Source organism: Strongylocentrotus purpuratus, unplaced genomic scaffold (genome assembly GCF_000002235.5).
Source record: "Strongylocentrotus purpuratus isolate Spur 01 unplaced genomic scaffold, Spur_5.0 spur5_scaffold_17, whole genome shotgun sequence".
NCBI lineage: Eukaryota > Metazoa > Echinodermata > Echinoidea > Camarodonta > Strongylocentrotidae > Strongylocentrotus > Strongylocentrotus purpuratus.
This window is the reverse complement of record NW_022145602.1, coordinates 22,995,766-23,056,713: the sequence shown is the minus strand read 5'-3', so window position 1 is coordinate 23,056,713 and position 60,948 is coordinate 22,995,766. Positions and strand designations below refer to the sequence as shown.

At 36.1% G+C, this 60,948-nt stretch overlaps 1 protein-coding gene across 4 annotated transcripts; it reads right to left on the bottom strand.

Annotated features, from left to right (window-relative positions):
* Positions 1 to 21,912: 21,912 nt before the first annotated feature.
* On the bottom strand, positions 21,913 to 41,603 carry LOC756464. 4 transcript variants are annotated; one of them, XM_001195228.4, is made up of 11 exons: positions 40,889 to 41,603; positions 40,308 to 40,365; positions 34,503 to 34,903; positions 32,800 to 32,847; positions 31,781 to 31,992; positions 29,607 to 29,696; positions 28,848 to 28,998; positions 26,720 to 26,902; positions 25,148 to 25,444; positions 24,246 to 24,442; positions 21,913 to 22,517 (listed from the first exon to the last, which is right to left on the bottom strand). In XM_001195228.4, the coding sequence occupies exons 3-11, from the start codon at positions 34,882 to 34,884 to the stop codon at positions 22,275 to 22,277; spliced, it is 1,803 nt and encodes a 600-aa protein (XP_001195228.3). In that variant the 5' UTR covers positions 34,885 to 34,903; positions 40,308 to 40,365; positions 40,889 to 41,603; the 3' UTR covers positions 21,913 to 22,274. The 4 variants fall into 4 exon arrangements, with proteins under 4 accessions (XP_001195228.3, XP_011676479.2, XP_030843790.1 ...); XM_011678177.2 differs by lacking the exon at positions 40,889 to 41,603 and adding an exon at positions 40,562 to 40,856; XM_030987930.1 differs by lacking the exons at positions 25,148 to 25,444; positions 40,889 to 41,603 and adding an exon at positions 40,562 to 40,857.
* Between the last annotated feature and the right edge of the window lie 19,345 nt (positions 41,604 to 60,948).

The window sequence follows — 60,948 nt, the reverse complement described above, 5'->3', positions numbered from 1 at the left end:
GCCTTCGTCAAGGCAGCTGATCGCTGCCGATCCTGACGTCACGAAAGTGGGCGGAAACAGCAGTTGAATCTTAGAACCGAACTGCGATTGGTATTACTTTGGCACATGTATGCAATAATCGGCATTGTGCGGGCATTCGGAACATGCCATCTGCGTAAGAGCCGTATTCTGTTGGTGCCAATAGGCAGCTAGCACCGTCCGCCAGCGGGTACGTATTTTGAACGCCCTCTGGAATACGGGGAACATGCCACTTTAAGTGTTACAGATTTTTAAAAGCATGTATTACATCTTATTGTCATGGAAAAACGGGTAGGAAAATTCAAAAATGGTTGTGAGAATTTACTGTTAGAAGATGTTGCATAGTGACGCCTTAAAAAAAAAACATCAATATCTTTCTGGTTTGAGAAGTTTTCAGGATTTTTTTGCATGTTTGATGGTTAGTACAGTAGAAGGAATATAATAACTAACATTTCATACAAAAATTATGAAGTTTTTCCTCAACCTTCAACAATGTTACCGAGTCACTTTAAATGTTATTCCTCCCTGTTCTCTCGCTGTCCGTCTGTACCTCTTTACTACATCCTAATAGTTCTTTTTTGGACTAGTCACATGGTTAACCCTTACTGTACTGGGAGGCCCCCCCCTCGACATTTTCGGAGATCGCGCCGCCACCGCTCGGAATTTCGAATTGTCGTTTCATGACTTTTTCCCCTCAAGTCTTATGCACATTTTGATACCATTTTCGTCGAAATCGGATATACCTGTAAGGTGTTACATAACAATTAGTATGCGCATGTCATCAAAAAAGTGCTATAATTGCATATATTCATGTACAAGCAGAAATGTGAAGATATGAATTGATATCAAATTGCTTTTATATGTTTCTCAAAGTAACTTGATGTATTTCAGAACAAAAGAATACATTAGAAATAAAACAATAGATATAATAACAAATAAAAAACAATGAAATACATAAGAAAATAATTTTTTTTTTGTAATGATTCTAGTTCCCTGTATATTTCCAGATTAGATATTCATGAATGCGTAATTTGCATATTCATAATTTATGCAAATTAACCTATACATTTTCAAATATCATAAAAATAATGAAACCCCATGAATTTGAGATGAAGGAAACATTTATTCAATACATTTTCAAGATTCTTCTCAAGTCTACTGACAAATATGTAGAGTTTTCTGTAAAATGCATAAAATTAGCATTTTGCATAATTAATTAGGCTATAACAACAAAAAAATTTGCATATTAGGAAAAAACTAATTATACCATCTTGTTCCTTACGTAAATATCTACAAACATGCAAATTTTCGCGTTCATCGGACATTCGACGACCGAGATCATAGGGGGGGGGGGGGCCTCCCAGGCCCCCCCCCCCCCAGTCAGAGAGTGCTCGAAATAGCCCAGTACAGTAAGGGTTAATAGGGAGTTTCCACCCAATCAGTGCAAGCATCTTTGTATTTGTAGAGGTGTCGTGGTCTAGTGGAACCGTCATTGGACTGTCAATCGGGTGGTTCGCGGTTTGATTCCGGCCGCTGCACTAATGTCCTTTGGCAAGAGATTAAAGATACTATGCCCCTTTTGCAGCCAACATCAAAGTCTGTAGAACTTTGCAGGAATTATGAATATGTCATGTATGCCCTATCTGTGAAATGTAAATGTTAGCAGTGTCCTAATATTCAAATTATGCAAGAAAACCTGTTAACTTGCTAGACTTCACTGTCAGACACTATTGAGTGACTGACTGACTGACTTTTTTTCCTTCTTTGGTAATAACATACATAAAATGAGCTGTAAAGGTAGCATTTGTCTACATCAATAACCCACTTCTTGTAATGGCCAAAATTAAACTTATTGAATCTTTGCGCAGCATAAAACGTACGACCATTTGGTACGATGGTCTGAAAATCAGACTATTACTTACTGGCTCTATAGCTTTTAAGTCGATTCGACAACTAATAGTCGTTCTTTTTCCACTGAAAGACATTTTCAAGGCCCTCTTTTTTTAGGGAAGTTCTTAATTAGTATTATCTTTCAAATGCCGTTGGAATTTAACCTTTTCATTTTTTTGGCCTACAAATGGGACATAGTACCTTTAATATGTCAGTCTCCATTGAGTCCACCCAGGAGTTTGGAAGGTATTCCTTGAATGGTGTGAGCACCTAAAATGGTTGCTTAGCAGAGCCAGGTTTTATTTATTTATTTATTTATTTCACATCTTTAAAAAGGGTAGCCCGATCAGCATGAGCTGGTTTTCATCAGGGCCCTTTACAACATACATGGTTCAATAATAATGTCAATCAAAACAACAATAAATGCACATTATAATATGAGAGATAATTCGGACATGCAATAAAAAGGCGATACAGTACATTTCATAGTATACGAAGTTCAAATTAAGATAAGGTATGCTATAGATATTTATAAAATTGTTGCGAATATTTCAATGTTAAAAAAAGTTTACCGTCACCATTGAGTAATTATAAAATGTATACAATTAAATACTTTCCCAGTTTATAATTAAAACTATTGTAAACAAACAACAACAAAAACCCACAATTAAAATATATATATATATACATGTAGTTGACATTTGTACGCAATAACACATAGTATTAGGTTAAAGTTAAAACAAAGTATGGTATAAATATCAAAACAAATTATTGCAATATATTTCAATGTTAAAAAAGTTTGCCGTCACCATTACGTTATACCATATATACTATTAATACTTTCCCATTTAATAATTTAAACTATTAAAGGAAACCGAACCCCAAGTAATAACTTTACTTATTCTGAGAGATTTATTATGTTATTACCCATACATCTAAAAGATTCCCCATCAACGTGTATGAGAGAGGTATAAAGCAAAAATAAAGTACAGTTTCTCAGCACGACATGGGCATCGCCATTTTCTTGATAATGTGACGTACTATGCGAAGTCGTTTATCAAGTTAATGTATTCAAATTTATGGATGCTTCTTTTCCAGACGTGTGTGGTGATGAAGCATTTCATTCACCTGCTATTATCCTTTGTACTATAAATGCCAGAACGCAAATTGCATAAATTAGTTAGTGCTCTTCTAGGTTGAAGGTTTCTCATAAATGAAATAGATTTGTCAACTGTTATAGTGTAGTATTTATAAATTAATTTGTTACAATTGTGTCCCTGTTATTTATTTTTCACCTAATATAATTTCTATCATCTCAGTTGTTATTTTTTTTCATTGAAAAGTAAAGGTTTCGTTATTGATTTAAAAATTCTTTCCAACTAAAGCTTGGTGCATGATACATGTACAACTTCAACAGATACGTCACATTTTTAAGAAAATGGCTGCGCCCATGTCATGCTGACAGGCGCACATTATGCCAGGAATATCTTCATTTATATATATCTTGTACATTTTCGTAAGGAATATTGTACATCAATGGGCAGGAATACATCTCATTTTTTAGAATACCTACACTTATTCTTTGGGTTTAAGTTTCCTTTAATTATAAAACAAATAGTTGACATATTATGCACATAAATATAATAACATGCATATGTTAGTATCATAATCAATTCATAACATGGTATTGCTTAAGTACATGAAATACAATTTCAAAGATTCCTTGATTGAGGTTTAAAAAAAAAAAAACATCAATGATAATGTTGTTTAGCATATTGATAAAATAAGTAAGCAAGATTCATTATTGGCGTGTGCTAATTAAAATAAAATGTTAAAGGAGATTGCAGCATTCATTGCACGGCAATGAACAAGAGCGTTCCAGACTCAGTGTGATAAATTGCTTTTGAATACGTTCAGATTGGGGGAGAACCTGGTTTCTATGGGTAGATTATTCCAGAGTGTTATTGCAGAGTTTACAAAGGAGCGCTTAAAAAATTCTGTATTGCACCTATTGGATTCCAGCTTAAGTTGATGGGAATTACGTGTCATGCGTTGTGCTACATCATCATGTAAAATAAATTTGTTTGCCAATAAGGCAGGTGCAAGATGGTGAACACATTTAAATGCCATAATCCCCATTGCTCTTGAATACAATGCCTCAAGTGTTGACCAATTAAGTTGTAATAAAACCTCGTGTGAAGGAGTTGACCACGAACATCCAGATATAATATATGCTGCTCGTTTATGTAATTTATTTATAGTTTCATAATTATGCAGGGATCTATTTGTCCACACAGTGCAGCAGTACATAGCATGAGGTAGAATATAGCCCCAGTATATCATACTCAGATAGTGTTTATTGAACGTGCCTTTGAGTCTTCTTAGAATACCTAATTTCTGTTTCATTTGTAAAGCTACTTTTTCGACATGCTTCGAAAATAAGAGATTGCTGTCTACTATAACACCGAGGCATTTGTACTGTGTCACACATTCAATCGGTGTTGTCTTTATACGCACATTTAAATTATTTTCGTTTAGCGTCTGTAACTTTTGCTTCGACCCAATAACCATTACCTTTGTTTTAGTAGTATTCAATAGAAGTTTATTTTTTTGCGTCCACGAATACACTTCATCTAAAGCAAGATTTAGTTTCGTTTGGATCTCAGATAATGTTTTGCCTTGTACCGACATGGTCGCGTCATCTGCAAATAAAAACATGTCCGCACTATGAATACTAGTGGGCAAGTCATTAATAAATATCGAGAATAACAATGGCGCTAAGACAGAACCTTGGGGTACACCGTAATTAATTGTTCTCGTTGATGACTTTTTACCTTTAATAGACACAAACTGGCTCCTGCCTCCTAGCTAGGACCGAAACCATTTTATGGCTCTATCCGTGCAACCAACGTTTTTTAACTTCATTAATAGAGTTGAGTGATTCACTGCATCGAATGCCTTCCTCATGTCAATATACGCAACACCGTTTAAGTTGCCTTTGTCCACGTTTTGGGCCCATAAATCTACCATACAAAGCAGGGCAGTTTCGCATGAATGGTTGGGGCGGAAGCCAAACTGCCTTAGTTTGGTTAGTAATGTAGCGCCCTTGAGCACCTTGCGTGGTGGATATAAGTTATTATTACTACTCTAAATTATTATTACTATTATTATTTAATTTAATTGATATTTTTTTCTGTAAAATATGATGAAGTGATACATGTACAAGCCTTCTGTGTTGACCTCCTTCTCGTGTATTCAGTAATAATGCAATCAGCTGCTTATTTGTATCGGAATCCGTATGTAATTCAGTATGTGTGTTAAATCAGTATTTTACTTGGCTAAGTAATATGTCTGAACTTGTATTCAGATCACATCTATGCATTTTACTCATTACCGTTTTTAAGGTAAAATACTAATTGATAATCGTTGTGACATCACATTGGAAATCCAAAATAAGGAACAATTAACTTGTCACATTAAATGCACGCTAATATAAATGTGTGCAGCTAATTATGACCTTGTATCACAACCATATGCCTCCCAATCAAGGCCTCCAGCATAATTGGCTTAAGTCTGCCAAAAACTTGTCTTAAATTTAAGGTAAAATACTTAGCCAAAAGCGTGAACTTAATACCAAAGTTGGCCTAACCCTTTTTTCTAGGCCCAAAACAAAATACTCATAATTTTTTCTGACATAAGTTTTGAATTGAATACCAGCCCAGATGTATGTTGAAAGCAATACATCGCAGAGCAGCATAATGCTTGAAAATGCATCATTTATTCGGTTTGTGTGGAAATTCTTTACTGTTTTTCAGACAAATCCTGTTCTTAATTAAGTTGACAACGTTTAAGTTTAGAGTTACAGAGTCACATGACCCTAGATGTACAAATTCATCAATCACCATTAAGTTCCATTTAAAAGTTCTTCGGAAAAAGAAAAAAAAAGTTTTTAGACCCTGTTATTAGGTGCATGGATACACACTGCATGAATGATTGAAAAGATAAATGCACAACTAATGTTTCCAATTTGATAAAAACATTTCCTTGATTAAAAAAAAGAGCAGATTTTGACACTTTATGATATTCTGTCTGACTGCAGTATATATATAAAGATGAAGCAGGCTTTGATGCAAGTTCGTTTTGAAATGTATTAACAAGTATTTTCTTTATGCACACTGCTTTCGAGGTGACTTAAATTCATGATGCAGTCAAACCTGTCAATAGTGATAGCCCAATGAAAACACAAAGAGTGGCCTTTGTAGACAGGTTGTCTTTGTAGACAAGTTCATTATATTACATGTTTCAATGAGAAACCATTTTTAAGGGAAACAAAAAATGTGGCCTTTGTAGACAGGCGGTCACTATTAAAGGATGTTTGACTGTGTAATTCAACATAGCCTCTGGGCTGTGATAAAAAATTTGCTTCAGAGCATTGGCTTAGATATGAATATATTGTATTTCAGTACAATGGGATCCATTGTCTGAGTACGTCTTGTGTTTGACAAAAGGCTCAGAACAATCATTGATCTTCATGGAGCATAATCATGTGCTTAATTTTTCTTTCAATCAGTGAAAAAAATATATGAGGGCTCTGGGTGGTGTAGACCCCGAAATGCCCAAAAAAGCCCCAGAAAGTCATTAAAGAGCCCCCAAAAAATTTGCATAGAGTTCAATGCAAAACAAATTTAGAGTGTTGTTTACATGCAAGCAAGGTTGAAAAGTAGCCCACGAAATTGTTTTAATGATTTTTTTCCTGCTTTCCATGTTTATTCATCTTGCCATCTACATGTAGTTCTTTCATTTTTGGGGAAAATGTTTTAACTATTTAAAAGATAACATGGTTTATAGAGATTGTTCATGACATCATACTATTACCTTCAAAGACTGTTGTAAGAGGAGTGCTTTAATCCAGCGTTTTTCAACCGGGTTGCTTGGAGAGAAATAAAGCAAACGTCTCATTTTGGATACTCAATGAAATAAACGTCAATTGCTGTGTATTTGTTGTCATGAAGAAAAACTATGTAAAGACAATTAAGTGTCTGTTTTCCTCCCTCGCCTTGCCTCTCTTGCAATATTTAGAAATGGTTTAATTTTAGGCAGTGAAGTCTAGAATACCCTTTGTGAGACAATGCAATTGTGTGATACATAATTTTACTTTAATTTTATTAATGGACAAATTGTTTCCTATACCGCAAATTGTTGTTCTGAGTGCAGATTTCAGGGTATTATATACAAAAGGGATCACGTAGCTATGGTATCATTCATTGACCATTGATTAATAAATGCTGATTTGCATCAGTACTCTATATTTTTGAAAAACCTAGACACTTTAATACGTGTAGAGGTGGCATGGTGCAGTGGATAGTCTTCAAACGTTATAGGGTATAAATCCCTGTCGCAGCACTAATTTCATGTGGCAATGCATTAATCTACATATGCAGCACTCCACCCAGGTGAAGTAAATGAGTACCCAGCATGAATTAATTCCTTAAAATGCTTGAGTGCTGTACTGGCTGCTGTACTAAAGCAAGGGTAATAATAATGGAGCACCGGGAGTGGCAATGTGCCAGACATGACCGTTATGCTAAACTCCTCTTTCATTATTATCATCACTATTTTCCTAGCAAATGACTATGTTTGTTTGTGTTTGACATGCCAAAAAAGAAATAGAAGTTATATAAGTCGATTGTGCCTTTGTATAGTTGCTTACGGAATTATTGTATATAATTTGCATCGTTTGGACAGAGATTTTAGTTACTACCTTATGTATATTTTTGGGTTTTGTTACAGGAAATGGAATTTTGTGTGATTCTTTTTTCAGCTATTGACTGCCCTATTGAAATTCATATAAATGTAATATGGTTTAGGTTATACTTATGAAAGATTGTTATGTATATACTGTTTTGTAGCTATACACATCATTAATGCTATGGTCACATTAGCCAAAAGTTGCCTACTCGGCGGCCGAGCGGCGAGTTTTTAACCAATTCTGCCCGGCGGCTGCCCGGCCACCGAGCGGCGGCCGCCCAGGCACCGCTCGTTTTTAGGGCATCGCCCGGTCGCCGCTGAAGTTTTAGCGCGAAGTTAAAATTTGGGCGGCGCCTGCTCACTTTTCACTCGCCGCCCAAAATACGCCCGGTGCCTGGGCAGTCGCCGCCCGGGCACCGACCTAATCGCTGGGCGATGCCTAATTCCAGCAGCGACCGAGCAGGCTACTGATCGGTCGGTCGCTGCTCTGATTTGTGACCATAGCTTAAGTTTTATTCTTAGATGAATCGGTATTTGCAACTACTACAACAATGTTACATGGTCACATTCATAATCAATTGTATTAAAGCAATTAACTCACATATATTTGATGTTCCTGGTTTTGTATTCTTTCTTCAAGTTTCTAAAAATAATAACAATAATATAATTTGGTGTGTGTATGGTAGAAGGTAGATACATGTAGCTCTTACTAATACAAAGTTGTGATTGGACCAAATCTCGTCATGTGGTATCGACTGCGAGACTCGTTATTTTTAGCATATTTTTACGTCAGGGGTGGTCTTCTGAAAACCGAGTTGATTTGTATCCCTCCGCAACAATTTGTTTTCGGGTTATCCGTCCGTCTGTACTACGTTACTACGTACGTACGTCGTGTTCTCGTGATCGCGTTATCTCAAGAACCGATGGATGAATTCACGCCAAACTTGGGTCATGTTTGTATCTTGTAGACCCAATGAAGTGAGAAGATCTTGGGGTCATGAGATTAAAAGGTCAAAGGTCAGGAAGGCTCATTATGTATGCACAAATAACTCGTGATCACATCATTATAACCGATGGACTGGCTACCATCAAACTCAGGACATGTATGTATTCCCCGAGCCAGGACGGGATTGCACACTCTCTAGGAGCGCGTTTGAACGCATTAAGAACGAGATAAGGACGGGTTGAACTGTCTCTGAACGGAGTGGTTGGGTTTCAAACAAGTTAAAACAAGTGGCGAACTAGTTAAAACTGGTTTGGACGTTTTGGGAACGAGGTAGAACTAGTTAATAATTGGTTTAAACTGACAACGGACTGGCTTGGACTGCCTGGAAATGGCAAACTTACCCGATCTGAACTTGATATGAACATATGGTTCCGAATAGTCTCATTGGACAACGCCCCCTATCGTCAGAGTCCAGCAGCCAAACATGTTAGCCTATGGACTTTTACCCCCCCCCCCTCCAAAATTGTTAAAAATTCATTTTTTGTTTAAACGAAAAGCACATCCACCCCGACGTACGTTGACACTAGCTATTTCATTGGAACCCTCATGTCCCATTGACTTTTGAAAGTTCACCCACGGGAATTTGGTCAAAATAGGTCGCTAGCTCGCCATTCTAGTATAACATATAAGAAGGCAATCGGGATGATTACTTATTTATTGATTGCTATTTTTTTATCGTACAGTGCGGGTGCGAAATTGCATATAAAGAGATATATTTAGGAACATTTCAACGAGAGCAATATATTTCTTTCTGGAGTTGTTCATGTTTTCAAGAAAAAAAACCCCCTACTTTTTCTTAGGTATAGGGGAAAGACCTTCTTCAACTATTTCATTTTTCAAGGAATTTTTGTAACTGTTGAGTCGATCTATCACGAGCAAGAACCAAGATCCTGACGACGGCAATTAGCAAAGTGTGCAACAACCAGTTGGCCAGGCACAGACAAAATCGCGACAACAGCCGAAGCGACAAAGTGTTCAACAACCAGCTGGCCAGGCACAGACAAAATCGCGACAACAGCCGAAGCGACAAAGTGTGCAACAACCAGCTGGCCAGGCACAGACAAAATCGCGACAACAGCCGAAGCGACAAAGTATGCAACAACCAGCTGGCCAGGCACAGACAAAATCGCGACAACAGCCGAAGCGACAAAGTTTCCAACAACCAGCCGGCCAGGCACAGACAAAATCGCGACAACAGCTAAAGCGACAAAGTACTCTAAGAGTACTTTGTCGCTTTAGCTGTTGTGGTGCCGCGATCAAATACCAACAACAGCAATCCTGTCGTTACCAAGGCGTACACCACGTATCCACCTACACGTGATGAAAGTGAGCAAGAACCACCAGCGATCACTCCTGCACGAGAAAAGACGATCATCAGGAGGACGATCATCAGTCCTCTGATGATGACTATACCATCGATGCCTCGAGCCATAACAATAGTGAACATTCAGCCATGTCACCTGAAAATCACACCCCACTTCAAAAATCCGCAAACAGAAAAATAACCAAAAATCTGCAAACGAAAGCTCGGAAGAAGTAAGTGTCATTCATCATAGTTACGGGAATACTGCCAAAGCGAGAAGAAAGAAAAATACTGAGAAAAAATTATGAGAGAAGTGATATATGTACCAAATTTCTTTTCACGAATTGACTTATGGATAAGTTTTTTTCCTCCATTTTCTGTCCCTAAATGTAAGGGGCTTTCGAGACAAACTGAAACGAAATAAGATATTTTTTAATGGTTTAATTACCAAAAGTGTGATGTTGTATTTCTACAGGAGACATTTTGGTCAACTGATCTAGAGTCGACTATAGTTTCTGAATGGAATGGTACATTTTTGTTTAATCATGGATCAAAACACGCAAAGGGTGTTGCTATTTTGCAAAGCAAAAATATTCTAAAAGTGATGGAAGAGCAATCGCTTCGGGATTCGTATACAAAGGTGATTCACTTTTAGGGCTTAATGTATACGCTCATACCAGACAGACTGAAAAGGATTTTTTTTTAAAGGTCTATTAAATTGGCTATTAAATTTTAAAGGGCAAAATGATCAAGTAGTTGCTGGAGGATATTGGAACTGTATTCAAAACAAATTTCTAGATTGTGAACGTTTGTCTAGTGCTTATTTACCCAAAAGTACTTTCCTTTGTTTATGAAAAATAGGTCTAATTTATATATGGAGAAAGGTTAATCCGAATGAAAAGGCATTTCACTTGGAGGCAAGTATCCTTAAAATTATTCTCACGTCTAGATTATTTGCTCGTCTCTTGTCAAGTACGTGATTCTCTTTACCCAACAGATATTACACCTGGTGGGTGTTTCACAAAGATCCTTGAACTTGTCTCTAAGTTGTACTTAAAAATTATGGAAAGCCATTAGCATCTTTGAAAATATTTTGTAAAAGTTACTTTAAAACGCATAAAATGTTGACTCAAATCATTCATATTTTCTATCATCAAGGAGATTTCATGTTCTGGATGTGGAATTTATAAAAAGTCTAAAATACTGGAATTTCTGCTTTTGAATATATTTCATTTTAAGGCTCCAATGGCTGTCCATAATTTTTATGTCCCAATTAGTGTTAAGTTCTACTTAGGATCTTTGTGAAACACCCCCCTACTATCAAATATGACCATAATGCGGTCTCTTTGAAAATGAAAAACTTCAGAGGAAGAACGTGAGAGGGGTTATTGGAAAATAATTAATCAATTGTTTAATGATGCAGTGTATAAAGAAAATATCTCAAATAAAGAATTGGAAAGGTCAAATTAAATGATTCGTTTTTGTGTAAAGAGGAAATGGGAAATGTGTTGAGTGAAAATTAAATTAAAATGCAAGAGGTAAAAAACGTTCAAGATCTGGTTGATCAGGTTTTAATTGAAAAATATAAAGGAGCTTTCATCCGTTCCAGGTGAAAGTGGTTAAAAGAAGGGAAAATGAACTCGTTATTTCCTGCAGCTTGAAAAGCAAATTGGTATAAAAAAGGAAATTAATTGTAAAGAAAAGTCTCGAAATTGTAAAACAGGAAAATACATTATTATAAATTAATAATCATTACAAAGATTTGTAAAGTGTAAGAGATGGTAGTACTGAAAAAGAAGTATATTACTAATTTTGTTTGTTCGAAATTTTTAGTTCACAGCACAAGAAGATGGGGCACTAAGCTGTAAAGGTGACCTTACGGAAAAGGAATGTGCATAAACACTGTCTTCTATGCATAATAACAAAGCACATGGAAGCGACCGCTTAATTGTTAAGTTCTACATATGTTTGTGGTCAGAGATAAAATATTTATTAATAGATTGGTTGAATTACGGATATAGTAAACAGTGTTTTTCACCAAGTCAAAGTGGTTGTTACCAAAGCCTCAGTCGTTTCAAAAATTGTTTATACGACAACTGCAGTACCTACCCCAAAATCTTTTATTAAATCATTGAATACAACTGTTTTTGCTTTTCTTTGGACTTCAAACAAAGAAAGAGTGAACAAAAATTCATATATAAACAACAATTTAGATGGTGGTCTTGATATGGTAGACATTGAATCGAAAATAAATTATTTGTACCTATCTTGGATAAGCAAATTATTGGATGAAGAGATTCGTAGATGGAAGTCACTATTAAAATATTGGATTGGAATGATTATAATTTTCCCAGATATCTGAACAATAATTGAAAGAAGAAAGATGTGAAAATGTTGTTTAAAGGTACTATGTCCCATTTGCAGGCCAAAAAAATGAAAAAAGTTAAATTTCAACTGCATTTGAAAGATAATACTAATTTAGAACTTCCCTAAAAAAGGTGGGGTTTGAAAATGTCTTCAAGTGGGAAAATAACGACTATTAGTTGTCAAATCGACTTTAGGGCTATAGAGCCCAAAAGTAATAGTCTTGATTTTCAGACAATTGTACCGAATGGTCATACGTTTTATGCTGTGCAAAGATTCAATCCGTTTAATCTTGGCCATCACAAGAAGTGGGTTATTGATGTAGACAAATGCTCATGTATCCTTTACAACTCTTTTCATGTATGTTATTACCAAAGAAGGAAAGAAGCCAGTCAGTCACTCAATAGTGTCTGACAGTGAAGTCTAGCAAGTAAACGGGTTTCCTTGCATAATTTGAATATGAGGACACTGCTAACGTTTAAATTTCACAGATAGGACATACATGACATATTCATAATTCCTTCAAAGTTCTACAGAATTTGAGGTTGGCTGCAAAAGGGACATAGTACCTTTAAACAAAATAGACTGTAAGAGTTTTATCAAAATCTTCTTATTGCATGATCAGCATTTAAATATCAAGGTTTAGTTGAGGTAACGGAAATAGAAGAGATATTATGGAAAAAAATCATATTAGATTTAAAAATTCTACATTATTTTTTTCGAAGTGGTATGTAGATGGAATTTTTAAAGTAAAGTACGTGATTAAAAATTGAAGTTGAAAAAATTCGATTCTGTTGAAAAGTAAAGTTGGTATTCAAATTTCAAGTTTATTTATTTCCACTTTATCGAAGATAACATAATTGAACATAATGGACATGGTAATAATTATAGCTAAACATACAATATAGAAACATAATGTACATGGTAATAGTTATAACAAAAGATACAATCATAAGTATGATAAATCATTTGTTCATTTATTTTCCATCTTCATATAAAAACAATAGATCATTACAACAATATACATTATATAAAAAAATTACATGCAATCATACAAGTTAACAGTATCAAGGACACCACATTTACAAGACGAAAATGAGAAAAGGGGAACTAAAAATAAGGCCAAAGGGCCTTGTAAAATAAGTTCCCCAAAAGTATAAATTATCATTTGGTTTTTCAACTTATTCTGTTACTTAAAGACATGTAAACAAATTAAAAACTAACAGTGAATAAAAAACAAAACAACAACAACAAAAAGCCAGAGGAACAACAAAGTCTAAAACACGGTTATGTTTTATGTCAGTATTAAATTTTGGACAAATAATACATTTTAAGATATTTTTTGAATAATCTTTGGTTATTGCAAAGGGGAATATATTTTGGTAATGAATTCCAAATCACCGGGAGATTACACCGAGGAGATTTTTCTTCATACATAAACATAATTTTCCAACGATGAAAATTGGTTCGATTTCTTGTGTTATAATTATGAATACCGAGATTCGTAGGGAACATGTTCGAGTTGGTAGAAGATTATGAAAATAAAGGAACCCTAGCACTAATGTATGATACTGGTATAAAATAAATATATCCAAGGTTTTGAGCTTGATAAAAGAGGAGCTGAATGAGCAAGATAATGGCTACTGGTACAAATACGCAGCATTTTTTTCTGTAATTTAAATAAGATGTTCATTTTTAGTTTGCCAAAGTTACCCCAGACACTGACACAATATGATAAATGTGGTAATACAAGTGCATTATATAATGAGAACAGAGCATCATCTGACAGATAGTATTTCAGTATAAATATACATCTAGATACTTTACAAATAATATTGTTCACATTAGTATCCCATTTTAAATTACAGTCAATATATACTCCAAGAAAATTTACAGCATTCACCTTTTTTTAAAGGAATGGAATCAATGCAAATGGTAATGTCACTCAATGAATTAGAAGTTTCAAACGTACTATTCAAACAAAATGTCATGAAATTAGTCTTCTTTTTGTTTATAAGAAATCTATTAGCTTTAAACCATTCAGAAACTTTACACAAATCCGAATGAGCATTGAGTTCTAAATCTAAAACATTGGGTTGCGTGTAGGGTAATGTATCATCTGCATACATTGTAAATTCAAATTTGTCAGAGGATTTAATTATATCATTGACGTATAATAACAATAACAAGGGGCCTAAGATAGATCCTTGGGGCACACCATTTTTAACTAGGAAACGACCCGAAGAATATTCATTAAATACAGTATATTGATAGCGATTACGTAAATAACTCCGAAACCAGTGAAGTGGTATACCCCTAACACCATAGTAATTAAGCTTATATAAAAGTATGTCATGATCCACAATATCAAAAGCTTTTGGAAAGATCCATAAATATGCCTATTCCAAAATAATTATTTGTTATGGCTGTAATTATTTTGTCCTGTAAATCTATCAAAGCATGCACAGTTGCATGATTTGAGCGGAATCCATATTGATTGTTGATAATATAATTATTGCTACTCAGATAAGAATAAAGACGTTTGTGCATACATTTTTCAAGTATTTTAGACAGAGAAGGTAAGATTGAAATAGGCCTGTAATTTTCAAAAGCATGACGATCATCTTTTTTTTTACAAACAGGAACAATTCTAGCGATCTTTAGTTTATCTGGAACAATTCCAGTAGCCAAGGATTGATTAAAAATATTTGTTACTGGTTTGACAATTGCATTGATAATTCTTTTTAAAATGACAGAGCTAATATAATCAAATTCACATGAGTTGGTATTTTTCAGTTTTTTACAATTATATAATTTCACTTTCATTTATAGATGTTAGATATAAAGAGACAGCATTAGGATTTTTCAGATAATCTTGAAAATCTGAGGATAAAAAACTATCATCTTCGAGCAGTGAAGTAATTGCTTTGGTACATGAGTTAATGAAATGATTATTAAATTCATTTGCAATTTGTTGTGAATCATCTACACATTTAGCATCATGTATAAAATACTTGGAAAGAGAACTTGTTGATTTTCTCAGTAAATTATTCAAAACAGACCATGTGCCCTTAACATTATTATGCATACATATATCCTTCAATTTGTTAGAATAATACAATTTTTTAGCATGTCGTAGAATCTGGTTCACTTTGTTCCTATAAGCCTTGTATTTTTTCTCATGAGAAGAAGAACGATCATTCAAAAAAAACTTTATGAAGCTTATTTTTTTCTTCTAAGACAACGTAACATTTCTGGCGTAATCCAGGGTTTACGGATAAGTGGTTTCTTTGCTTTACGTTTAATATATGGTAAGTGTTTATCGAATGCATTAAGTAACTTTGATAAAACAATTCATAAGACTCGTTCACATCAGAGCAAAAATACATTGAGAACCAATCTGTAACATACAGTTCCGCAATCAATGCATTAATGCCATCATTTGTAATTTTGCGAGATAATTTTTGAGTATTTGTTACATTATTTACATTACATTCAATCTAAGCAAGATGAAAAATAGGCAGGTGGTCTGAAATGTCCTCACACAAACTTCCACTATCAACTGTAGAATTAATAACATTGGTAAATATATTATCAATTAAGGAAGCAGTATTTACAGTAATACGAGTAGGATTTTTTATGAGGGGTACGAGGCCATACGAGGAATTGATACTTAAAAAATTGGCAGCATCAGAACTGCTTAAATGTTTAGGGATATCAATATTAAAATCCCCGTAATATATAAGTTCGAATGTTCACATTTGAGCTAACATAACATATAATCATAAAAATCCAGGAAATCATTAATATTACCACTTGGCTTTCTGTATACAGTGCGTCCTAGAAAAAACGAAACCGAGAATTATCGATGTTTTATCATAACTTAATCACATTTATAATTAATAAATGACACATATTTGGAAAGCTTAGATCCTCCTCTTTCATTTGATGCAACTCATTATGATGCATATTTCACGCATGACTGATTAAAATCAATTTGAAAAGAGGAAACCGAAAAGTCGTTTGGCGGGCGGTATCTGAATTCCAAAGAGAAAATCATTATAGATAAGACATTTATAGAAAGTTGGGTTTCTGCCCTTTCATATGACACCTCAATCAGGAAAAAATGAGCAAGGAACGACAAAGTTCTGTTTGTTTAAAGTAGCCCTTACATTTTCATAATTTTAGCAAACAAATTCGTTTTCCCTTGCTGCCTGCCGTAGCAAAAAGTAGAATTGACAAAAGACTTAACTCCGTTTCGTTGACAATCAGCCGTGCATGAAGTCTTTCGTCTACGGCTGATTGTCAATAAAACGGAGTTAAGTCTTTTGTTAATTTCGTTTGTTGATACGGCAGGCAGCCATTGCAAACGAATTAGTTTAATCAAATTTTGGAAATGCAAGCACTACTTTAAACAAACAGAACTTTGTTATTCCTAGCTCATTTCTCCTGATTGAGGTGTCATATGAAAGGGCAGAAACTCAACTTTCTAGAAATGTGATTTTCTGTTAGGAATTTAGATATCGTCCGCCAAATGACTTTTTGTTTTCCTCTCTTCAAATTGATTTTAATCACTCATACCTGAAATATGCATTATAATGAGTTGCATCAAATGAAAGAAGAGGATCTAAGCTTTCCAAATATGTGTCATTTATTAATTATAATTGAGATTAAGTTATGATAAAACATCGATAATTCCCAGTTTCGTTTTATCTGGGACGCACTGTACAACACCAACTGTAGTTTTGGTGTGACAATGATTTATGATATCAATAAAGTAACATATATTCATAAGCATTTATCTCATTCTCATTATAAATAATATGATCATTTCTTACTCGATCTTTCAACTGATTTGATACAAAAAAAAGCTACACCTCCTTCTCGACCAACAAGTCTGTTGGAATTCAAAAATGTATAACCTTCTAGCTCAAATGGTAAAAGTGGTACATCAGTAATCCACGTTTCAAACACTGCAATAATTGAAAATGAAATTTGAATTGATGATGTAAATTCAGAAATTCTTTCGAAATCTTTCTGAAGGCTATGAGCATTGACATGTAATATACTGAGACCATTATGTTTATGAAACTTTATGTTAAACTCATTCGGTGTGTAAAAGCAAGAATTTGTATTCAATAAATTATATAAATTTAAATCTGGATCAATATCAGCTAACGGATTCATAAATACATTCAATAATATTCATATTTTTCAATGCATCAGGGTATATGAAGTTTACATTGCAAAACGCTAAATAAAGTGGGGATCTACTGATAAGCAAAGCTGTATTATGTAGGTCTCAGTTAATAGGTTTGTATATACATTAGGGTATCTGGATAAACATAAGACATTTACAAAAGCATGTGATTATACGAGAGTTATCTTTAAGTGACACACGTTACTAAACATAGCGTAAACAATGGAGATAAAAGGGGGAAGAGTTATCTGCTTTCCTTAGCATAACTAAATATATATAAATAAATAAAAGGATCAGTGCACACTTTTGTGTGAAAAGAAAGAATAATTTCAAGGAAACCAAAAAGAGAACAGGTACGTAAGAAAAGATGATTAACGAGAATGGAAAGTAAGAAGAAAACAAGAAACGGAGGAAGAACAAAAAAAAGATAAAAGACATACACCAAAAAGAATTAATTATTATTTGAGTTCGAATACGCGAAATTGAAGAAAAGCTTTTTAAGCAACTGGTTAAATAAAATATGTATTCGAAAGAATGTTCCCTTGAGTAGTAAACAAAACAGTTCAAATTTGATAGAAGTAGCTAACAGGAGATTTTGTTCGTTAGTTTGAAGGCGAAACATTATTATTTAATCCTCCTTATACAAAAACTTCAGAAACCACTTGTTACACGTTACCGGAAGATTATTTGAATTTACCTTTTTCTTTTAATTGGCAGAAAGAAGTAAATTTTAATTTTTGTAACAAATAGGAGATAACTGGATAAAGCATGTTAACATCTTTCCATCAAAACATAATCTATGCAGATGGCGTTAAATGAACAATGACCAGTGTGGTATACGTAAAGAAACAAAACACAAAACAACTTTTCATTAAAAAAAAAATGTAATAAGGTTCGCGTTTTTTGGAAAATTATTGAAAACTTATTTTATAATTACTTTCATGAGCAAAAAGATATTAATGAAAAGACATTAGTTATAGGTTATTATATTGAAGAAAAAGAAAACCTTGAGATAAACTCCAAGTTAACTTTATGCCAATACGTAATATTCATAATGCATATCCAAATTCTCTATGATGGTAAAGAGTATAATTCTAGTAAAAGCCAGTATAATAGTAAAACACTGCACAATCGTAGTTTAATTACCCTATACAATCCTTCTAGATATCTGAGATCATCAAATTCATCTTCGTTGGTTGTACCACAAACTCGAAATTATTGGGGGGATAGGGCTTTTTCTCTTGCCGGTCCATTACTTTGGAACAAACCGCCACAATCTATTCGTAATTTGTCATCTGTCAATGAGTTGAAAACCGCACTCAAGACATACTTGTTCAATGTCTCATATTGTTAAGTTGTCGCATGCTGCTAAGTATTACGTTTAGTGTATCATATTATACAAATAATAAATGGTTATGAGTTCAATATTGCGAATATTTTCATGAGCTGAAAGATTAACATTCTATTCAACGAGGCGTCAGCCGAGTTGAATAGAATTAACGTTAATATGTCAACGAATGAAAATATTTTCACTATTAAACGAATGAAAAACATTCAATATTTGTTTTATACAACATCAAGGAAGAGCTAATAGAACGTTAATCAACAAATTATGCTTTACTCCTTATATTAAAGATAAATTAAAGTTGGAGTCAAGCCTTCTCGATTACATTCAGATTGCCTTCGCGTCAGATACACGCAGGGATACGCGCGCGGCAGAGAGGTATGCAGTCTGCCATATAACCAAGAATGCACGGCGCATATAACCAAATATGCACGCCCGTGAAATATAACATCTATTGAATATCATGTGACCAACAATCCTCCAATCAAATGACAAGGATCCACGTAGGTGTTGTATACGAATTCATTTTTTAATGTTTGTACTCATGTTCATGTTCATGTGACTATTTCTACTCTATTTTCTACTGCGTCATAAGCATCATTATTGTGATTGATACCGGCGGATTTTAAGTGTTCATGTTATCATTATTACAAGTCTGTTTGTTAATTTCATATCAAAACTAAGATATTATACTGCAAATAAGGAGCGTGTTTTATTGACGAAACACAACGAAATTATTCAAGAAATGTTAAGGTTAAAACCATTAATTTAATTACTGTTGTATTGTTGTCCTTTATATTATGTTTAAAATGTAAATTCAAAACAATATATATTTGATGATCAGTATGTTATATAAGACACCTCGGCAGGAGGATAAGAACAACTAAATCTTGCCATACTGCCCTTTTAAATTCAACACAATGTAACTCTGTAATTATAAATGTACTAAACTATGGAATGCTCTTGAATCTCTTTTTAAAACCATACACTCCAAAAATGCCTTTCAATCTGAGTTTAAACAAATCTTTAAAAATATCTACTAGCTTCATACTTCCCTTTTCTTCTTCATCGTTGACAATGTATATATATATATATATTTTGTAATGTGTAACGCCAATGATTTTCGTTACGTTTTGTGCTTTGATTGTATGTTGTATTTGCTGTTTTTATTACAAAGAATGTAAGTGGAATCGCTGAGTTTTACTGCAAGCCACTGGCATTTTAATGCGATTTCCCAGGCATAATTTTATTATACATTGTATCTTTGTATTTTATACAAAGTAATAAAATTGAAATTGAAAAAAATTGGCAACACCTTAAAGATTCAAAACCATTGTTTTTTTCCGACCAAACTTGACAATGATATCTACTTTTCGACGAAATTATTACCTAAGTATATTTTTCTGAGACATTGAATTTTATTATATGAATGTAGCATTCAAAGGAAAAAGATATTTCTGTTGCCAATTTAAAGAAAAATATGTGATCAATTCAGCCCTTAAAATTTCCCTGTCTCGAAACGAATAAAGATTCAAGTTCATTCATTTTGATTTGATTTAATTACTAAATGACATTTGAAATATGTACATTAATGGACAATCTTTCCCTCTCGACCTTTCTGTGCCTTAGTCTTCCTCTCTCTCTCTCTTCCTGTGTCTCTTCCTCTGTCTGTCTATTGATGTGCCTCTGCCTCTATCTATCAGCCCCTCTCTATCTCTCTGCCTCTCTGTCTGTATGTCTCCCCCTCTTTCTCTCTCTTTCTCTATGTGTCTCTGTCTCCGTCTGCCTCTCTCTCTCTCTCTCTCTCTCTCTCACACACACACACACACACACACACACACCAGTTTGCTTTATAAATATGCTATGTTACCCCAAGGTTTGGGGCTAAATAAACCAAAAACTTTAGGGGGTTAGAGTTCGAAAATATGAAACCATGTTACTGCATAATTAGTACCCTTTTTACCATTTGCTTTTAATGAAAGAAATATTATACTGATTTTCGAACGAATTAACCACCACCATTCACAAAAATATCTGAAATTAGACAAGCAACTGGAATTTTCATTATATCTCTGCAAAATTGTTGATAGAAACATTTGAAAATATGTTTTGAAAAGTAATGTAACATATTCAAATGGATTAAGTATAACAATGAGATAAAAAAATTTGAAGAAAATTTCAAATTACAGTTTTAAATTCAAGTCTGCAAACTTGTGTGCAATTATTCAAGAATAAATCAAAAAAGTAATGAACGACTTTAAAACTGAATAATTAGATGATAAACTGGACCTATAGATTTTTGTTCAGAATCGTCAAGAAAAATATTGGAATCAATATCAACAATTTAAAAAGGAAACATATATTTTCAATTAAATATGCAATAAAAATAATTTTAAACTGAACTCGTGGATTCGTTATATATAATTCATGCCAAGTAGTAAGATAATCATTACATTTTAGGAAAGGTAACTTAACGAGTTTCCAATAAATTGACCAGGAGCAAGTCAAGATAATTTTTTGTGTTTTCCCCTTTAAATTATGCATGATAAATTGAAAGAAAAGTGTATAAATAAATGTTATGGCACAATGAACTAATTTTCAACTAATTAATCTTATCAACTGTAATGTTTAATTAGTCATCTTTAGTTCATTAACACTCACTGTAGAAACCTTCAAAAAAACGTTTTAAAAATCTTCACCAACTCCTTTTTTGTTTAAAGATGAAGTTGAGTTCTGGTCATGCGATTACATTGTGAAAGGAACGGTGTGGAATCGATCAGAAAAGGTTGATCATCTAGCATATAAGTAATTGTGTGTATTGCAAGGTTCTGGAATCATCAAAATGATAATAAATTAGGCCAAGTCTTGGTAAAATTACAAACACTGTACACAGAAAGATGTATATGGGACTACACGAACACGTGGCGTAAAAATCCTACCCTGGATTTTTACGATGTAACATGACATATTTAGAATATGAAGGCATTTAGGGAGCCGTGCTTTTCAGGGAACGTGTTTGATATGATGTTCTTCCACACTTGCGTAATAACAATGACAACGCTCACAAATTATTTGTCACCTCTTCCCAGAACTCAATCTTCTCTTTAAGATTGTGTTGAAGTTTAACAAAATAAATAACACGTTCGCAACTACATTCGATTGAACCTAAAAAAACCCACCTAAATTAAATATTCTTTTGCTTCGCCTATTGAAATTTGCAAACATGACAATGACGGATTGAGTAATCCGAAAAAGTTTTTATGGGATAAACAATAGGGTATTGAAATTGCTCTTGAATTGATTCTTCGAAAGTAGCTACAATCATGCTAAACCTAAACTAAAACAAAACAGAAAAACAATAGAAACCAAAACAAAACTTAACTTAAGTAAACTTGGTTAATTAATTAAATTCGCCAGCAGCAATCTTAAAAATAAGTTCGACGAATCGATTATGCTCAGATATGAATCGATCCGTCTGTGCTACACGTGAGAATTGGATATCTGAGTCACTATGGTAGTAGTAGCAGTAGATCAGTCGCACGCCCTGGTTATACAAACCGTCGCTAGGATTATCTCCAGATACTATGGACTTGCCATCAGTCGGCCAGTAGATCGATTCCTTCTTCACCGACATACCATGAACCTATACCAAAAGATAATATATTTTGGTATAGCACTTTATTATTAATGTTTCTAAGCGCTTTACATCGATTTGTACAAATCATCAAAGGTATATTTGTAATAAAAATTAATAACGATTCATGAATTAAATTTACAAAGGAAGGAGTAAGCAATATAAAACAAATTATAGTAAGGAAGATTATACAAAAGTTTACATAAAACTACATGTATTGCATTTGTTAAACCTCCATATTAAGACATAACATAATAAATAGGCACCTAAAAGTTAACAATATACAATTCAAGTTATGAGATGTCTACAAAGTAATTACATACTTAGGGAAGTTAATAGAAACTGATAAAAGACATCGTTCAACAGATTAAAAGAGTAAAATGGATACGTCGGCACGAAATCAGACATTTCTGATTGACCTATTTTTATTTCAACGGACAGATGGAGGAATAAAGTAACTCTGCTATAAATCATCTCAAATTGATAAATGATGTCCCGATTTCAGACTAATTGATGGGCAGCAACAAGTTCAAAATCTTTGCAACAAGGCCATCACTTCAGTATAGCTCTATATTGCTACAATGAAACTTATAATTAATGTTGCACTTGAATTGCTAACCGGCTCTAGTGTACAAAAACCTACGGCTTTAAATCCTCTCCTTGGGATTTAAAAATGAATGATTAATGCTGTATCAAAGGGCACTAATTCGTCGACTTGGTTTTGAAACTGGGACCTCCCGAATACAATATCTCTGCTCTACCACTGAGCCATCACGCCTCCTTAAAGCAAAGCAATTCAACAGATTTGTTGGCCTGATGTTTTTTGGATTAAGTTTTAGGTCAGGTTGAATGGGTTATAATACAACATGAGCTATTAATTTCTACGTTTTCAGATAATGTTAAAGCATGATACTGGCGTTCAAATCTGCTATTTTGGGCTTAAAGGGATTTAGTAACATTGTTCAGATGAGGGAAAATGGTGCTAAGGTAGTGACTTCAATGCTAAATGTACAATTAAAGATAATCTGAAAGTTGAGTGAGAACGGACCATTATTAACGATAAAAATGGGGAAACGTTGATCTGATCGATTCCTTACTTCTCCCATCTTTATTATTACAATTTGATTACATTTTAGGTAAATGCAAATCGTCACAAAGCAATGAATTGGCTCTATATATACCATTCCAGATATCAAAGTGTTTACAGATTTTTAAAAGCCTGTCTTATGTCTTTATTTATGGAAAAACGGTTAGAAAAATTCAAAAAAGGTTAGAAGGTGTCGCACAGTGACGCCTTCAAAGAAAGCCATACATATCTTTGTGGTTTGAGAATTGTTTCAGGATTTGTTTGCATGTTAGAGGGTTAGAACAGTAGAAGGAATATAATAAGTAACATTTCATACACAAATTAAGGAGTTTTTTTTATCACCCTTCAACAATGTTACCGAGTCACTTTAACAGTTAAACCCGGTTCTCCCTTTGCTTTGTCGCCTTTTGATCGAGCCATATTCCTTTTTTGTGTGAATATTTTAAGTGAAATCCTAACTTTGTGAGGTTAAATAATTTGATTTTAATTTGTCTTGGAATGATTTCTTCAAAGTGATTGACAAGTCATTCACAATTTGTGTTCGTGGATGAAATTATGTCGGGTGGGGGGCATCCCACCTCCCAAAATAAATGGATGTCAGTGTGAAGAGAAAACGTATCTTTGTTGGACATTGACGGTCATCTACTCACCATTTGACATTTACCAAAGCGTGATAAAAGCATGAAGTTGGAATCAACGGGGAGGTGTATTTTCTGTGAAACAACGTTATCATTCCGGCAGCAAAAGTTGATTGCAGTGTCTGTCCCAGAAGGTTGAACGCCCTCAGTCATGCCAAATGTGGCGTCATTATCTGGGTAACCCCAATCTATGCTACTAGATGTGAAGCCTAAGAAAGGGGCCGGACAAAAATGAAAACACATGAGAAAGATTGTAAATATCCAGTCTTGCACCATGGAGGGATAAATGGGACAAACACACACCCATATATAAACATTTCATCAGCTACTCTACAAGGCAGGCTGCTATTCAGTGCGATCCAGAAAATGAAAAAGAAACCCGAAAACACACGGTCACTGTCAGCAAACTATGAGCTGCATGAAATTAATAGAATTCTCAACTCTATAGAAAGCTATGTGAAGGAATAGTCAGATCACCCCTAAACTTGAAAAATTATAATTAAGCACATTCTTTTATTCCCCGTGTCTAAGTATAAGTAAAACAGCTTACTGAGGGTTATTAGCCACAAATGACACGAGTAACTACTGTCGTACAAAAATAAAAACCGAAAATATATACAACAGCCTGTAGATCACACAATTATACATGTAGGTCTACAAGCTTAGAGTACCGGATTAGACCGGTTTGTGCTTCCGAATTTAGGAATTAAATAGCCTAAATAAACCTATCTATTCTAAAAAAGGAAATGTGTACCGTATAATTTATATACACTGTACAACATCATATATTTTTTTTAAAAAGTAATACAAGAAATAAACACCCGCTTCGCCAACATTGCCACTGCATATCTTAACAAGGTTTTATAGTGGATTTGATGCGTGTGGTCCAGTATAATTATAAAACTAATTCATACTTTGTGGGCATGTCGAATCAAATTGGTAGATGCAATAAGATCCAGGTTGCCATTGCCATCTAGAACCAGGAATGCTAGATACAGTCTTTATGCAAAACTCTTGTCTCGAATAAACCGATGATATGCTATAACCCGCAAAAAGATTAACGTTGCTCCATTTGTTTTCTCGTTCATCTTTTGGGCCATAAAATCGAATGCGAGATCCCTCGTCCCAATCAGTAGTAGGGCAACCGTTGTAGGGCTTGGGAAGACCGTAGACCCCATCCGGCCACGTTAGAGGTATTTGGATGACTGGATCTAACCGATAAAACGACAAGTTGAGAAATGATCACATCCTAAAATTTGTTGCTACTTGTGATTTTGTTCTTCTTCAACTTCGCTGTTTTGTAGTTTTCAACGAAAGTCTTTGAATTCGCCTTCTTTTTAATAAATTACTCTTTTTGTTAAAGTCAATATTTGGTTCATGTTTATAGAACTAAGCAATAATTGGTTTCTGTAATTTCTGTCTTCAATATTATTGTATAACAAAATAATTTGTTATCTACACCAACAAGGCCATTGTGGAAAGCAGATAGAGGATGGAAAGAGAAAGAATCCTAAAAATAGTCATTTATGACATGAAATTGTACATATGTATATATATAAATAATTCATAAAATAGTGTGTGGCAAAAATAGTCAACTGTGACTGATTGCCAAACAAAAACAAATCAAGAAGAAGAAGTTTCTAATAAAAGTGCTGCCCTATAAAGATAAAACTGTGGTTAATAAAAAAACAAAAAACAAGGAGGACACCATCTCTAAGTTATGTTTAACCTTTCATTAGTCACCAGTGTCAATTTGCAAAGTAGCTCGTTTGCCATATGGCTGGAATACTCCCCTGGGAGTGGAGAATGTACATACATTGTGTGCGGGAAAGCCTGAATCCCTTGGCCGGGGTAATAATATATATATCTGTAAAGCGCTTTGATAGGGCCTTCGGTCCTGAAAAGCGCTAAATAAGAACTAGCTATTATTATTATTAATATTATTATTATATGGACAAATCTGGCCAACGCAAAGGCTTTAATAAATTGCCTATGTCCGGTTTTCACAACCTTTTGAACGACTAGTATTGCTCTGAAACGAAAATTGTAATTCTTTAAAAAAAAATATAGAAAAAAAAGACACATAGAAAGTGCACACCCTCAATGGCTAGGACGGCAGACCAATCTCTCAAATATGAGTGTTGAACATTTTCTTTTGACTCAGATTCACTACATTTTCATTCAACAAAAAAAAACTGGTCGAGCTATTTTTTAAAGTTATCTCTTTCAGTATACCTGAATTACAAATAAAACAGCATAACTACAAGTCTGTTATTTGACTCCTGATATGTCGGTAAAGCCTGTTAGATATTTTTAGTTACTTGGTACCTTAAAAGAACAAATTGAAAGTAAGGACTTTTTTTTCATTCTTCTGCTTTTGGCTTTTTTTTCCACGCGCCGTTTTCCCGTAAAACATTGTTCATAATTTCTGTCACTCTATCCCTATCAAAAGACAAATTAAAAAGTCAAGATTTCTTTTTTCATACTTGTGCTCCTATCTATTTCACGCCATTCGCCGTAGTTCGATAAAGCCTGGTCCATATTTTGTTTCACGCTCTCCAGATCAAAAGAGGCGGTGCAGTGGCCTTCAGATATATAGTCATCTAATCCCGTCCAGTAGTCGTTTACGAAGATCTCTGGCATGGCAATCAGTTTTAGGCTGATGGGCTCTATAGAAAAGAAGACGAAATAAGACAAAAGTTGAATTAAAACCCATGTTCTGATCCGAAATGGGGTTTTAACGACAAAACATTTTTAGAAAAAAAAGCTCTACATATATGGAGAGTTCGGTCCCAAAACATGCTGCACCTATATACTAGTAGTTCAGTTTGAGAAAACAACGATTGGCCATTCTTATCTACAGTTTATTATCAATGTTATAATTTAAAATCGCTCTGAAATACTACTGAATATTAAGCTAAAATGTTTAATCACTTTTTAGGAATAAGGTGCCTTTTAAAAATATCTATTTGTCTTAAATTGACTATTTGAATATTAATAATTATAATAATAATATTAATAACAACAATGATTGGGACTAGACTTGGGATTCGTCACGGAGATGAATAAGGTGATCTGCCGTTTTGATCGAGACATAATACATATACAAAACTCAATGGGAGATTTGGTCTTTAATAAAAGAAAATCCACCCTCCACTTATATAACACGCCTATGTACTAGCTCATTTAGCAAGCAATGATGTAGAAACAGTAGAAATTATTGTTCTGACTATTGTTCGGTACATACAGAGCAGACAGAGCAGCTAGGAAAGCGATGTTGACGGTCGAGAATCGTTAGGAGAAAATGTGCAGATGAGAATTGTAAGAGAGATAAAGTATCGATGAAGAATAGTAAGAACTAAGAGGCGTTCACCAAATCTGACCATGAAATCAAAAGGCTAGACTGCGTGTTTAGATTTACGACCCAGCCAAGTATCATGTTTTGACGAAGGCTTGGGAGGCAGGCACGTAGCCACGGAGGAGGGGGGGGGGGGCACGTGCCCCCCCCAAATTTCCAGGATCGGTTGAACTTTTTAGACCCCTTTTTTTACCTCGATCGATTACATATACGTCCCCCCCAAACATCAAACTCTGACTACGTGCCTGTTGGGAGGGTGGGTGATAAGAATAACGAGTAGGAGCCGCGTTAATCGGCCGATCACCTAATAGCACCGAGTCAATGAGAAAATCGGACTCTGACAAAAATTCCCAGCCTCCATTAAAAAACACGTACAAGTAAAAACCACAATGGCAGATTTTGCAGTCTTCCCTGTCCTTAATTTTAAAACAGAGTTTTAACCACGATCCCGTCTTCTGATCTAAAATTGAATCACATTTCATTTGTAGAGTGCAATCTCAGCTTCAACATAATGAAATACGGGATACATCAGAGTATTAGTAAAGATGAGATATATTCAAAACAACAACGGCAAATATTACCTAATCGAATAAAATTCAATTTTTCATTTAAGTGGCGCTATTTTTACGTCAACGCATTCTAGCAGCAAACGTGATACACATACACAAAACAACCAAGTAAGATACAACATATTAACGAGGAAAATTTAAAAAAGAAGAAAAAAAAGGTCCTTTATTATAGTAGTTAAAAGCCTAATCACGGGAGGAGGGGGGCACGGGGGGGGGGGGGGGGAATGTGCCCCCTAAAATTTCCAAGATCGGTTGAACTTTTTTAGACCTCTTTTTTTACCTCGATCGATTACACGTATGTGCCCCCCCTCCCCCCAACACACTGCTAATCACCCCTCCCAACTTTGCATTTAGCTCAGGAAGAACGAGTCATCCAGAGTTTAGGAAACGTCGAGATTCTAGACAGAACATGATTATTATCAAAGTCATGTTGTACTTTTGAGCAGAGCCTTGGACAAAACGAAAATAAAAGGAAAAATAATTTTAAAAACAATGCGTTCACTCATATGAAGCCGAAGGAGTGCTTTAAGAACTAATGTGATGTGACTGTGCCATTTTAGTAATCGTAAAAGTTTATTGTGAAATATGCAATAATGCTATATTGAATTACTTTTAAAAATGTGGACATAGCATGTTTAGGAACTAGAATGTGATCGACTACGACCTCAGTGTAGTAAAATACCCTACCGTTTAATTCATTGGTTCCGATTCTGTACTTTGAAGAACTGCTGCCAAACTTAGTTTCACTGTCCATTGCGCTATTGAATGATTCCATATCAACCGATAAGGAAGCACTGAAGCCAGCATAGGCTCCTGAAGCTGAGATGCTTCCTTCAACCTGTACAATGATAATGATAATAATAATTATAATAGTAATAACAATGGTAATAATAATGATTTTGAATTTCACTTTTAATCTAAAAAAAGAAAATATGCCCGTATTGATCTGGTCTGTCTACAACATGTTTTTTTTTTTTTTGGGGGGGGGGGGGAGGGGGTGGGGAATCAAGTAACGTATCAATTTTGCGGTGGATCCTCGAATTCTTTTGTTTGCACTGTTTGAATGTTAATGTAAAATTTCCCTTAATCCTAACCAAATTTGATTATCTCTTTTAATTATTAAAAGCTGCAGTTGTGTTGTTCATGGAAAAAATGCTAAATATGGGATTTGCCATATTTGGCATTACAACTGTAGGATTTGACTGTTGGGTCAGAATGATAATGCCTTTTGGGGTCAAAACACAGATTGCTAAAACCCCACTATCGTTCGATATAGTTCGAAGCAAGTGTGTTCGGCTGACTTGTAAGCAGAATGTTCAAAACACAACATAATTTAAAGACATTGTCATGGAATCACCCATTACCACTCACAAACACAAACACACACACACGTACTTACCCACACGCACAAATATACGAAAATGCATTTCTGGTGAACATTCTTACATTTTGAGCTGCGTAATTGACGAAGGATGATCGTTTTTCTTCCAAGTTTTCACCTTCCCTAATTCCCAAATTAGCCTCTTCGATGACATGCTATTGAATAAAAAATAATAGTAAGGTTGTTATTTTCGTTTGTATTGTTAATTAGTATTACTTTTAGTATTATTAGTAGTATTATAATTAGTATAGGCCTATTCATTCGTATATTTACTTACTCACTTATTCCTGATATAACTACTAATACTACTACTACTACTACTACTACTACTACTACTATTATTATTAATTATAATACTAATGATAATACTCATGAAGATAATAATATTTCTATTCATATATGGCCTTTTCCGAAAGATATTATATAAAAATCTATCCAATATTCATTTATTCGTTTGACCATGAACAAATTTAAGAATAACTACATTTGTAATACTTGTTTGGAACAAGTATAGGTGGGGTGATCCAACAAAAAATTGAGACAAAATAAAGGGTACATTTGAGATAGCTTTTTGTCTCAGCTACAAAATACTCGAAGTTCAGCGTAAACGAAGCTAAAACGTTGTAGATATTGCTGGCGAAAGACGGGAATGTAGAATCGAGTTTTGAGAAAAAGACATGTCCCACAGAGAATACACGCAAAATGTGAAAAATTGACATGCCTCCTTTAATTGCAAAAATACGCCATGATGCCTTTGTAAAAATGAAGGATAGTAGCAACTGCATTTGTAGAAAATTGTCTCAGCTAGAACATATCAAAATTTGGAAGAAAATCAATCAATATTTACAGCGATAAAATCAATTTTCAAAAAATATGCTGACATCATAATATGCAAATTGAAATTATGGGTTCGGAGACAATTATGATGACGTCATGAGAAAATTGAGAGTCAAATGAGACATGAAATCATATCTCCAATTCATATTCTATCACAATATGAATAAAAAAATTGGGGTCACCTCGACTCCTAAAGAGCTACAATGGATTTTGTATAGGCATGTTTTTGCCCATATATGCTATGTAATACAAGAGCTTGCGCGCACGGAAATTTATGTTAAACGGACGCTCATTACGTTATTAATAGTCATATAGAGATAAACATGTTATCAATTTGTTTGTAAAAATATGTGAAACATCATGAAAGAAAACAAAATGGCGATTCTACGCTGTGTAATGGTGTAACGCGCGAAAACGCGCGCGCATGCGCCTGTGCGCGATTTTTCATAAAATGCTTAGAATGGCCTAAAACGTATGCAAAATGATTTTGAGACGATTTTGAGCATTATAAAACTTTGCGCGCGTATTGACGCGCGCGTTCTTTGACCTGAAATTGACCGGACGGATATTGACCTTGATTATAATAAATATGAATGAGAAATAGCTTTTGGTTATGAAGATATGATCATGAGTTGATTTTCGTAAAATTTTACAAAATGGCGCCTAGATGACGTCATCAGCAAAGATCAATGTTGAAAACAATATTGTGCTTTGTACATATGCCTATACATATGTGTGCCAAATTTCAAGGCATTTGATCAAGCCATTTTTAAGTAATCGTGCTTACAAAAAAGTGGTTCGAAATAAGAAAAATAAAGAATAAATAAAGGCAATTCTAACGAAATTATAAGGTGGTCTACGTTATACAGCCCACCTGATAATAAAGGCAATTCTTTTGAAAATTATAAGGTGGTCTGTACGATATACAGCCCACCTGATAATAAAGGCAATTCTTTTGAAAATTATAAGGTGGTCTGTACGATATACAGCCCACCTGATAAAGGCAATTCTAACGAAATTATAAGGTGGTCTGTACGTTATACAGCCCACCTGATAATAAAGGCAATTCTAACGAAATTATAAGGTGGTCTGTACGATATACAGCCCACCTGATAAAGGCAATTCTAACGAAATTATAAGGTGGTCTGTACGATAAACAGCCCACCTGATAAATTCGAAGTAATATGTAAAAATATACAGAGTGAAATGAGAATTAATGGCATGTGGGCTGGGGTTCACGAATTCGAAATTCTCCCCTTTCGCCTCACATGTAACATTTCACATACCATTCCGAAAAATATGATAGATACTGCACGGAAAACAAATATAGTTGTAATAATTGCGGGGCGTCAGAAAGGACATCATTAATGCTGATGAGATCTATTTAGGGGTGTATTTTTACCGTTCCCCAGTCTTCCATGAATTCCATATAATCTGCTTCCGTGTAGGTCTGTGGAAGGCGGCAGGCGGCAGCCACAAAGCCGGGTGAGAGTAAATGCTTCCCGGTGAGCGCAAGTTCCGTCCGGTAACGTGCTTGTCCAAGGTTTGTGATTGTCTCGTTACTTAGAAACACAGATCCTTCACCTGACGTTTTGTCAGCCACTTGTTGATAACCTACAGGAATTATTTCCATTATTCATTTTCTTTATACTCTTTAACCGTTAACATGGTTAACCTACATAATGCCATGCAATTTTTTTTTACATTTAATTCATACATTATACTACATTCTAGCTATACACATTTTTTTAAGGTGATTGGTACATATTAATAATAATATAATTTACCATGATTTCATTTTGAAGAAAATATACTGTTCTTTACACTTCAGTGTCACACCAATCTAACATTCATCACAAAAGATACTGCAACAGCTAGGTCACCAAATATGATATATCTGTATATTGAACAACATACGAATTTCCCTCTCTTCAAACCTCAGTCACACCGCCAGACTTCAAATGGACTTCAAACATGACCTCAGTCCCAAAATAGAGTTCGAAAAAGGGGTAAGAAGAGGCCTGATTAATATTTGGTCCTTGTTGTATTGCCTGTCACAGAAATGTCACACTTGCGCCCCCACCTCCTGCCCGAGAATTATTGATCCACCTCGAATAGAGATTTATAGGTAGAGAGGGGAAAGTATATAGGCCTATAATAGAACAAGATATGAAAGAACATTAAGAGATTGAGTTACAGTAAACAAAATTCTGAATAATTATAGAAATTGGAACGGAGAAAGAGAGAGAGAAAGTGAGTGGGGGAGATAGAGAGAAAAATAAGATAGGATAGATGGAGATGAGGAGATCTAACGAATCTTGCAACCATGTAGATGAATGTAATGTATTTTTCGTTATGCTGTCCGTGTGGGGTCGGACTCGTTAGCGTGACTGTGGTATTAAGTGGAAGCAGACAACTTACGGGCACTTGCAGCGAATTGGACCTCGGCCATGACACCTTCGTATCCACCTGCAAAGAAATAGATCGAAGGAGATTGGTGTGCGAGAAAAACATGATTAGTAATATGTATTACACGTTGAACGGAAAAGTTGTCCGTGTCTACGAAACATTTGATCCACCAAATTTACTATTTCAGATTCACATACATTTAGTAATCTTATATTTCAAACATTCATAACTCTCATATGGCTCCGTTTAGTCTCATTTCACAACGCCCCCTATCGTCAGAGCATGATCAGAGTCAGCAGCCTAACATGTTATCCTATGGACGTTTTTTTAAAAATTCATTTTTTGTTTAAACGAAAAGCACATCTACCCCGACGTACGTTTTTACTAGCTCTTTCATTGGAGCCCTTATGTCTCATAGACTTTTGAAAGTTCACCCACCGTAATTTTTCAAAATAGGTTGCAAGCTCGTCATTGCCTTTAATACACATGTGAAACAAGTCTAACTTTGGACTCAGTTTACCAAGCGATTTGAAAATTATAGGTCGAGCACACGAAACATCAAAAGCATGAATTATCATAGATCACTTCTGCCTATTTCATTATGTCTATTTTATCCAACCCCCCCCCCCCCACCGTAATTTTTCCATTTAGTAAAAGCAAACATTTTGCCGAGTTTAGCAAAAACATGAATATTCATGAACGGTCAGACAATACAGCCTTTTAGTACGTAACGTATAGTGAATGGGAATGGGCGATGATCCGTTCAGGAGGTAGAGGTCAGTGGTTTGTGCTGGCAATGTTCACGCGAGCGAAAATGAGACAATCGGAGCAATATTCTTATTATGAGTCCTATTTATTCCGTACTTTCTCCATTCTGTCTTTCTTATTTGTTCTGCTTTCATACAGATGAGCGATTGCCCTGCAATATGGCTAAATAGGGTAATCCTCCGGGCTACAGGCAGCTACTTGAATACACTCATTTATTTGTGCGTGCCTAACAAAAATACATTATTCGATATTTCTAAAGACTGAAGTCAGTAAAATTCATGTCATCCATCTCGTATCAAAATCTTTGAAAAAATGTAGTTACACACTATTTGTTCTTGCAATTTGTGATTCGTAAGGCCTTATACAATATCGTTTCACTTTTGCAAACGTTAAAGCTCCTGTAAAGTGTTGGGAGCCCCAACAATTTTGATGGCAAAATTTCGATTAAATTGTATCATAATGTGAAAGAGGAAAAATTTAAAACACATTTCTGGTCAGGATTTTCTAATTTTTCCCTGCAATACGTTTACTTCGGCGGCCTCGTTATTTTTGTTTTGCCGTTATCGTTCTTCTTAGTATTTCCTCGTCATCTCTCATATCTCTCAATCATATACCTGTTCATATTTCCCTTCCGTTTTTTTCTTCTCTTCTTCTCTTTCTCTCTTAGCTTCTTTTTTTCCTTCTTTCCTTTTTTTTTTCTTTCCCCCTTTTCTTTCATTCCTTTCCCATTTCCTTTCTCTTTTCTTCTTCTCCCTTTTCTTTGTTTCTCTTTTCATCTTTTCTCCTTTTCTCTTTCCCTTTTTTCCTTTTTAGTGTGGGGGTGTCACGTCCTCCCCCTCTTCAAGCGACTCCCCTGTCTGCAAAGGTCCATTGTTGCTTGGAAGTCGTATAATTGTAAAAATTTCCCTTCCGTCAGTACTGATTTCCCAAGTTTAAATAACACTCACCTGTTACTTCAACTTGAGCGGCGAGTTTGGAAGCGTAACTTTTTGTACCATGAAACGTTGACAGTGATGATTCTGAAAAGGCACTGTCTCGCCGTACGAACGATATCTCGTCGGGAATGCGACTCGTCAGGTCAGAAGTTGTTTGCCCTTGGTCATAAGTGAATTTGAAGATCCGTCGACTGATCAATATACCTGGATCTACGCCTCCAGTTTGTAAGTCACCCCCTTCAGGGTTACCATCTATCATGTTATAGCCGACACCGACAAAGAGGACGCCGTGCTGGATCGGAAGCTCATCTGCCGTAACCCAACAGCGGTTGACATCTTGAATTATTACCAGTGTCGAGATGATAAGAAGAAAAACATGTTTTCCGCCAAACATTCTTGATGGTCCTCGAATGCTACAAGAGATATCAACAAAACAAGAAAAAAATAACTGAGAGTGTTACGAGTAGCCGGCCTGCGCATCTAAAGATGGGTTGTTCAAAATGAATGATTGGAAGTTTGTACGGCACTTGCTCCTATGACAACATATCTGCGTTACTCTCTTACACTAAGCACATTCTGTTTGACTCTAAATTCAACGCTCTACTTACCCTAACCCTTAAACCCTAACCTTTAACGTAACCTTTAACCAAAATGTAACCCTAACCCTTACCATATATAGTAACTTCGACGAAATAAAACCGAGCAATTGTAGCAGGGGCAAATGTCTGGTAATCGCTGTGAAATGCGGTATTGTTTGAGCTAAATACAAACTCAACCCTAAAGGTCGGTGCTGTCGGTTCAGAATATGTTCATCTCTTGGCACCAAATACATGGTGATTACAGGTTTTACTTCAAAGTTATCTTTAAAACTCGATGTAAACACACCAAACACGTCATCAATGCAGTAATACACGTAATCTATATACATACAGTTAATAAACATGTGGGCAAAAATTTAGTTTTTGTGGAAATCAAATCAGTAACTTTGGGTTGCTATAACACTTTAAAAAAAAAATAGATATAAGCCTCGCCTTAGCACATGATATTTTCCTTGTAGGCCTACATGGGTAAATTTCTAGAAAATTTGGAAAAAATGCGTGTCTCCGATTTTGATATAATTATGGAAAAAAATAACAGTTTTTGATAACATTCAATTATCCGAGGAAATTATCATGTTTTTTTACTTACAATTTTTAAGATGTTAATTGATCCCTATTCAATAAAAATTAAGATAATTAAATTTTCCTTGATGTGACACCAACCTCAGGGTGGTTCAAAGATATCCTTTATAAAACACCTTTTTTCATCAAAAGGGCAGCTTTTTAGAACGCTCCCTTCGATTCAGGGGTGTTCGTTACAATAAAATAAAACACCTCTGAAATGTTGTGTATCATTGTAAAATCTTTCGAATAAACAAGGTGTGCTTGGTTTGTGTGGTAGTAACAGGCAAACCTCTATTTTCTGACTTTGGCCCTCCACTTATAGTCAACTCTACAGGATTTATATTACACTGAACATTTAATGGATGTTAAGTTTGCTTACCATACACTTTGGAGAAATCTTGGTAACTGATTCTTTCTTCTAAGGCACGACAGGTAAGAGGCATCTGTCTCGACGTATTAAACGACGTTACAGCTATAGTTGGCGGGGATACCGCCTAAGAGTGATTCTACACCAACCGATTTCTCTGTATTTATTGAGATGATTGGACTGCCTGCCAGATCACTTTGATCGCTATTGCCAAGCCCGTAACTTACAGGCCGATGAGATTAATATCTATCATGACGACAATATTAAATCTGAAAAAGCAAACCACACCATATGGTTCTTGGTTTTTGGTTTTTATCTTGCCTACCAGATCACTTTGATCGTTATTGCCAAGCCGGTAACTTCTCTGTGGAACAATTAATAATAATAATAATAATCTTTCAAAGTCAACTCCAAATTTGATTAAGCTAAACCGAAAATGAAATTACAGGTCGATGAGATTAATATCTATCATGACCACAATATTAAATCTGAAAAAAGCAAACCATACCATATGGTTCTTGGTTTTTGGTTTCGGGATTCATGCACTTTCCTATATAAAACAAGATGAAATAAATTTTATGTAAATTTGGGAGTATGATTTATTACTTGTTTTTGCTATACACATAATCTATCTATGTATCTCCTCCCGGTTCGGAGGTTGGTTGCAACATATTTCCATTTCACTCTATATTCTGCCTTTCTGGTGCACTCTTGCAGTTTTAGTCCACTCCAGTTCTTGACATTATCTTCCCAGTTGATTCTGGGTCTCCCTCTCAGTCTAGTTCCTTCCACTCTTCCCTCCAACACATCATTTAAGAGGCTTTTTTGCCTTTTAACATGACCAACATATTTGACTTTTCTCTCATTAAGTAATCCTACCAGTGCAATTTGTTTACGGCCTGCCATGTGAAATATATCTTTGTTGGTTTTCATTTGTTTTTCCAGGATATTTCCATCATTCTGCTGTAAATCCACATTTCAAAAGATGTTATTTTATTTACTATGGCCATGCTTATTGTCCATGTTTCTGCTCCATACAATATGACAGACCATACATTACAGTATACTAGTCTTAACCAAAGCACAAATTTCACCTTTCTATCTGTGAATATAAAGTATTTTCATTGCCAGAAATGTATTCCGAGCTATTTCTATTATTCTTTTAATGGCATACTGGGTGATATCATGAACTATTACTGAGGGGGTGTAGACTAGTACTACCACTACATAACAATACTTTTCCTGCATGTGATTCCTACACATTTAATTTATAATCTAGTCATGGGTATTCAAGAAGGAAAATAAAAAGTGCAATTACTGCCACTAAAGAACTATGGTGGTGCTGCCCCCAGCCCCGCTTGGGGATATGTATCCCATTTAAACAACTTAAGATCTCCCTTGCCTAAGGATGATTCACACCAAGTTTGATTAACATCCGATCATTCCTTTTTGAGAAGAGGTTGACAATAATTAACTAGCTTACGGATGTCGAACGACGGACAAAAAGCGATCGCAATAGGCCACTTGAGCCTCTTGCCCAGGTGAGTAAAAAAACCCTGACACTTGTTAGCAAAACTAACCAATTAACTAGCTTAACATGTGATACTATAAACAGATATATAATATTTCATAAAAATACAATGAAAATAAAAAGAACAGAGTAGCCCTTATCCATGTTATCTGGCTGATATATATGCATAGCATACAATGCTATATTCATACCCACAATTTCCCTAGTGTATGCTTCAAATAGAAATGATTTACGTTGAGATAGGAGGAATATTATGGTGGTTGTACATAACAAAACAAAATGATTGAGGTAGGCACGCGCTTAACCACATGTTTAAAGGAATAGTTGAGTTCTTGTTTAAGACCGTAATGCCTTCAAAGTGCATGGTTATTGCTCTTATTCTTATTTATTCTTATTTTTGTATTGTTATTCATGTCTTCTTTATAAAAGCAGGGTGGTCCCATTCAAGCCGCAAGGCCTGCTTTACAAGGGAGCCCTGCTGTAACAAACAAATTTCATTTCAAATATCTTACAATACACATAAATATACAATAAAAAACAACATAATATAAACAAACTGTAAAACATTTCATACAAATAGGAAATTAGATGAAAATTGAAGAGGAGAGAGAGTAAACGAAAGAGAGAAAGAGAGAGAGGATGGTAGGAATACTTCATGTAAGCGATCGCAAAATTAACTCACTTGAATTTCAGGGACATTTCGTTTAAAAATTAGTGAGGCAGAACATTTGGTAAGTATGGGTAGTGAGTTGAATAACTTTGCTGCTGTGTACGAGAAGGTCTGTTTTTGTAAATCGGTTCTGGGTTTGGCAAGGTACAATCGATGCATTGATACTGATCTCGTGGGATACGGGTAAGCACTTTGAGGTAGACCTTGTTTTAGATAAACAGGAGCAAGACTATTCAGGATTTTATACATAAGTAGTTGATAATTGCATTCCAATCTGTGTTTGATGGATTGCAACTTTAAAGAGTTCAACATAGATTGTACAGGCGTATAATAATCTGCATCTAATACTAAACAACAATATTTGTTTTGACATGTCTGTAGTCGCTTAAATCTTTCATTTTCAGTGATCCCCAAAGAGTTGAACAATAATCAATGTGAGGAAGAATTAAAATATAGTATAAATTAGTAAATACACGTTTTGTCGAACAGTGTTTAACCCTCCGCATACATATGAGCGAGTTCATAATCCTTTTAACAACATCATTGACATGGGGAGACCTATCTAAGTTCTGATTTACAATAACACCCAGATATTTAAATTTCGATACATTTTCTATAAGTTTACAATCCATTTTTATCTGTAATTTGACTGGATTCTTCTTCCTTCGACTTGAAAATAACATAACTTTAGTTTTGTCTGTGTAAACAACTAGTCCATTTTCATTCATCTATTCCAATTTCTTTAATAAGAAGATCATGGGGGATGATATCAAACGCCTTTCTCAAGTCTAAGAAAACAGCACCAGTAAATCGCCCTTTGTCAAGGTTATCGTATAACAATTCACAAATCTATGTTAAGCATGTTGAGGTAGAATGTTTACTCCTAAAACCGGACTTTCGATCGGACATTAATTCTTCATTATGACGATATTCTATCAATTGAGAGTGGACTGCCCTTTGGAAACAGTGGACAAGAGGGGGATAGGACGAAAGTTACTTAGTTCGTGACTAGTCTTTGTTTTGGGAATAGGGACTTTGTTAGCCATCTTAAAGTCATTTGGGATACGCCCAGATTGTATTGACTGATTGAAAATACGAACAATAGGAATGGCAACCAATTGAGCACTAAGTTTCATTGATCCAATGATAGTCACCGCCTTCTGATTATGTGCATCTTAATGAAAACATTCAGCTGTTTTAACAATAACGACTGCGTAAGCATTTTCGGTCACTAGGGACTTTTAGATTCGCACGAAGACAATGGGGATTGCTACGGTCGACGTCCTTTTAATGCACTGCCTTGAATGGACGTCACACGTATCAGTCCACGCAAAGCTAAAAGTCCCTATTGACAAAGGAGCAGTTTCCCTCTCTTGGGTTTTGTTTGGATGGTGTGCTCTGTAAGAGTGTGTCTTAAATAAAAACATCCCCAATGGGGAGCAGCAAAGTTGAAAAGCAGACGATTTTGGTGATACGAAATGTATAATTACTGATTAGCACATTTTCGCACACACCCATGACCTTATAAAACAATTAGAAGGCCATGATCTTTAAAAGCCCTGTGCGTTGTAACTCTGGAATATTATGAGGAAATAGGGGGAAACTGGATTTTAAATCACAACCAATCCAAATATGACCTCTATTTATTATGTCAAGATGTTTTTCAAAAGAAAATACAGTACACGGAACAACAATTTCCGATTATAAGCCAGAACTGCACATCGATTTTCCATGATTTAGGCGAGTATTTTTTTTCTGGGCATGTATATTAACATGTGTAAAATCACTATCTTGATTCTGTCCCGGCTTTTTGGCGGTGACCATCATGAGATCAAAGTGAAGAAACATGTAGGGAATGTTATTGAGACGACATTGACGGAGACAATCACAATGAATTCGTTAAGAAAACGATGAATGTCCATCCATAATAGGTCCATGAGATAACGATCGATATAAAATCGTAATGATAGCGTTTTACAAAACACTTTATGGTCAGCCGTTTTATATCGAAGGCTTCTTACGTTTAAATGAGCAACTTTAAGCCCCTTTTCACTGGAAAATGTAAAATCAGCATGGTTCCACTCACCCACATCTTGACTTGACATTACTATCAGACGAATCTTTGTTCGTCTCTTGTTCATAATCTGTATCAAATAGAAAAAGATAATTGGGAAAATAAACATCTTGTACACTGCCAATTAACAAATTTCTCGCTAGGATCATTACTATTAGCACGTCGAACATTTGCACATTTAATATGAACCCATTTTGAACAATTAGTACACAGCACTGCTTTCTGATTTCTCTTTACAGGTTTTTCACATATAGAACAGGAATTACATGTAGTATTTAACCGGGCTTCGTCCAAGTCACGAGATGTAGCAGGCATATCATCTATGTCATCTAGTTGTGGTGTGAATGTTTCAGATTCACAATGATCATGGAACGGTAGTTCTTGAAATATACATTTATTACAAGTCCAATCAATGTCTCGCTCATAGTCGGATATTGGGACTCCACATTAACATGGCACCATTGTTGACAATGCACTCATTCTGGTTGCTCCTGACTGAAGTATTACATATCAAGCAACGATATTTCATGTTAGCACGACTGGTCATCATTAATTATGGTATGAAGAAATAAACCAAACTGCAGAACACTTACAAAGATTCAACAGGACGGAGATCTCTGATGGTGATTAACTTGTCGTTAGTTGACAAGACAAGAACGCGGCCGTCCTGTGTCCAGACACGTTTTACACGCTTCTCTTTGATTTTGTTGACACAGGCACCGACTATCTCCTGTCTTGATGAAGTTAGATCCTCTTTGATGTATATTTTGGATCCTCGAAGTTTCGACTTGGCTTGGTAGACCAACATCCTCATGTTGTAGCGGACAAACTTCACTATCACAGCTCTCGGACGATTTTCTGAGCCACGGAATTGGCCATTATCTGTTCGTGGGCGAGGTGTCACTTGATGACTTTTGCCCAGATCTGTAGGAATGAGGTCAAGATCCCACTTATCTTTGAACAAATTGAGGGCAATGTTATCAGTATTTTCGTTTTGAGATTCTGGTATTCCGTATATCCGCAACGAGTTGCGTCTAGTATATTGTTCAAGGTATTCGATTGCTGCCCTTTCCCTGTCGAGGCATCCATTTTATCTTTCACGTCTTTCACCTCTCTTTTCTTGCTTTCAAGTTCAAGTAGCATTCCATCATGCACATTTTGTGAGATTTTTTCTTCGAATCTCTTACACACAGTTTCATATACAGAGTCAACAATCTGATCAATTACAGGGCCCGACAGTAGTACCTTTGTAATTTCCTTGCATATCACGTCTTTTAGTTCACTACTCACGCATTCTTCTTCCACGGCTGAGTGACCATAGTCCGGCAGCCATCTCGATATACCTTGTTTTAGGGTCTATAGTTTTTTTTTCTTCGGATTATAGTTCCTTAGACCATCAATTTGAAGAATTCGATTGCTGACACTCTGTCAGCATTGAGCAATTTGAAATATGTGACGTCATACAAAATGGCCGCCAAAATCCCCTTTTTAACCAAAATTAATGATATAAAAAGTTTTAACAGCATTTTACTACATTAAATTGCAGTGACATATCTTGATTTTTTTCTAGAATCATCACTAAATAAAAATTGCGATACTGTATGATCACAAATGATATGCAAATTTGCATAATTCGGAATGGCGCCCTCTATAGACACATTAACTTGCATAGTTCTAAATGATGGCCAAATACCAATTTCTAACATGAGATTATCATATGTCATGAGTCAGATGCACTGGATACAGTGAGTAAAAATTATGCTGCACATTTTTTTTATTTCGTAATTTAATACTCAAAGAAAACACGGTTGAATTTTATGCTCTCTGTCCCATAGATATGAGGTGGCATAAGGTGATAAATGCCCATTTTCAGTGACAGCGTTAAGAAACTAGATTTGTTTTCTAAGGTACTAGATTCTTTTAAATTAACCTAAAAATTACAAACTACCAATACGATACAGGACTATATCCGTTTATATGTTTGCTTCAAAATCTTGAAATTTGTTTAAAAACCCTCTAAAGTGTTGGGAACCCTAAAATATTCCATGCCGAAGAGGATGTCATTTAACACTTAATTCTGCACAGTCAGGTCGTGACTGTTATACGTGCTTCCACACGCATGTTTGCAAATGAGCTCTCTTAACATTTTCTACAAACGCTTCAGTAGTTTGAGGTAGTGAGGCAAGGTTTGGGGGTATCTGGAGCTCCTAGTCTTCGGACCCTTGATAGCCACACGCTGATACGAGCCTCTGACATTCAGTTGATTGTTGACTGTCCATAACATGAAGAAAAGCATTGAGTAGGTTGAGTGATGACATATGACCATGCTGCATCAACATTGCCAACTGAGTCCTAAGGGAGTCGAATCTTCTGCTTCATCACTTCAGCATTGTACCCTATCCAATGCCAAAGTATGCCCCAAGAGTGTCGCATCCCGTCAACGCATGTCCTGCCAACATCGATGGAATGATATCTCCTAACTTGTCTACATTGGCAGGAACATCAGTAACAGTTCGATTTGTGAAGGGGCGTCTCCATGGTCATTGGCGTTTTATAAGTCCGTCATGTAGATAATGATGCAAAAGTAGTACGTAGACGTCTGTGTCATCCACTAAGACCCTAACATACATCTTCTCATTAGCATCAATTCAAATCGCTTGCTGTACTTTGATGTTGCCTGCTTCATCATAACTATGTTGTGGACAGACCTTTCCTTGGCATGACATCACTGTCTGGAATCACTTGAACAGGAACCTCATCTTGACGGTAAAGGCCTGCTCGTGCTTTTGTCTATTTCTGAGCACCCAATCATCCTGCAGACTCGCGCATATAATTATGATGTCGATCAACTGTCGTTTGTTGTCATGAAAAGATAGTGAGGTTAGCAACACTAGAGACACGTTTCAACAACTTCTCTCCCTGGTCAAATTTCTGTTGGTGGACGAACGATCACCAACCTAAGATACGCCGACAATACAACACTCTCTGGCGTATTGATGGGGAAGGGTTAGGGGGGGGGGGGGACAGTTGACCCCCAAACAGAATTCAAACTGTTTTGTCTACATATTCGATACCAGTAATTTACAAATGTTGCTGAAATGACATGATTTTCCTGGGTTTTTTCTCACTTTTTAGTAAATTATTATTTGTTAAGCGTATGTTGGAAAATGACAAATCCTAAATTCACAGTCAAGCAAAAAATATGCTTATTTAAAAGCCTACATGTCAGGGTCCGCAGAACAGCGGGGCTCAGGGGACTCAAGCCCCCCTCACTTTTTGTATAAAGTATGTTAAAGAGAACTAGAAAGAAAGAAAGTGACCCGAGGTGAAATGAGGTATCAAAATATGTTCATCTTACAGTTAATAAATACCTGAAACTCTTAAGCTTCCGGGGGCTGTGCCCCTTGAACACCATGCCAATTTGCGCTCCTCTCTTCCTGATCATAAATACTTCACCCCCCCCACCCCCGCTTTAAAAAAAGATCCGCGGGGCCTGCATGTAACATGTATGAGTGGTGGTGATGCAGATTGTTTTTCAGCCCCTCTAAGTGTTTTTGCTCAGTATGCCACTGACAACACTTATAACAAGAACATCAGAAGAACTACTAGAACTCCTTAAAAAAGAGTGAAGGGTGCAAGTGAATAATTTGGACCCTACCTCAATGTGAAAAAGACCAAGATCATGATTGGTGGAAATTAACTACATGCAACAGAGCATGGTGGTTTATGAAGAAGAAGTTGATCAAGTGGACAAGTTTATATAATGTTCCTGGGTCAATGATTGTCAAGGAGGGTGGAAGCTCGGCAAATATCTGCCTTTGAAATGTGGTGTTAGATCGAAGCTACTTGGGATATCATGAAGAGATTACAACACCAATGGACACAATTAATGTCCATCATCGGAGATCAATCGCCACTTGCGACCAGGATTGACAAGTACAAGCTACAAATAGTTTGGTCAAGTTAGCAGAAGATCATGAGACAACCTTGACAAATTATCATTCAAGGTACCTTTGAAGGAACACGTAACAAAGGAAGACTCAAGCTCAGATGGACTGACGACCTTAGGGAAATCACTAGCCACCCTCTAAATACTAAAGACACTCTACCAGATTGCAGGAGACAGATGCCGATCAAAAGGTCTCATCAAACGGGTCACAAGGGTGAGCCATGATCTATATGACAACGACGACGAACAGTAAGATATTTCTTGGAGGGCAGCAGTGACGCGGGACTCAGTTGGAAGACTCTCGACCCGTTATGACCTCTAGATACTGTCGGATCTGTCAAACACCAAGCAAACATCATCAGATTTTCATCCACAGCAGAGCACAACCATCAATAACTGTACATGGTTGTTCCAGTGTCTCATGCCTGGCTGACATCTCAACTTTTGTCAAATTCTATAAGTCCGTCTTTGACATGGGAGTGCTCGTTTCCAGAATCATCAAAAAGTGCTGTTGGGACTGGTGAAAGCTCTTATGACAAAATGTCCTTGACATTGACCTCTCTTGAACTTGTCTGCAGTCATATCACTCTGGAGTAGATTAACTTTTCATAGACTTTCGTACCCCCAACATTGACTTCTTCATGGCTGCCACGGTTTGAACTTTCTTGGAAATTGTGTCATAGAATCCACCAGGTAATTTCTTTTGAAAATCGTGCATCTGTCTAGTATAGATGTCAACTGCTTTATCCACATTTACTGACGTTGGAGCAATGCTGGTCTAAATAAAGCCTATCAATTGAATAATGATGTGTGCCGTAAAACCACTTCTCACCGATTTGATGAAAAATGAATTCTTTCATAGTCATTTTTTTTTCTTGACATATGTAGGGTAGGTTTAGGGAATTGGAGACCACCAAGCCTGAACCCATCACTGTCTGTCCGTGTTGGCTCCAATATTGGTATAGCGACATATGTGGTCTTCAACAACACTACTGCATATATCCAATTCATTTCGAAGACTACTATGCGTTCTCTCAACGAGAAAATTGGCAAAATTGACCAAGATAAGCAATTTTGATCGTAAAATGTTGTTCTGATATAAAAACACAATTTTCACTGAATGCTGTGGTGTATGCAGATATTTAGGGGTGGCTCCTAAAAATCAGTTTTAAAACGAAGTTTATGAAATGTGCCAACCATGAATGGTGTCTGATCAGAAATGTGTGTAGGTAATGGGGGACACCAGGTCCAAGATGGGGGCCTACTTCTCCCCAGTTGTCCATTTCATGTTGAAAGGCACTATCATGAAACATATTTGGTTGTACGTGACACCATTCTAATTTGAATGCATTTAATTTTAAGAAGTTGTTTCTATGCTGGGAGTTTGATCGATGTAAAAGTCATATTGCCAGAACATTATTCTGAAAGTATTTTAACATAATTGAGAGCACCTTTATTACTGTAAACAAAAAACTACAGAAATATTTTGTGCCACATTGTTTTAAAACCGTTTCAACATTACAGTAAGTTCATTGTCTGCATGTATCTCTTTCAAAAAGTGTTTGAACTATAACAATCCCATTTTCATTCAAATTGTATTTAAAATGCCTTGATTTGTAACTGTCCCTTATTACCTACACATGTAGGTAATGAGAGGCCTTTGGCGATGACGTCATTAATCATTGTTATCTTATTAATCAGTTACATCATGACCACAATTTCGTTACCAAATACAGAGAAAAAATACTAAAGTGAATACAATGTCTGTATGTGTAACATTGTTCATGTTTATGTAAATTATGCAAATGTGCTTAAGGGTCTTCCATTCCCCACACCTACCCTATCTAAATTTGTACCAAACACGATGAAAGATTAATGCAGCACAACTGCAATTGTTGCCCCAAAAAACATTTAATATGTTTTCAACGTGACATAGATTTAAGAAATTGGCATTTGGCTGGCACACATATTTTATTCAAATTAATATGTTTATAGAGGGCGCTATTTCAAAATATGCAAATAAGCTGGTCATCTTTGGCCATGCAACATCACGAAACATTTTTTTAGTGATGGTCCAAGAGAGATACAGACATTTGGCTGCCAAAAATTGTAGAAAAAATCCTTATTATATATTTATTATTCATTTTTAAAGGAAAATCATGTACTTTGGCGGCCATTTTGTATGACGTCATATATCTTAAATTGCTCAAGGCTGACAGAGTGTCAGCAATCGGATTCTTGAAATAGAAGGTCTAGGCAATCAAAATCCATTGAAAAAAAAACTATAGACCCTAAAACAAGGTTAGGCCAATAATCTGGATTTGGCTGCCGGACTACCAGCAGACTGACCATCTGGACTGGCGTCGACTTGACCGTCTCTATCGTGAGTTTCGTCGCCTGAGAGTTCGGCTAGATCTTCAGCTCTACTCCGTGTCTGTATACACTCTCTATTTCTTCCCTCCTTCCTGTCCTTTTTACTCAATATTTTCAAAAATTCGTGTTCCTTAGAAGTCCACAGCTCAAATAATGGTGCACAATGTAACACATATCACCAGCACAGGTAGGTACGGCACAATTAAATCTCGAATATAGCGGTAAAAAGTGAAATTTAAAAGGTTTCTTTGCGTTGCTTTTTTTTGGACATTTCTAGTGCCCGTTTTATGACGTTTCTAGTGCCCTTTCAGAACCTAAAATTGCTATGAAGGTAATTTTAGACCCCAAAATGTGTGAATTTAGATTAAATTTGATCATACCAATTCAAATCCACTTTAAAAAAAATACGGTGACCGTTAGTTAACTAATTAATTATTTATAATAATACACGGGCCGGCAACTTGTGGGTATTATGACCAACACGAAAAGGCCAACAAAAAGAAAATATCAGGAGATACCTACTAATTTTGGTAATAATCTAGTCGTGAGTTTTCAAGAAGACAAAAATATGTGTCCCATTTGAACATCTTCAGATTTCCCTTCCCTAATGGAGCTCTCACACTCTGCCGTGTAGGCCTACCGTCTCCCTGCCGGGCTATTAACAAAACAACAGAGTCCAGAACGTTGGGTTTTGAGCGAACTTGTCCCCGGCCGCAAAAAAAATTCATAAAATTAATCTTTTCACCGTTTCGTTGCCATCTTCTGACCGTTCTCACCGGGCGCATACCGGGTGTTGTACGTGCTTCTACCGTCTTCACCGCCCCGATTGACTTTTGTTGAAAATTTTGGCCGTTTCCATACCGGGCCCATACCGGGTCTCGAACGTGTGCACCGGGTTTGTAGCAGCCACCTACCAGTCACTTAGCGTCCCCTCACCGCTCGGAGCGTCCTGTGAGCGAGTCCCCGGACTGCTGACGTCATGACACGACTGCCATAAATACCCCGATTTGAACGGCAACGGTCAGTCCGCTCTCCATTTTTCATCACCGTTCTGTAACGGGTTATAAGCGTGTTGTGAACGTGTTCATACAGTGTGACGAATGCATGGTTATTGCTCTTATTCTTATTCATGACATTTCTAGTGTCCGTTTAGAACCTAACATTGCTATGAAGGGATTTTAGACCCCAAAATTAATGTAAGGATTTAGATTAAAAACGAGTATACCAATTCAGCTCCACTTCAAACAAAATTCGGTGACCGTTACTTACTTACTTAATTAAAAATAACAATAGACGGGCCGGCTAGTTGGGCGTATTATAACCAACACGGAAAGGCCAACAAAAGTCAATATTAGCATTGACTAGAATAAAACGTATCAGGCGCTCGTTTTTCAACAGCTGGTTCAAAATTTCTAATTATGTGTGGGTCACAACAAATATTATAAATGGCTACATTTATGGAAATTTTAGCCTTCTCTGAACCGATTTTGACCAAACAAAGATTTGACGCTCGGTTTTTCATTATCTCACAAACAATTATTTTGTGTAGCGCCCTCTGCAACAAAACCCAACTATCCCTTTAAAGTAAAACAAATATTCAGCTGGCTTTTTACAGACGCTCGTACATCTCCTGGTATGTGTAAGAATTTTGTAACGTGGCAATATTCACAACCACTATGTGCGCGCGCACTCCATTCAAAATTTGCGACGAGTTCGCCTACCCGAAACTCTTTTGTTATTTTAAAACAAGTGATTGCACAATCGTCGTCAGAGAGACAGAGAGAGAGAGAAAGAGAAAAGAGAGGGAGAGAGAGGGGGAAGGAGAGAGGGGAAAGGGGAGAGGGGAAGGGGAGAGGGGATGAGGGGCTGACACCACGTTTACTGAAATTAAATTTGATAACCGCTTTACCCTACATGCCCTCGAACTTGTCGGCAGATTTATAGGGACCTGTCACGAGCCAGGCGATTCAAATATGAAATACTTATCGTACGTTCATTTCTACAATAAGCAATGCCCTCTAAAAATTCAGATGTGCAGGTTGTTTCTTCATTCTAAATGTACCTGAATAGTTTCGAATCTCACTTTTTTCTTTCAAATTGTTGAGGGATGGAGGACTCGCTCTCAAACGCAGCCAGGAGGTATTATTTGTATGTCTTGTAAAAAATAATGATTCCTGCAATTCACACTGTGAAGCATTCTAGGGACTTAATAACTCCAAATTTGTCTACGACCATCCTCAAAATATATGCATTTTCTTAGTTTATTCATCAATTTCTTCGATTATAATTAGGTTTCGGAGATTAAAACCTCAGACTTTTTCATAAGATGGGAAAGGACTCCTTTCCCCACATCCATTCCTAAAATATCTAACACCATAAATTCAAAAGTGAAAGTATCCAGAGTGAGAAAGAAATTGTGCATCCTAAACTCTTTTGGAAATACAAACAAATACATAACTACTTTTATCTATCCCACACCCTTTCCCATAATGATGATCGGCATGTACATGTATGTAGTGTCTCCTCTGACCTCACACTCACCTGAGCCGATGAAAGTAGGGGCCTTGCAATACAGGACCTAGCTCCCATCCCCTTAGCACCAGGAACATGGAATTAATTAGAAAAGTAGGGCAATCTAGGGGTGTTGCTCTGAAAGCCCGCTCGGCTAAAGATGATTCCTACCATGTTTTGTTTAAATCTGACCATGTATTTTTTTTTTTAGAAGAAGTCAATAATGTAAACCACAGGGCTTTTTTTTTTGAGGGGGGGGGGGGTGCTACTCGAAAACCCACTACTCATTGAGTGGTTAGTAGTCCTTCAGAACGGTTATATATCCCCTTGCCTGAGGAATGCTTCTTATAAAGTTAAGTCAAAATCTATACATTTATTCGAAAGAAAATGTTTTAAAAATGTCTAATTATTGCCATCGGGGCACTTGGCAGGATGTTGCCCCAAGCCCCCTAAAAGGCATATACCCCATTTGAAGAGCTTTTTGCTTACCTTTTCTTTAGGTGATTCCTACTAGTTTTGGTAATAATCTAGTCGTGAGTTTTCAAGAAGAAAAAAATGTGCAATTACTGCCACTGAAGAACTTTGGTGGTAGTGCCCCGAGGCCCCGCTGGGGGATATGTGTCCCATTTGAACATCTTCAGATTTCCCTTCCCTAACGATGATTCACACCAAGTATGATTAATCTCCGACTATTCTTTTTTGAGAAGAAGTTTAACATTTAACAAGTTTACGGATGTCGAAAAACGGAAAAAACTAACAAATTAACTAACATGTGATACTAGCAACATATATATAACATTTCTTAAAGATACAATGAAAGTTAAGGAATAGAGTAGCCGTTATCCATGTTATCTGGCTGATATATATGCGTAGCATACAATGCTATATTCATACCCACAATTTTCCACAAGTATGCATCAAATGGAAATGATTTACGTTGAGATAGGAGGAATATTATGGTGATTGTACATAACAAAATAAAACGATTGTATATTACATTTTTTAGGTAAGCATGCGCTTAACCACATGTTTAAAGGAATAGTTGAGTTCTTGTTTAAGGCCGTAATGCCTTACGAATGCATGGTTATTGCTCTTATTCTTATTCATGACATTTCTAGTGTCCGTTTAGAACCTAACATTGCTATGAAGGGATTTTTAGACTCCAAAATGTAAGGATTTAGATTAAAAACGATTATACTAATTCAGCTCCACTTTAAACAAAATTCGGTGACCGTTACTTACTTACTTAAATAATAATAACAATACACGGGCCAGCTAGTTGGGCGTTTTATAACCAACACGAAAAGGCCAACAAAAGTCAATATTAGCATTGACTTGAATAAAACGTATCACGCGCTCGTTTTTCAACAGCTGGTTCAAAATTACTAATTATGTGTGGGTCACAACAAATATTATAAATGGCTACATTTATGGAAATTTTAGCCGTCTCTGAACCGATTTTGACCAAACAAAGATTTGACGCTCAGTTTTTCATTATCTCACAAACAATTATTTTGTGTAGCGCCCTCTGCAACAAAACTCAACTATCCCTTTAAAGTAAAACAAATAGTCAGCTGGCTTTTTACAGACGCTCGTACATCTCCTGGTATGTGTATGAATTTTGTAACGTGGCAATATTCAGTACCACTATGTGCGCGCACACTCCATTCAAATTTTCCCACGAGTTCACCTACCCGAAACCCTTTTGTTTTAAAACAAGTGATTGCACAATCGTCGTCAGAGATACAGAGAGAGAGAGAGAGAAAGAAAGAAAAAAAGAGAGGGAGAGAGAGGGGGAAGGGGAGAGAGGGAAGAGGGGGATGAGGGACTGACACCACGTTTACTGAAACTAATTTGATAACGGTTTTAAACTACATGCCCTCGAACTTGTCGATAGATTTATAGGGACCTGTCACGAGCCAGGGGATTCAAATCTGAAATATTTCTCCTACATTCATCTCCACAATAAGCAATGCCCTCTAAAAATTCAGATGGCTTGTGCAGGTAGTTTCTTCATTCTAAATGTACCTGAGTAGTTTCGAATCTCACTTTTTTCTTTCAAATTGTTGAGGAATGGAGGACTCGCTCTCAAACGCAGCCAGGAGGTATTATTTGTATATCTTGTAAAAAATAATGATTCCTGCAATTCACACTGTGAAGCATTCTAGGGACTTAATAACTCCAAATTTGTCTACGACCATCCTTAAAATATATGCATTTCCTTAGTTTATTCATCAATTTCTTCGATTATAATTAGGTTTCGGAGATTAAAACCTCAGACTTTTTCATAAGATGGGAAAGGAATCCTTTCCCCACATCCATTCCTAAAATATCTAACACCATTAGTTCAAAAGTGAAAGTATCCAGAGTGAGAAAGAAATTGTGCATCCTAAACTCTTTTGGAAATACAAACAAATACATAACTACTTTAATCTATCCCACACCCTTTCCCATAATGATGATCGGCATGTACATGTATGTAGTGTCTCCTCTGACCTCACACTCACCTGAGCCGATGAAAGTAGGGGCCTTGCAATACAGGACCTAGCTCCCATCCCCTTAGCACCAGGAACATGGAATTAATTAGAAAAGTAGGGCAATCTAGGGGTGTTGCTCTGAAAGCCCGCTCGGCTAAAGATGATTCCTACCATGTTTTGTTTAAATCTGACCATGTATTTTTTTTTTAGAAGAAGTCAATAATGTAAACCTCAGGGCTTTTTTTTGAGGAGGGGGGGGGGGGGTGCTACTCGAAAACCCACTACTCATTGAGTGGTTAGTAGTCCTTCAGAACGGTTATATGAGGAATGCTTCTTATAAAGTTAAGTCAAAATCTATACATTTATTCGAAAGAAAATGTTTTAAAAATGTCTAATTATTGCCATCGGGGCACTTGGCAGGATGTCGCCCCAAGCCCCCTAAAAGACATATACCCCATTTGAAGAGTTTTTTGCTTACCTTTTCTTTAGGTGATTCCTACTAGTTTTGGTAATAATGTAGTCGTGAGTTTTCAAGAAGAAAAAAATGTGCAATTACTGCCACTGAAGAACTTTGGTGGTAGTGCCCCGAGGCCCCGCTGGGGGATATGTGTCCCATTTGAACATCTTCAGATTTCCCTTCCCTAACAGTGATTCACACCAAGTATGATTAATCTCCGACTATTCTTTTTTGAGAAGAAGTTTAACATTTAACAAGTTTATGGATGTCGAAAAACGGAAAAAACTAACAAATTAACTAACATGTGATACTAGCAACATATATATAACATTTCTTAAAGATACAATGAAAGTTAAGGAATAGAGTAGCCGTTATCCATGTTATCTGGCTGATATATATGCGTAGCATACAATGCTATATTCATACCCACAATTTTCCACAAGTATGCATCAAATGGAAATGATTTACGTTGAGATAGGAGGAATATTATGGTGATTGTACATAACAAAATAAAACGATTGTATATTACATTTTTTAGGTAAGCATGCGCTTAACCACATGTTTAAAGGAATAGTTGAGTTCTTGTTTAAGGCCGTAATGCCTTACGAATGCATGGTTATTGCTCTTATTCTTATTCATGACATTTCTAGTGTCCGTTTAGAACCTAACATTGCTATGAAGGGATTTTTAGACTCCAAAATGTAAGGATTTAGATTAAAAACGATTATACTAATTCAGCTCCACTTTAAACAAAATTCGGTGACCGTTACTTACTTACTTAAATAATAATAACAATACACGGGCCAGCTAGTTGGGCGTTTTATAACCAACACGAAAAGGCCAACAAAAGTCAATATTAGCATTGACTTGAATAAAACGTATCACGCGCTCGTTTTTCAACAGCTGGTTCAAAATTACTAATTATGTGTGGGTCACAACAAATATTATAAATGGCTACATTTATGGAAATTTTAGCCGTCTCTGAACCGATTTTGACCAAACAAAGATTTGACGCTCAGTTTTTCATTATCTCACAAACAATTATTTTGTGTAGCGCCCTCTGCAACAAAACTCAACTATCCCTTTAAAGTAAAACAAATAGTCAGCTGGCTTTTTACAGACGCTCGTACATCTCCTGGTATGTGTATGAATTTTGTAACGTGGCAATATTCAGTACCACTATGTGCGCGCACACTCCATTCAAATTTTCCCACGAGTTCACCTACCCGAAACCCTTTTGTTTTAAAACAAGTGATTGCACAATCGTCGTCAGAGATACAGAGAGAGAGAGAGAGAAAGAAAGAAAAAAAGAGAGGGAGAGAGAGGGGGAAGGGGAGAGAGGGAAGAGGGGGATGAGGGACTGACACCACGTTTACTGAAACTAATTTGATAACGGTTTTAAACTACATGCCCTCGAACTTGTCGATAGATTTATAGGGACCTGTCACGAGCCAGGGGATTCAAATCTGAAATATTTCTCCTACATTCATCTCCACAATAAGCAATGCCCTCTAAAAATTCAGATGGCTTGTGCAGGTAGTTTCTTCATTCTAAATGTACCTGAGTAGTTTCGAATCTCACTTTTTTCTTTCAAATTGTTGAGGAATGGAGGACTCGCTCTCAAACGCAGCCAGGAGGTATTATTTGTATATCTTGTAAAAAATAATGATTCCTGCAATTCACACTGTGAAGCATTCTAGGGACTTAATAACTCCAAATTTGTCTACGACCATCCTTAAAATATATGCATTTCCTTAGTTTATTCATCAATTTCTTCGATTATAATTAGGTTTCGGAGATTAAAACCTCAGACTTTTTCATAAGATGGGAAAGGAATCCTTTCCCCACATCCATTCCTAAAATATCTAACACCATTAGTTCAAAAGTGAAAGTATCCAGAGTGAGAAAGAAATTGTGCATCCTAAACTCTTTTGGAAATACAAACAAATACATAACTACTTTAATCTATCCCACACCCTTTCCCATAATGATGATCGGCATGTACATGTATGTAGTGTCTCCTCTGACCTCACACTCACCTGAGCCGATGAAAGTAGGGGCCTTGCAATACAGGACCTAGCTCCCATCCCCTTAGCACCAGGAACATGGAATTAATTAGAAAAGTAGGGCAATCTAGGGGTGTTGCTCTGAAAGCCCGCTCGGCTAAAGATGATTCCTACCATGTTTTGTTTAAATCTGACCATGTTTTTTTTTTTAGAAGAAGTCAATAATGTAAACCTCAGGGCTTTTTTTTGAGGAGGGGGGGGGGGGGTGCTACTCGAAAACCCACTACTCATTGAGTGGTTAGTAGTCCTTCAGAACGGTTATATGAGGAATGCTTCTTATAAAGTTAAGTCAAAATCTATACATTTATTCGAAAGAAAATGTTTTAAAAATGTCTAATTATTGCCATCGGGGCACTTGGCAGGATGTTGCCCCAAGCCCCCTAAAAGACATATACCCCATTTGAAGAGTTTTTTGCTTACCTTTTCTTTAGGTGATTCCTACTAGTTTTGGTAATAATGTAGTCGTGAGTTTTCAAGAAGAAAAAAATGTGCAATTACTGCCACTGAAGAACTTTGGTGGTAGTGCCCCGAGGCCCCGCTGGGGGATATGTGTCCCATTTGAACATCTTCAGATTTCCCTTCCCTAACAGTGATTCACACCAAGTATGATTAATCTCCGACTATTCTTTTTTGAGAAGAAGTTTAACATTTAACAAGTTTATGGATGTCGAAAAACGGAAAAAACTAACAAATTAACTAACATGTGATACTAGCAACATATATATAACATTTCTTAAAGATACAATGAAAGTTAAGGAATAGAGTAGCCGTTATCCATGTTATCTGGCTGATATATATGCGTAGCATACAATGCTATATTCATACCCACAATTTTCCACAAGTATGCATCAAATGGAAATGATTTACGTTGAGATAGGAGGAATATTACGGTGATTGTACATAACAAAATAAAACGATTGTATATTACATTTTTTAGGTAAGCATGCGCTTAACCACATGTTTAAAGGAATAGTTGAGTTCTTGTCTAAGGCCGTAATGCCTTACGAATGCATGGTTATTGCTCTTATTCTTATTCATGACATTTCTAGTGTCCGTCTAGAACCTAACATTGCTATGAAGGGATTTAAGACCCCAAAATGTGTGAATTGAAATTAAATATACTATTTTACCAATTCATCTCCACTTTAAACAAAATTTGGTGACCGTTACTTTAATAATTAATAATAACAATAGACGGGCCGGCTAGTTGTGCGTATTATAACCAACACGAAAAGGCCAACAAAAAGCCAATATTGGCATTGGCTGGAATAAAACGTATCAGGCACTATTTATTTTTTTCAACGGCTGGTTCAAAATTACTAAATAATTATATGTGGGTAACAACAAATATTGTAAATGGTAATATTTTTGGATATTTTAGCCGTCTCTGAACAGATTTTGATCAAACAGAGATGATTTAAAAAAAAAAATTCAAATTGTATATTCTTTCAAATGTGACACTCAGTTTTTCATTATCTCACAAACAATTATTTTGTGTAGCGCCCTCTGCAACAAAACTCAACTATCCCTTTAAATGAAAAAAATGGTCAGCTGACTGTTTACAGACACTCGTACATCTCCTGGTATGTGTATGAATTTTGTAACGTGGCAATATTTAGTACCACTATGTGCGCGCGCACTCCATTCAAATTTTCCCACAAGTTCACCTACCCGAAACCCTTTTGTTTTAGAACAAGTGATTGCACAATCGTCGTCAGAGATACAGAGAGAGAGAGAGAGAAAGAAAAAAGAGAGGGAGAAAGAGGGGGAAGGGGAGAGAGGGAAGAGGGGGATGAGGGGCTGACACCACGTTTACTGAAATTAATTTGATAACGGTTTTACCCTACATGCCCTCGAACTTGTCGATAGATTTATAGGGACCTGTCACGAGCCAGGGGATTTAAATCTGAAATATTTCTCCTATATTCATCTCCACAATAAGCAATGCCCTCTAAAATTTTAGATGGCTTGTGCAGGTAGTTTCTTCATTCTAAATGTACCTGAGTAGTTTCGAATCTCACTTTTTTCTTTCAAATTGTTGAGGAATGGAGGACTCGCTCTCAAACGCAGCCAGGAGGTATTATTTATATGTCTTGTAAACAATAATGATTCCTGCAATTCACACTGTGAAGCATTCTAGGGACTTAATAACTCCAAATTTGTCTACGACCATCCTTAAAATATATGCATTTCCTTAGTTTATTCATCAATTTCTTCGATTATAATAAGGTTTCGGAGATTAAAACCTCAGACTTTTTCATAAGATGGGAAAGGAATCCTTTCCCCACATCCATTCCTAAAATATCTAACACCATAAGTTCAAAAGTGAAAGTATCCAGAGTGAGAAAGAAATTGTGCATCCTAAACTCTTTTGGAAATACAAATAAATACATAACTACATTAATTTATCCCACACCCTTTCCCATAATGATGATCGGCATGTACATGTATGTAGTGTCTCCTCTGACCTCACACTCACCTGAGCCGATGAAAGTAGGGGCCTTGCAATACAGGACCTAGCTCCCATCCCCTTAGCACCAGGAACATGGAATTAATTAGAAAAGTAGGACAATCTAGGGGTGTTGCTCTGAAAGCCCGCTCGGCTAAAGATGATTCCTACCATGTTTGGTTTAAATCTGACCATGTATTTTTTTTTAGAAGAAGTCAATAATGTAAACCACAGGGCTTTTTTTTGAGGGGGGGGGGGGGTGCTACTCGAAAACCCACTACTCATTGAGTGGTTAGTAGTCCTTCAGAACGGTTATATATCCCCTTGCCTGAGGAATGCTTCTTATAAATTTAAGTCAAAATCTATACATTTATTTGAAAGAAAATGTTTTAAAAATGTCTAATTATTGCCATCGGGGCACTTGGCAGGATGTCGCCCCAAGCCTCCTAAAAGGCATATACCCCATTTGAAGAGCTTTTTGCTTACCTTTTCTTTAGGTGATTCCTACTAGTTTTGGTAATAATCTAGTCGTGAGTTTTCAAGAAGAAAAAAATGTGCAATTACTGTCACTGAAGAACTTTGGTGGTAGTGCCCCGAGGCCCCGCTGGGGGATATGTGTCCCATTTGAACATCTTCAGATTTCCCTTCCCTAACGGTGATTCACACCAAGTATGATTAATCTCCAAGTATTCTTTTTTGAGAAGAAGTTTAACATTTAACAAGTTTACGGATGTCGAAAAACGGAAAAAACTAACAAATTAACTAACATGTGATACTAGCAACAGATATATAACATTTCTTAAAGATACAATGAAAGTTAAGGAATAGAGTAGCCGTTATCCATGTTATCTGGCTGATATATATGCGTAGCATACAATGCTATATTCATACCCACAATTTTCCACAAGTATTCATCAAATGGAAATGATTTACGTTGAGATAGGAGGAATATTACGGTGATTGTACATAACAAAATAAAACGATTGTACATTACATTTTTTAGGTAAGCATGCGCTTAACCACATGTTTAAAGGAATAGTTGAGTTCTTGTCTAAGGCCGTAATGCCTTACGAATGCATGGTTATTGCTCTTATTCTTATTCATGACATTTGTAGTGTCCGTTTAGAACCTAACATTGCTATGAAGGGATTTTTAGACCCCAAAATGTAAGGATTTAGATTAAAAGCGATTATACCAATTCAGCTCCACTGTTAACAAAATTTGGTTACCGTTACTTACTTACTTAAATAATAATAACAATACATGGGCCAGCTAGTTGGGCGTTTTATAACCAACACGAAAAGCCCAACAAAAGTCAATATTAGCATTGACTTCAATAAAACGTATCAGGCGCTCGTTTTTCAACAGCTGGTTCAAAATTACTAATTATGTGTGGGTCACAACAAATATTATAAATGGCTACATTTATGGAAATTTTAGCCGTCTCTGAACCGATTTTGACCAAACAAAGATTTGACGCTCAGTTTTTCATTATCTCACAAACAATTATTTTGTGTAGCGCCCTCTGCAACAAAACCCAACTATCCCTTTAAAGTAAAACAAATATTCAGCTGGCTTTTTACAGACGCTCGTACATCTCCTGGTATGTGTAAGAATTTTGTAACGTGGCAATATTCACAACCACTATGTGCGCGCGCACTCCATTCAAAATTTGCGACGAGTTCGCCTACCCGAAACTCTTTTGTTATTTTAAAACAAGTGATTGCACAATCGTCGTCAGAGAGACAGAGAGAGAGAGAAAGAGAAAAGAGAGGGAGAGAGAGGGGGAAGGAGAGAGGGGAAAGGGGAGAGGGGAAGGGGAGAGGGGATGAGGGGCTGACACCACGTTTACTGAAATTTAATTTGATAACCGCTTTACCCTACATGCCCTCGAACTTGTCGGCAGATTTATAGGGACCTGTCACGAGCCAGGCGATTCAAATATGAAATACTTATCGTACGTTCATTTCTACAATAAGCAATGCCCTCTAAAAATTCAGATGTGCAGGTTGTTTCTTCATTCTAAATGTACCTGAATAGTTTCGAATCTCACTTTTTTCTTTCAAATTGTTGAGGGATGGAGGACTCGCTCTCAAACGCAGCCAGGAGGTATTATTTGTATGTCTTGTAAAAAATAATGATTCCTGCAATTCACACTGTGAAGCATTCTAGGGACTTAATAACTCCAAATTTGTCTACGACCATCCTCAAAATATATGCATTTTCTTAGTTTATTCATCAATTTCTTCGATTATAATTAGGTTTCGGAGATTAAAACCTCAGACTTTTTCATAAGATGGGAAAGGACTCCTTTCCCCACATCCATTCCTAAAATATCTAACACCATAAATTCAAAAGTGAAAGTATCCAGAGTGAGAAAGAAATTGTGCATCCTAAACTCTTTTGGAAATGCAAATAAATACATAAACTACATTAATGTATCCCACACCCTTTCCCATAATGATGATCGGCATGTACATGTATGTAGTGTCTCCTCTGACCTCATACTCACCTGAGCCGATGAAAGAAGGGGGCTTTGCAATACAGGACCTAGCTCCCTTCCCCTTAGCACCAGGAACATGGAATTAATTAGAAAAGTAGGACAATCTAGGGGTGTTGCTCCGAAAGCCCGGTTGGCTAAAAATGATTCCTACCATGTTTTGTTTAAATCCGACCATGTATTTTTTTTTTAGAAGAAGTCAATAATGTAAACCACAGGGCTTTTTTTTGAGGGGGGGGGGGGAGGGGGGGGGGTCGCTACTCGAAAACCCACTACTCATAGAGGGGTTAGTAGTCCTTCAGAACGGTTATATATCCCCTTGCCTGAGGAATGCTTCTTATAAAGTTAAGTCAAAATCTATACATTTATTCGAAAGAAAATGTTTTAAAAATGTCTAATTATTGCCATCGGGGCACTTGGCAGGATGTTGCCCCAAGCCCCCTAAAAGACATATACCCCATTTGAAGAGTTTTTTGCTTACCTTTTCTTTAGGTGATTCCTACTAGTTTTGGTAATAATCTAGTCGTGAGTTTTCAAGAAGAAAAAAATGTGCAATTACTGCCACTGAAGAACTTTGGTGGTAGTGCCCCGAGGCCCCGCTGGGGGATATGTGTCCCATTTGAACATCTTCAGATTTCCCTTCCCTAACGGTGATTCACACCAAGTATGATTAATCTCCGACTATTCTTTTTTGAGAAGAAGTTTAACATTTAACAAGTTTACGGATGTCGAAAAACGGAAAAAACTAACAAATTAACTAACATGTGATACTAGCAACATATATATAACATTTCTTAAAGATACAATGAAAGTTAAGGAATAGAGTAGCCGTTATCCATGTTATCTGGCTGATATATATGCGTAGCATACAATGCTATATTCATACCCACAATTTTCCACAAGTATGCATCAAATGGAAATGATTTACGTTGAGATAGGAGTAATATTATGGTGATTGTACATAACAAAATGAAACGATTGTATATTACATTTTTTAGGTAAGCATGCGCTTAACCACATGTTTAAAGGAATAGTTGAGTTCTTGTCTAAGGCCGTAATGCCTTACGAATGCATGGTTATTGCTCTTATTCTTATTCATGACATTTCTAGTGTCCGTTTAGAACCTAACATTGCTATGAAGGGATTTTAGACCCCAAAATGTGTGAATTGAAATTAAATATACTATTTTACCAATTCAGCTCCACTTTAAACAAAATTTGGTGACCGTTACTTTAATAATTAATAATAACAATAGACGGGCCGGCTAGTTGTGCGTATTATAACCAACACGAAAAGGCCAACAAAAAGCCAATATTGGCATTGGCTGGAATAAAATGTATCAGGCACTATTTATTTTTTTCTACGGCTGGTTCAAAATTACTAAATAATTATATGTGGGTAACAACAAATATTGTAAATGGTAATATTTTTGGATATTTTAGCCGTCTCTGAACAGATTTTGATCAAACAGAGATGATTTTTAAAAAAAAATTCAAATTGTATATTCTTTCAAATGTGACACTCAGTTTTTCATTATCTCACAAACAATTATTTTGTGTAGCGCCCTCTGCAACAAAACTCAACTATCCCTTTAAATGAAAAAAATGGTCAGCTGACTGTTTACAGACGCTCGTACATCTCCTGGTATGTGTATGAATTTTGTAACGTGGCAATATTTAGTACCACTATGTGCGCGCGCACTCCATTCAAATTTTCCCACGAGTTCACCTACCCGAAACCCTTTTGTTTTAGAACAAGTGATTGCATAATCGTCGTCAGAGATACAGAGAGAGAGAAAGAGAAAGAAAAAAGAGAGGGAGAAAGAGGGGGAAGGGGAGAGAGGGAAGAGGGGGATGAGGGGCTGACACCAC

Coding starts and splice junctions, on each gene's coding strand:
- LOC756464 (XM_011678177.2), bottom strand. CDS start 40,610: ATGCCTGCTACATCTCGTGACTTGGACGAAGCCCGGTTAAATACTACA. Junction 31,993..32,799: donor CCAATTCGCTGCAAGTGCCC/GTAAGTTGTCTG, acceptor TAATTCCTGTAG/GTTATCAACAAGTGGCTGAC. Junction 28,999..29,606: donor TCAATTACGCAGCTCAAAAT/GTAAGAATGTTC, acceptor ATCATTGTACAG/GTTGAAGGAAGCATCTCAGC.